Source organism: Salmo salar, chromosome 25 (assembly GCF_965601325.2).
Source record: "Salmo salar chromosome 25, fSalSal1, whole genome shotgun sequence".
NCBI lineage: Eukaryota > Metazoa > Chordata > Actinopteri > Salmoniformes > Salmonidae > Salmo > Salmo salar.
Genome location: NC_138315.1, coordinates 34,578,218 through 34,650,306, shown reverse-complemented (window position 1 = coordinate 34,650,306; position 72,089 = coordinate 34,578,218). Strand labels below are relative to the sequence as shown.

General features: G+C 42.8%; 2 protein-coding genes across 5 annotated transcripts; both read left to right on the top strand.

The window, feature by feature from the left end:
• Positions 1-34,019: 34,019 nt before the first annotated feature.
• LOC106586638 (gap junction alpha-5 protein) lies at positions 34,020-53,886 on the top strand. Its single transcript, XM_045707700.1, has 2 exons — positions 34,020-34,741; positions 50,921-53,886. Exon 2 carries the CDS (start codon positions 50,946-50,948, stop codon positions 52,119-52,121), a length of 1,176 nt encoding a protein of 391 aa, XP_045563656.1. The 5' UTR covers positions 34,020-34,741; positions 50,921-50,945; the 3' UTR covers positions 52,122-53,886.
• Positions 53,887-59,115: 5,229 nt separating this feature from the next.
• Positions 59,116-70,787, top strand: LOC106586637 (lysophosphatidic acid phosphatase type 6). 4 transcript variants are annotated; one of them, XM_014174137.2, is made up of 11 exons: positions 59,116-59,415; positions 59,844-60,072; positions 60,490-60,618; positions 64,597-64,727; positions 65,367-65,446; positions 65,552-65,639; positions 65,774-65,906; positions 66,192-66,292; positions 66,484-66,576; positions 67,196-67,361; positions 69,100-70,787. In XM_014174137.2, the coding sequence occupies exons 2-11, from the start codon at positions 59,854-59,856 to the stop codon at positions 69,232-69,234; spliced, it is 1,275 nt and encodes a 424-aa protein (XP_014029612.1). In that variant the 5' UTR covers positions 59,116-59,415; positions 59,844-59,853; the 3' UTR covers positions 69,235-70,787. The 4 variants fall into 4 exon arrangements, with proteins under 4 accessions (XP_014029612.1, XP_014029613.1, XP_014029614.1 ...); XM_014174138.3 differs by having other exon boundaries at positions 59,144-59,415; positions 59,849-60,072; XM_014174139.2 differs by lacking the exon at positions 59,116-59,415 and adding an exon at positions 59,422-59,716.
• The last annotated feature ends 1,302 nt before the right edge of the window (positions 70,788-72,089 follow it).

Here is a 72,089-nt window from a genome sequence, read left to right as displayed (position 1 = left end):
TGGCTAATAGAGAGATATATTAGTGACTTGTCAGTGGCTAATTTAAAGATTAATTAGTGACTTGTCAGTGGCTAATAGAGAGATATATTAGTGACTTGTCAGTGGCTAATAGAGAGATATATTAGTGACTTGTCAGTGGCTAATAGAGAGATATATTAGTGTCTTGTCAGTGGCTAATAGAGAGATATATTAGTGACTTGTCAGTGGCAAATAGAGAGATACATTAGTGACTTGTCAGTGGCTAATAGAGAGATATATTAGTGACTTGTCAGTGGCTAATAGAGAGATATATTAGTGACTTGTCAGTGGCTAATAGAGAGATATATTAGTGACTTGTCAGTGGCAAATAGAGAGATACATTAGTGACTTGTCAGTGGCTAATAGAGAGATATATTAGTGACTTGTCAGTGGCTAATAGAGAGATATATTAGTGCCATAAACATAAGTATTTCAGTGGAGTCACTTTTTATGATCACAAATAAGTGACTCCATATTAGGTCAATTCTACACTTAGACTGTGAGTGTCCTCCAACTTGGAAACCACAATCCTACTTCTCACCGCGCCAAGACTTGAGACGGCAGATACAGTACATACAAACCACACTCAGAAGTGGGAGAGGTTTATTTGAAGAAAGGAAGTGTTTGTCTGTTATCTAAACTGTTGAAATATTGTGATCCAGAAGGAGCCTTTGGTGCATCGATTCAATAGAAGGGAAAAGCGGTTATGTTGCAGTCAATGGGCAATGTTTCATGTAACCTAGACAGAACGTTTATTTAGATTTACAAAATGTATTTCCTCTGCACAATCTCATTCTCATGACCCAGAGTCGCTCCATGTAGTCAAGAGATTTGCTGTATATTACTGTACATTTAGGGTAAAGTTTTTCCATTGTAGTTTAACCCCATACAATATTACAAGCCAAATAGAGATGTGCTGACAACCACACACCTGTAAGGAAAGTTAGAATTGACACCTTTGAGGAATCATTAGATAACAACAATAGTTTATTGGGCCTTAAACGGATTGTCTGACTCAGTTCCGTTAAAGCACTAGTCAATAGTGGAGACAAGCCACAACACCTTTCTACACCACTACATCTCCTGTCTCATTTTACTAAGCCCTCCACTGGGATTTCCTCCAACCAGTAAATTATTATGCCCTGTGTGACATCATTGGTTTGTGGACTGGACCCCACAACCTGGGTCTTCTGTCTCTGGGGTGTCAATGAGTTAGGTATTTGGTCTCAAAGTCTGTATAGCAAGAGCAAACTGCCTGGAACAGCAGTACAGCAATAACCAGAATGGTTTTACCCAAGACTAATGTGTCAGGGGCGTCGTAAAGGACAGACCAAGGCGCATCGGGTATCATGCTCATCTTCTTTTTTATTACGAGTGAACGAAATAAACCAACGCCAAACAACAGTTTCGTAAGGACACAAGGACTATACGAAAAACAACCACCCACAAAACCCAAAGGAAAACAGGCTGCCTAAGTATGGCTTCCAATCAGAGACAACGAAAGACACCTGCCTCTGATTGGAAACCACACTCGGCCAAACCTGGAAAACGGAACATAGAAAATGAAAACTAGAACCAAAATCCCCTAGACCAAAAACCCCAAAACACACAAAACAAACACCCCCGCCATGCCCTGACCATACTACAATGACAAAAGACTCCTTTACTGGTCAGGACGTGACATAATGTCTATTTCCGGACAAAACCAAGAAACAGATTGAATCCTGGTCTTCCTTTATCACATAGTGTTATTACTTATCAAATTATTACATCCACTTGGTACTGGTACTCCCTGTATATAGTCATGTTATCGTTATTCGTTATTCACTGTGTATTAATTCCTTGTGTCACTAAATTTTTTTCTTTACTCTGTATTGTTGGAAAAGGACTCGTAAGTAAGCTTTTCACTGTTAGTCTACACTTGTTTACGAAGCATGTGACAAATAATATTTGATTTGATTTGATTCTTTGTCTATGTTACTGATGAGACTTCCAGAACATCAGGTGTCAAGTTAGTGGATATTTTAGGTAATAGTTTTCTGTGCTTCCAGAATTAGGAGGCTAGTCGTGATGTGCCTGCCAGTCATCCTCAGATGTGAATATCATTGAAAATCCCAAGCAAAAGGTTATGATGCACATTTCCTCTCCACCAACCCCAGGAAAACAACACCCTAAGATCACTGCAGACCAGCAACCCCAGCAGAACAACCCACTAAAGGAGATCACTGCAGACCACTAACCCCAGGAGAACAACCCACTAAAGGAGATCACTGCAGACCACTAACCCCAGGAGAACAACCCACTAAAGGAGATCACTGCAGACCACTAACCCCAGGAGAACAACCCACTAAAGGAGATCACTGCAGACCACTAACCCCAGGAGAACAACCCACTAAAGGAGATCACTGCAGACCACTAACCCCAGGAGAACAACCCACTAAAGGAGATCACTGCAGACCACTAACCCCAGGAGAACAACCCACTAAAGGAGATCACTGCAGACCACTAACCCCAGGAGAACAACCCACTAAAGGAGATCACTGCAGACCACTAACCCCAGGAGAACAACCCACTAAAGGAGATCACTGCAGACCACTAACCCCAGGAGAACAACCCACTAAAGGAGATCACTGCAGACCACTAACCCCAGGAGAACAACACCCTAAATGAGATCACTGCAGAATACACAGGTGTGGTGGAGACCAAGCAGAGTGACCAGAGCAGATGGGCCCATGGTGAGGAAGGGAGTCATGCTGTATACTCAGAGGGCTGGGTAGCTGGGGGACTCCCTTTAAAGCGCTGTGTGTTGGTATGGTGGCCGCTGGCATTCTGAGCCCTGCAGTGGGCCCGTGAATGGCGCTCGGATTTCACACAAAGACATGATATCGTGATGGAGGGCGCAAACTCTATTGAGCATGTGCGGTGAGGCGTGAGGAGAGATTAGATCCCTGTGGCAGGGCAAAACGGCCGCTAATCAGAATGCTAACACGCTAACAAACCCATTGTATGGCGATCTGCCTAGGTGCCACGCACTTCCTGCTCCCAGCTTAGCCTGTTCCAAAAGAGTGAGAGAGAGAGAGAGAGAGAGAGAGAGAGAGAGAGAGAGAGAGAGAGAGAGAGAGATTAAAGTGATGGTACAAACTCATATACAGTAAGAGCAAAAATACAGTGAGGAGGGTCAACAGAGTGAATACAGTGAGGAGAGTAAACAGAGTAAATACAGTAAGTATGGTAAACAGAGTAAATACAGTGAGGAGAGTAAACAGAGTAAATACAGTATGGTAAACAGAGTAAATACAGTGAGGAGATTAAACATAGTAAATAGAGTGAGTAGAGTAAACAGAGTAAATACAGTGAGTATGGTAAACGGAGTAAATACAGTGAGGAGATGAAATAGAGTAAATACAGTGAGTATGGTAAACATAGTAAATACACTGAGGATAGTAAACAGAGTAAATACAGTGCAGGAGAGTAAACAGAGTAAATACAGTGTGGAAAGTAAACAGAGTAAATACAGTGAGGAGAGTAAACAGAGTAAATACAGTGAGGAGAGTAAACAGAGTAAATACAGTGAGGAGAGTAAACAGAGTAAATAGAGTGAGGAGAGTAAACAGAGTAAATACAGTGAGGAGAGTAAACAGAGTAAATACAGTGAGGAGAGTAAACAGAGTAAATAGAGTGAGTAGAGTAAACAGAGTAAATAGAGTGAGTAGAGTAAACAGAGTAAATATAGTGCAGGAGAGTAAACAGAGTAAATACAGTGAGGAGAGTAAACAGAGTAAATACAGTGAGGAGAGTAAACAGAGTAAATACAGTAAGTATGGTAAACAGAGTAAATACAGTGAGGAGAGTAAATTGTGGTGGATGAATCAGAATTAGTTGGGTAACATAGAAAATTAAGATGTCTTATCTGCATAATATGCATATGTCATATACTTGTTATTAGAATGTATCCCTTTGGACTTTGGTGTTGGCAGTTGTACTTCTTCCCTCACCTGGGGCTCAGTCTCTTGGGGCCCAGAGAGGGGAGAGGTCAGGCTTGTCTTTTACATGTCTCTGGTGCTATGCAGAATATCAGAAAGGGAAGAGGACAGGATGGAACATGGTTTTCATATGAGAATGTGTCTTTACCTATTCTTAAACCATGTGAAGGGATGGCGTGATTAAGGGGGAACCAATTACTTGTCTCCACAATGTCTGTGCACAAGTCACTACACCCTTTGGCATTGGGGGAGGTGTATGGCAGTGTCTGGAACCATTGTATGTCCCCTCTGATGTTGCACTTATCCTGGGATAGTGAATGACCTAGAGGCTCACTCCCCTCAGTGAGCTTGTCCAGGAGTGGGGTCAAGAAGGGGTTTTACTTGAGATGGCAGTATCTAGAGATGACAATTGATTTATGCCATTGGATTAGTTGGTGTTTTTGTGCTAGGAGTGACAGGAACAAGATAGCAACCTCTTCTTAGGGACAAAACTGAACGATAATTTATAGCGAATGCTATCTGGCTACGGGATACTCCTTTCTCATTATAAAGTCTTCCTTTGTGAACTGTTCCTAATATCTGTGGTTTGTTATGTCGACTAGGGGGGTGGATCTTTGCTTTAAAAGATCTCAGTAGCCATTGTGTTGTCACTCAACGGTTCATTAGAAATAGGGAATCGTTGAAAGTCAGTGGTATTGCAAAGCTCTTATTATTAAAGATGTAGTTTAAGTTATAACTCTGACTGGTGTGTGAAGTTTGTCTCTCCTCATTTGGTAATACAGAAATTAACCACCACAAAATACAGTAAGGAGAGTAAGCAGAGTAAATACAGTAAGGAGAGTAAACACAACATAAGGAAGGGTTCATGGCATTTGTCATCTAATGGTTTTCATTATGTTATGATGACCTTATGTATGATGGACAAACAATGCCCCTCTCCTTTTACACACATACCTATGCACACAAACACATACACACCCCACCCAACCAAAAAAATGACCTCTCACGTTTCTATGGTTACTACATTATCTTCCATCATTAGTCATTAACCTTGCTGACAGTTGTGATCTCTGCAGCAATACCATTAAATAAACTATCTCTCTCAATGACTCCACATACATTTACCCAAAGTGAAGAATCTTACACAACCAGTTCTATGTATTGAGAACTTATAAGACCAATGAGTTAAATGAAATACATGCCAAAGACCTGCCATAGTAATGCTGTGCTTACAGCTGCAGCCCATAAGACTGACTGAAGATTTCCTTTATTCTCAATGCGATTTACAAACACCGGATTTTAGCCTGACCACTGCTGTAAGTAATACAGTTAATTTACTCAGTTTGTTAGAAATTAAAGATTATATTGGGTTTGCCTTGAGAATGGCATAAATGGGCAGAACATATCCCAGTAGTCACAACAGTCCTGAAAATCCCAAGAGAGATTCCTCTCCCTTCAATAACAAACCCATGGCTAAGTCTCAGCCTCTCTACTCCTCCTCTTCCTCTCCACATGAGGCAAAAGGAAGGAATGAAACGAGTCTCATAGAACAGATACAGGATGAGTGTCATGAGAGGGGGATGAAAAAGGAGAGCAAAGAAAGAGAGTGATAGAGATGAGTATAAAAAGAAGACTGAAAGCCCTGGGCTTGATCCTGTGAGCTTGTTGTTGTCCTAAGATAGCCTACTCACACACTTGAATACTTGATCAGGATCCTTATGGAGCATTGTGCATGTAACAACACACACTTTTCATACAGTACATGTCAGGTGAGGTATCGGATCTTTATAAGAGGTCTACATAAAGCATCCTCTTTTCCATACAGACGAATGTGGAATTTCTACATCTGAACACACACACACCACACGATTATACATAACTGTGTGGTTAGCACACGCAAGTCTCACCTGTAAGAAACATTAATGGGTTGAAAATCCCAAATTGTTTGCATAGTCAACTTACACACAGCTCTGACACACACATCCCACCAGACATGCCACCAGGGGTCTTTTCATAGTCCCCAAATCCAGAACAAAATTCAAGAAACGTACAGTATTATATAGAGCCCTTATTGCATGGAACTTCCTTCAAGTGTATTTGATATTGCTCAAAAAACAAAATAAGGCAACACCTCGCGGCACAACGCCTCTCCCCTATTTGACCTAGATAGTTTGTGTGTATGCATTGATATGTAGGCTTTGTGTGCATTTTAAAAAATTTATGTAGTTCTGTCCTTGAGCTGTTCTGTATTATGTCATTCTGTATTATGTTTCATGTTTTGTGTGGACCCCAGGTTAGAGTAGCTGCTGCTTTTGCAACAGCTAATGGAGATCCAAATAAAATACTAAATACCAAATACCTGTACAAAGAGGTTATTGACAGAGATAGTTAAGGCGTCCGCATACATACAGTGGATTCGGAAAGTATTCAGGCCCCTTGATTTTTTCAACATTTCGTTTAGTTAGACTTATTAGAAAATTGATAAAAAATATATATGTCTTATCGATCTACACACATACCCCATAATGACAAAGCAAAAACCGTTTTTTAGAAATGTTGGCAAATTTATAAAAAATTAAATATCAAATTTACATAATTATTCAGACCCTTTACTCAGTACTTTGTTGAATCACCTTTGGAAGCGATTACAGGCTTGCGTCTTCTTGGTTATGAAGCAGTGGTGTAAAATACTTAAGTAAAAATACTTTAAAATGCTACTTAAGTATTTTTGGGGGGTATCTGTACTTTATTTTACTATTTATATTTTTGGCAACTTCTACTTTACCTCACTACATTCCAAAATAAAAGAATGTACTATTTAATCCATACATTTTCCCTGACATCCAAAAGTACTTGTTACATTTTGACAAGAAAATTGTCCAATTCACACACTTATGAAGAATACATCAATGGTCATCCCTGCAGTATTCAGCTATGCGTTGTTTTAGTTGTCTTTTCATTTGTCTTACATAGGCTTTCTCACATGGACAGGTGATGAGATAGATGACCTTGTCTTGCATGAGATGACACCACTAACAGGGATTTTCAACATGTGTGTTGGTATCTGAAGAAGGATTTTTTCATAGTGCTGTTGCACTGTGCACATGAGCCGTATGTAATTCCCATTTGGAATGCCGAGAATGTCGGAGTGAGCTCAGGTCAGATGTCACTAGGCTGTCCCCAATGTTGTGGCCACGCTTGTAGACCACCAATAGGGGTTCCTTGAAGAGAATATGCCAGTGCTTTTTTAGGATTGCTTTCATTTTCTCAGAACACTTGGTGTATTTCGTCCAGAAGACTGTTGCCTTGTTTTTCTTCTTTGGTTTAGTTTTGAGCAGATCTTCTCTTGGTTTTTGGGATATTTTTAAAATTGCATCGTCAAGAGTTTATTTTCCTTGTAGCCTCTCATTTTGAATTTGTCTGTAATATTCTTAGCATTGGTGTCCAAATCTGACTGTTGGCCACAGATGCATTGAACCCTGCACAACTGGCGATATGGTAAACCATTCTTGAGGAGAAGGGGACGCATACTGTCCACACATAGCAGGGTGTTGTGGTCTGTGGGCTTTGTGTATAAGTCTGTGTGTAATGTATCATTCTCTTTAATGATCCGTAACTCCAGATAGTTTATTTTTCTCATCTGTCTGCATGGTGAATTTTAGAAATTCCGTTTGGAATTAATTTAGCTCCTGCAGACTTCCTTCCCAGAGCACATAAGGCAATGGCAGTGCTGGCAACACTAGCTGCAGGAACCCATGGGGAGGGGGTCACACTCGGACATTCAGAGAGGGGGCCTATTATTGTGACCCTGGTGGCACAAAATCAAAGGTCTGACTGCATGGAGATACTTGGGAATATGGTCACTACAGGGGACCATGTTGTGGGTGTTTCAGGGGAAGGGGGTATATCTGACCTCCATCATCTAGGACATGACAATGGCTAATCAAATCTCCCCATTTCTGCCCCTTTTTTTGCTCAGTTTTGCAGACCTTCTCATACAGCTGCAACTGTATATGCATTCGTAAATCAATACCTTTCTTGAGTCGGGCTCTGGGATGGTGCAACTGTTGAAAATCTGAGTCTATGGTTGTTGTGGTGGGAAAGGGGTTGTGTGTGTGTGTGTGTGTGTGTGTGTGTGTGTGTGTGTGTGTGTGTGTGTGTGTGTGTGTGTGTGTGTGTGTGTGTGTGTGTGTATCCCACAACTGTTGCGAGCGAGTAAAAGATGTTACAGACAATATATGATGATTCACTATGATTGTTTACGAATATAATAATTGCTTGCCATAATGTAATTTTGGTAATGGCGAGACTGGTGAAAGGTAAAAATCTTTTGCATAAATTGCCTACATTACTACAAATATTAATAGCTAATTATGGAAAATAAGATAAACAGGATTTCAAAAATATATATTTTGGTTTATGGCTATATATACTGCTAAAACAAATAAAGGGAACACTAAAACAACACATCCTAGATCTGAATGAAAGAAATAATCTTATTAAATACTTTTTTCTTTACATAGTTGAATGTGCTGACAACAAAATCACACAAAAATAATAAATGGAAATCCAATTTATCAACCCATGGAGGTCTGGATTTGGAGTCACAGTCAAAATGAAAGTGGAAAACCACACTACAGGCTGATCCAACTTTGATGTAATGTCCTTAAAACAAGTCAAAATGAGGCTCAGTAGTGTGTGTGGCCTCCACGTGCCTGTATGACCTCCCTACAACGCCTGGGCATGCTCCTGATGAGGTGGCGGATGGTCTCCTGAGGGATCTCCTCCCAGACCTGGACTAAAGCATCCTCCAACTCCTGGACAGTCTGTGGTGCAACGTGGCGTTGGTGGATGGAGCGAGACATGATGTCCCAGATGTGCTCAATTGGATTCAGGTCTGGGGAACGGGCGGGCCAGTCCATAGCATCAATGCCTTCCTCTTGCAGGAACTGCTGACACACTCCAGCCACATGAGGTCTAGCATTGTCTTGCATTAGGAGGAACCCAGGGCCAACCGCACCAGCATATGGTCTCACAAGGGGTCTGAGGATCTCATCTCGGTACCTAATGGCAGTCAGGCTACCTCTGGCGAGCACATGGAGGGCTGTGCGGCCCCCCAAAGAAATGCCACCCCACACCATGACTGACCCACCGCCAAACCGGTCATGCTGGAGGATGTTGCAGGCAGCAGAACGTTCTCCACGGCGTCTCCAGACTCTGTCACGTCTGTCACATGTGCTCAGTGTGAACCTGCTTTCATCTGTGAAGAGCATAGGGCGCCAGTGGCGAATTTGCCAATCTTGGTGTTTTCTGGCAAATGCCAAACATCCTGCACGGTGTTGGGCTGTAAGCACAACCCCCACCTGTGGACGTCGGGCCCTCATACCACCCTCATGGAGTCTGTTTCTGACCATTTGAGCAGACACATGCACATTTGTGGCCTGCTGGAGGTCATTTTGCAGGGCTTTGGCAATGCTTCTCCTGCTCCTCCTTGCACAAAGGCGGAGGTAGCGGTCCTGCTGCTGGGTTGTTGCCGTCCTACAGCCTCCTCCACGTCTCCTGATGTAATGGCCTGTCTCCTGGTAGCGCCTCCATGCTCTGGACACTACGCTGACAGACACAGCAAACCTTCTTGCCACAGCTCGCATTGATGTGCCATCCTCGATGAGCTGAACTACCTGAGCCACTTGTGTGGGTTGTAGATACCGTCTCATGCTACCACTAGAGTGAAAGCACCGCCAGCATTCAAAAGTGACCAAAACATCAGCCAGGAAGCATAGGCACTGAGAAGTGGTCTGTGGTCCCCACCTGCAGAACCACTCCTTTATTGGGGGTGTCTTGCTAATTGCCTATAATTTCCACCTGTTGTCTATTCCATTTGCACAACAGCATGTGAAATGTATTGTCAATCAGTGCTGCTTCCTAAGTGGACAGTTTGATTTCACAGAAGTGTGATTGACTTGGAGTTACATTGTGTTGTTTTAGTGTTCCCTTTATTTTTTTGAGCAGTGTATAATACAAATCAAGGTGAGGGCGATGGAAATGTATTTGGCAGTTGATCTGCTTCTGTTCTGTGGGTGGCACTGTGTGCTCATTTCAAAGGATGGGTACTGGTCTCTCCGGAGCTGTGGGATCCTGGGGGTCGGGGGTGGTCTGCCGGGCATTGGGATGACAACCCAACTCGGGATGAGGAGGGGTTTTAGTGGGTGGAATAGTGGGGACCAATTGGAGGTTAACTTAGTGGCAATGCAAATATCATGGTACAGCTATATAGACACTCAATCATCATGTTACTTTTTAATGGTACGTTTACAAACATATATTTTGATAAATAGAATTGGAAGTTGTGTCTCATTACGGTAAGTGGTGAAATAAGTATAGACAGTTATAATTGTAATGGCTTAGCAGATAATAAGAAAAGATGATCAGTATTTACCTGGCTAAAAGAGAAGTAATATAATATCTATTGTTTACAGGAAACTCATTCAACAATTTTAGATGAAGTTTAGTGGAAAAAGGACTGGGGGGACAAAATATATTTCTCCCATGGGCAAAGAAATTCAAAAGGGGTGATGATTTTAATTAACAGTCATTTTGATCCAAATGTGCAAATTGTCCAAACAGATCATCAAGGTAGGTGGACTATTTTTAATATGTTATTGGACAATAAACAGACATGGCTTACTAACCTATACGGTCCAAATAATGATGATCCAAGCTTCTTTGAAAATATATATAAGAATTGATCAACTCTACAAGCAACACTAGACTCTATTATTATGGTGGGGGATTTTAATACGGTTTTAAATACCTCTATGGACCGTAAAGGAAATCACACTGCAAACTATCACCCTCAGGCACTTAAGGAAATCATGAAGGTCATGGATATATTGGAATTAGTGGATATATGGAGGCTTAAATACCCTGACCAAGTGAGATATACATGGCGGAAGCTTAATCAAGCTAGTCGTCTTGATTACTTTCTTACGTCATTCTCTCTGGCACCAAAAGTTTAAAAAAAGTGTTGATAGGGGACAGAATGTGGTCAGATCATCACATAATTGGCATATATATTACTCTTACAGAATTTCCACGTGGGCGAGGATATTGGAAATTGAATCAAAGCCTACTGGATGATAACTTGTTTATAACCAGGACAGAAGAATTTATAACTAACTTTTTCCAACATAACATAGGTACACTTTTGGGACACTTTTAAATGTGCCTTTAGAGGCCATGCAATTCAGTACTCATCTATAAAGCAAAAGCAATTTAGATCAAAAGAGTCCATATTAACAAAGGAAATTGAAGGACTAACAGTACAGTTAGATAGCAATAAAAACTGTACCACAGAGGCACAGAATAAGATAGAGGAAAAACAACTTATTCAAGAAAGATCCAGTGTAATATATTATAATAATAAAGCGAACTGTAAGGAATATAGGGAAAAATGTACCAAATTCTTTTTCAATCTTTAAACCTCTTAGGGATCCCTTCGCCCCCATTCCTGCTCGAATCCCATTAACGGGATTGATTTGACAACATCCAGTGAAATTGCAGCGTGCCAAATTCAAAAACAGAAATACTCATAATAAGAATTCATAAAACGTACAAGTGTTATACATCAACATACAGCTTAAGGTCTTGTTAATCCTGCCGCAGTGTCAGATTTCAAAAGGGCTTTACGGCGAAAGCAGACCACCCCGCATACAAACACATGAAAATCATATTTCAACCAGCCAGGTGCGACACAAAAGTTAGAAATAACGATATAATTCATGCCTTACCTTTGAAGATCTTCTTCTGTTGGCACTCCAAAATGTCCCAAAAACATCACAAATGGTGCTTTTGTTCGATAAATTCCTTCTTTATATCCCCAAAATGTCCATTTATTTGGCGCGTTTGATTCAGAAATACACCGTTTTCAACTCGCCCAACATGCCTACAAAGTATCTAATAAGTTACCTGTAAACTTGGTCCAAACATTTCAAACAACTTTCCTAATCCAAACTTAGGTGCCCTAAAACGTAAATAATCAATAAAATTGAAGGCGGGAAATACTGTGTTCAATACCGGATAAAAACAACGTGAAGCGCGTTCCAAGTCACGCGCACAAAAACACTTGAGTCCCTCTGAGTGACACATGGAAAGAACAGGACTATTTCTTCATTTCTCAAAAGAAAAACATCAACCAATTTCTAAAGACTGTTGACATCTGGTGGAAGCCATAGGAACTGCAACCATATTCCTATTAAAAAGGGCTTCCCAAAGAAAACAAATGGAAAACAGATTGACCTCAAAAAAACAATTCCCTGGATGGATTGTGCTCGGGGTTTGGCCTGCCAAATCAGTTCTGTTATACTCACAGACATCATTCAAACAGTTTTAGAAACTTCAGAGTGTTTTCTATCCAAATCTACTAAAAATATGCATATCCTAGCTTCTGGGCCTGAGTAGCAGGCAGTTTACTTTGGGCACGCTTTTCATCCGGACGTCAAAATACTGCCCCCTAGCCTTAAGAAATGCTACCAAAGAATTGTTTTGAAACTTGTTACAAATGATGGAGTCACGCATGATTCACCGAATGATATTTTGAAAGAGGAAGTAAAGTACTTTAAGAATATGTTTTTGTTTCAGTCTCCTCCATCTCCACTAACCGAAGCTAATTGTATGGATTTTTTTCCTATTAATAACGTAAAATTTAAATCTGTACAGAAAGACTCATGTGAAGGCCAAATTACAGAGGAGGAACTTCTTGATGCAATTAAAGCCTTTACGCTGAGAAAACTCCAGGGCTGGATGGCATACCAGTGGAAGTATACCAAACTTTTTATGATATACTCAGAGGACCGATATTAGCTTGTTTTAACCACTCCTATATAAACGGTAGATTATCGGACACACAACAAGAAGGTCTGATTTCATTATTACTGAAACAGGATCCAAGTGGTATATATAAAGATCCCGTCCATTTAAAAAATTGGAGGCCTCTTACATGCAAAAAATCTAGCTAAATGCATAGAATTAAAAAGGTATTGTCAGATATTATTCATCCTAATCAGACAGGTTTTGTACATGAACGATACATTGGAAATGAAATATCAGGGAAACCAGGCCTGGTTTTCATAGCTGATTTTGAAAAGGCTTTTGATAAAGTACGACTGGAGTTTATATATAAATGCCTAGAATATACACATTTTGGAGAATCTCTTTTAAAATGGGTTAAAGTTATGTATAGTAACCCTAGGTGTAAAATAGTAAATAATGGCTACATCTCAGAACGTTTTAAACTGCCAAGAGGAGTAAAACAAGGTTGTCCACTAACGGCATATCTATTTATTATTGCCATGAAAATGTTAGCTGTTAAAATTAGATCCAACAATAATGCTAAGTGATTAGAAATCCGTGGCTTAAAAACAAAGGTGTCATTGTACGCTGATGATTCATGTTTTCTTTTAAAACCATAATTAGAATCCCTCCACAGCCTCATAGAGGATCTAGATACTTTTGCTAACCTCTCTGGATTAAAACCAAATTCTGATAAGTGTACGATATTACACATTGGATCCAAATAAATGCTACTTTTACATTACCGTGTAGTTTACCAATAAAATGGTCTGACGGGGATGTAGACATACTCGGTATACAAATCCCAAAAGAAAGAAATGATCTCACTCCAATACATTTTTATAGAAAGTTAGCAAATATAGATAAGATCTTGCTACCATGGAAAGGAAAATACCTGTCTATTTGTGGAAAAATCACCCTGATTAACTCTTTAGTCATATCACAGTTCATCTATTTGCTTATGGTTTTGCCTACACCTAGTGACTTGCTTTTTAAATGATATGAACAAAAAATATAGAATTTTATTTGGAATGGCAAGCCAGACAAAATTTAAAGGGCCTATTTATATAATGAATATGAAATCGGGGGCAGGAGTTATTAAATATTAAAGCATTAGACCTCTCACTAAAGGCATAGAATGTGTCTGTAAAATGTGTATAATGTGTATAAACTGAAGGTAGAAGCCTAAGTGTTATTGTTTATTAATTTACTCTATCGGGGGAGGGGTGGTAGGAAATAAAGGTATATTCAAAAAAAGAAGTGTGTACAGTTGTGGCCAAAGGTTTTGAGAATGACATAAATATACATTTTCACAGTCTGCTGCCTCAGTTTGTATGATGGCAATTTGCATATACTCCAGAATGTTAAGAAGAGTGATCAGATGCATTGCAATTAATTGCAAAGTCCCTCTTTGCAATGCAAATGTACTGAATCCCCCAAAAAACATTTCCACTGCATTTCAGCCCTGCCAAAAAAGGACCAGCTGACATCATGTCAGTGATTCGATCGTTAACACAGGTGTGAGTGTTGACGAGGACAAGGCTGGGGATCACTCTGTCATACTGATTGAGTTTGAATAACAGACTGGAAGCATTAAAAGGAGGGTGGTGCTTGGAATCATTGTTCTTCCTCTGTCAATCATGGTTACCTGCAAGGAAACACGTGCTGTCATCATTGCTTTGCACAAAAAGGGCTTCACAGGCAAGGATATTGCTGCCAGTATGATTGTACTTTATCGGATCATCAAGAACTTCAAGGAGAGCAGTTCAATTGTTGTGAAGAAGGCTTCAGGGTGCCCAAGAAAGTCCAGCAAGTGCCAGGACGTCTCCTAAAGTTGATTCAGCTGCGGGATCGGGACACCACCAGTACAGACCTTGCTCAGGAATGGCAGCAGGCAGGTGTGAGTGCATCTGCATGCACAGTGAGGCGAAGACTTTTGGAGGATGGCCTGGTGTCAAGAAGGGCAGCAAAGAAGCCACTTCTCTCCAGGAAAAACATCAGGGACAGACTGTTATTCTGCAAAACGTACAGTGATTGGACTACTGAGGTCTGGGGTAAAGTTATTGTCTCTGATGAATCCCCTTTCCGATTTTTTGGGGCATCCGGAAAAAAGCTTGTCCAGAAGGTGAGCGCTACCATCAGTCATGTGTCATGCCAACAGTAAAGCAAACTGAGACCATTCAGGTGTGGGGTTGCTTCTCAACCAAAGGAGTGGGCTCACTCACAATTTTGCCTAAGAACACAGCCATGAAAAAAGAATGGTACCAACACATCCTCCGAGAGAAACTTCTCCCGACCATCCAGGACCAGTTTGGTGACGAACACTGCCTTTTCCAGCATGATGGAGAACCTTGCCATAAGGAAAAAGTGATAACTAAGTGGCTCGGGGAACAAAACATTGATATTTTGGGTCGATGGCCAGGAAACTCCCCAGACCTTAATCCCATTGAGAACTTGTGGTCAATCCTCAAGAATCGGGTGGACAAACAAAAACCCACAAATTCTGACAAACTCCAAGCATTGGTTATGCAAGAAGGGGCGCCATCAGTCAGGATGGGGCTCAGAGGTTAATTGACAGCATGCCAGGGCAGATTACAGAGGTCTTGAAAAAGAAGGGTCAACACTGCAAATATTGACTCTTTGAATCAACTTCATGTAATTGTCAATAAAAGCCTTTGACACTTATGAAATGCTTGTAATTATACTTCAGTATTCCATAGTAACATCTGACAAAAATATCTAAAGACACTGAAGCAGCAAACTTTGTGGAAATTAATATTTGTGTCATTCTCAAAACTTTTGGCTATAACTGTATATGTATGCATGTACAGTTGAATTCGGAAGCTTACATACACTTAGGTTGGCGAGATTAAAACTCGTTTTTCAAACACTCCACACATTTCTTGTTAGCAAACTACAGTTTTGGCAAGTCGGTTAGGACATCTACTTTGTGCATGACACAAGTCATTTTTCAAAACAATTGTTTCCAGACAGATTATTTCACTTATAATTCACTGTATCACAACTCCAGTGGGTCAGAAGTTTACATACACTAAGTTGACTGTGCCTTTAAACAGCTTGGAAAATTCCAGAAAATTATGTAATGGCTTTAGAAGCTTCAGATAGGCTAATTGACATCATTTGAGTCAATTGGAAGTGTACCTGTGGATGTATTTCAAGGCCAACCTTCAAAGTCAGTGCCTCTTTGCTTGACATCATGGGAAAATCAAAAGAAATCAACCAATACCTCAGAAAAAAAATTGTAGACCTCCACAAGTCTGGTTCATCCTTGGGAGCAATTTCCAAATGCCTGAAGGTACCACGTTCATCTGTACAAACAATAGTACACAAGTAATAACACCATGGGAACACGCAGCCGTCATACCGCTCAGGAAGGATACGCGTTCTGTCTCCTAGAGATGAGCGTACTTTGGTGCAAAAAAATGCAAATCAATCCCAGAACAACAGCAAAGGACCTTGTGAAGATGCTGGAGGAAACAGGTACAAAAGTATCTATATCCACAGTAAAACGAGCCCTATGTCGACATAACCTGAAAGGCAGCTCAGCGATGAAGCCACTGCTCCAAAACAGCCATAAATAAAGCCAGAATACAGTTTGCCACTACACATGGGGACAAAGATTGTACTTTTTGGAGAAATGTCCTCTGGTCTGATGAAACAAAAATAGAACTGTTTGGCCATAATGACCATCGTTATGTTTGGAGGAAAAAGGTGGGAGGCTTGCAAGCAGAACAACACCATCCCAACCGTGAAGCACGGGGGTGGCAGCATCATGTTGTGGGGGTGCTCTGCTGCAGGAGGATCTGGTGCACTTCACAAAATAGACGGCATCATTAAGGAGGAAAATTACGTGGATATATTGAAGCAAAATCTCAAGACATCATTCAGGAAGTTAAAGCTTAGTCGCAAATGGGTCTTCCAAATGGACAATGACCCCAAGTATACTTCCAAAGTTATGGCAAAATGGCTTAAGGACAACAAAGCCGAGGTATTGGAGTGGCCATCACAAAGCCTTGACCTCAATCCTATAGAAAATCTGTGGGCAGAACTGAAAAAGTGTGTGCGAGAAAGGAGGCCTACAAACCTGACTCAGTTACACCAGCTCTGTCAGGAGGAATGGGCCAAAATTCACCCAACTTGTTGTGGGAAGCTTGTGGAAGGCTACCCAATACATTTGACCCAAGTTAACCAAGTCGTGCAATTTTACATCTAGCTAAGATGTTTGGTGCAATACTTCTCAGGTGAAAAAATGTGCATGAAAACTACTAATAATAATAAAGTGCTTTTCATTTTACAAAGCTCTCCCTCGCCCTCCATTTGGTAAATCCGACCACAACTCTATCCTCCTGATTCCTGCTAACAAGCAAAAATTAAAGCAGGAAGCACCAGTGACTCGGTCTATAAAAAAAGTGGTCAGATGAAGCAGATGCTAAACTACAGGACTGTTTTGCTATCACAGACTGGAACATGTTCCGGGATTCTTCCGATGACATTGAGGAGTACACCACATCAGTTACTGGCTTTATCAATAAATGCATCGAGGACGTCGTCCCCACAGTGACTGTACGTACATACCCCAACCAGAAGCCATGGATTACAGGCAACATTTGCACTGAGCTAAAGGGTAGAGCTGCCACTTTCAAGGTGCAGGACTCTAACCCGGAAGCTTACAAGAAATCCTGCTATGCCCTGCGACGAACCATCAAACAAGCAAAGCATCAATACAGGGCTAAGATTGAATCATACTACACCGGCTCCGATGCTCGTCTTATGTGGCATTGCTTGCAAACTATTACAGACTACAAAGGGAAGCACAGCCGCGAGCTGTCCAGTGACACGAGCCTACCAGACGAGCTAAATCACTTCTATGCTCGCTTCGAGGCAAGCAACACTGAGGCATGCATGAGAGCATCAGCTGTTCCAGGCGACTGTGTGATCATGCTCTCCGTAGCCGACGTGAGTAAGACCTTTAAAACGTTCAACATACACAAGACTGCGGGGCCAGACGGATTACCAGGACGTGTGCTCCGGGCATGTGCTGACCAACTGGCCGGTGTCTTTACTGACATTTTCAACATGTCCCTGATTAAGTCTGTAATACCAACATGTTTCAAGCAGACCACCATAGTCCCTGTGCCCAAGAACACAAAGGCAACCTGCGTAAATGACTACAGACCCGTAGCACTAATGTCTGTAGCCATGAAGTGCTTTGAAAGGTTGGTAATGGCTCACATCAACACCATTATCCCAGAAACCCTAGACCTACTCCAATTTGCATACCGCCTAAACAGATCCACAGATGATGCAATCTCTATTGCACTCCACACTACCCTTTCCCACCTGGACGAAAGGAACACTTATGTGAGAATGCTATTCATTGACTACAGCTCAGCATTCAACACCATAGTACCCTCAAAGCTCATCACTAAGCTAAGGATCCTGGGACTAAACACCTCCCTCTGCAACTGGATCCTGGACTTCCTGACGGGCCGCCCCCAGATGGTGAGGGTAGGTAGCAACACATCTGCCACACATATCTTCAACACTGGAGCTCCCCAGGGGTGAGTGCTCAGTCCCCTCCTGTACTCCCTGTTCACCCACGACTGCATGGCCAGGCACGACTACAACACCATCATTAAGTTTGCAGACGACACAACAGTGGTAGGCCTGATCACCGACAACGACGAGACAGCCTATAGGGAGGAAGTCAGAGACCTGACCGGGTGGTGCCAGAATAACAATCTATCACTCAAAGTAACAAAGACTAAGGAGATTATTGTGGACTACAGGAAAAGGAGGACCTAGCACGCCCCCATTCTCATCGATGGGGCTGTAGTGGAGCAGGTTGAGAGCTTCAAGTTCCTTGGTGTCCACATCAACAACAAACTAGAATGGTCCAAACACACCAAGATAGTCGTGAAGAGGGCACGACAAAGCCTATTCCCCCTCAGGAAACTAAAAAGATTTGGCATGGGTCCTGAGATCCTCAAAAGGTTCTACAGCTGCAACATCGAGAGCATCCTGACTGGTTGCATCACTGCCTGGTACGGCAACTGCTCGGGTCTCTGTCCGCAAGGCACTACAGAGGGTAGTGCGTACGGCCCAGTACATCACTGGGGCTAAGCTGCCTGCCTTCCAGGACCTCTACACCAGGCGCTGTCAGAGGAAGGCCCTAAAAATTGTCAAAGACCCCAGCCACCTCAGTCATAGACTGTTCTCTCTACTACCGGAGTGCCAAGTCTAGGACAAAAAGGCTTCTCAACAGTTTTTACCCCCAAACCATAAGACTCCTGAACAGGTAAACAAATGTTTACCCGGACTATTTGCATTGTGTACCACCCACCCCAACCCCTCTTTTTACGCTGCTGCTACTCTCTGTTTATCATATATGCATAGTCACTTTAACTATACATTCATGTACATACTACCTCAATTGGGCCGACCAACCAGTGCTCCCGCACAGTGGCTAACCGGGCTATCTGCATTGTGTCCCACCCACCACCCGCCAACCCCTCTTTTACGCTACTGCTACTCTCTGTTCATCATATATGCATAGTCACTTTAACCATATCTACATGTACATACTACCTTAATCAGCCTGACTAACCGGTGTCTGTATGTAGCCTCGCTACTTTTATTGCCTCGCTACTGTATATAGCCTGTTTTTTTACTGTTGTTTTATTTCTTTACATACCTATTGTTTTTTTGCACTATTGGTTAGAGCCTGTAAGTAAGCATTTCACACCTGTTGTTTTCAGCGCACGTGACAAATAAACTTTGTTTTGAACATAAAAAGTAAGAAACCAAATAGAAGAAAGAATTGACACAAATAGTCAGGGCAATTGACACAAAAAACCCAGCTGATGCTACAAAGGACAAGGACTTCAAGGAACACCGCTATAGGGCCAAGCTGCTGCTGCACTCTCTTGTTGAATGACAGCAAACACTTTATTGAAGAATCCCGTCCATAGTTCCCACTCTTAATGATGACCAATCTCCAATGAAGGGGCGTAGATTCGGCTATCAAACTACGACTTGCCTCAAGAAAAAATGTGTGTGCACGGACAGACGAGAAAAAAACCTGCCGAACACCAAAATGAACAAATATTAGTCATAATATATGCGTGAACTGTTTTAATTGGGAAGCATGCGACAGGCTATAGAGAGAGATTCTATATAGGAGGGCAACACTGGGTCTCATGACATAGCACCAGTAGCGGTGCGTGCATGGGTAAAATCACTGGGGAAACAGAAAGAAAAGCCATATTACAACCTATGTGATAGTTGCATTGTTTGCTCTATAACCTGTTACTTTATGCAGTATGCATACAGTATGCCGAGACAATAGCAATACACAGTGGCAGAATAAATTCAACCACATATTTGTTTCATCACAAAAACCGGAGAGCAACCTACTGTATGTCCGCTGAAGTCCACAAATTACATTACATCTAACAAATGGTTACATGACCTACAGCATGGTCAAGGACTACATCACTCTCCTTCTTGGTAAAATAGCCCTTACACAGCCTGGAGGTGTGTTGGGTCATTGTCCTGTTGAAAAATAAATAGTAGTCCCACTAAGCCCAAACCAGATGGGATGGCGCTGCAGAATGCTGCGGTAGCAATGCTGATTAAGTGTGCATTGAATTCTAAATACATCACAGACAATGTCACCAGCAAAACACCCCCACACCATAACACCTCCTTCTCCATGCTTTACGGTGAGAAATACACATGCAGAGATCACCCGTTCACCCACACCACGTCTCACAAAGACATGGCGGTTGGAACAAAAATTCTCCAGTTTGAACTCCAGACCAAAGGACAAATTTCCACCAGTCTAATGTCCATTGCTCATGTTTTGTGGCCCAAGCAAGTCTCTTCTTCTTATTGGTGTCCTTTAGTAGTGGTTTCTTTGCAGCAATTCGACCATGAAGGCCTGATTCACACAGTCTCCTCTGAACAGTTGATGTTGAGATGTGTCTGTTACTTGAACTCTGTCAAGCATTTATTTGTCGCTGCAATTTCTGCGGCTGGTAACTCTAATGAACTTATCCTCTACCGCATAGGTAACTAAAGGTCTTCCATTCCTGTGGTGGTCCTCATGAGAGGCAGTTTCATCATTGTGCTTGATGATTTTTGCAACTTGAAGAAACTTTCAAAGTTCTTGAAATGTTCCATATCGACTGACATTCATGTCTTAAAGTAATGATGGACTGTCACTTCTCTTTGCTTATTTGAGCTGTTCTTGCCATAATATGGACTTGGTCTTTTACCAAATAGGGCCATCTTCTGTATACCACCCTTACCTTCTCACAACACAACTGACTGGCTCAAACACATTAAGAAGGAAAGAAATTCCACAAATTAACTTTTAAGAAGGCACACCTATTAATTGAAATGTATCCCAGGTGACTACCTCATGAAGCTGGTTGAGAGAATGCCAAGAGTGTGCAAAGCTGTCATGAAGGCAAAGGGTGGCTATTTGAAGAATCTCAAATGATTTGTTTAACACTTATTTGGTTACTACATGATTCCATATGTGTTATTTCATAGTTTTGATGTCTTCACTATTATTCTACAATGTTGAAAATAGTAAACATAAAGGAAAGCCCTTGAATGAGTAGGTGTGTCCAAACCTTTGACCGGTACTGTATGTATCTTTATTAAGGGTCTTAGAAGGCTTCAGTAAGCCTTATAAGGCAATTTACAAGTAAAATCATGCAACGGCCAGAGAGTTTTATATGGTCGTGGCAGATCTAACCTGTCTCACATCTCTGTGAGAACAAATCACCTCTCTCTACCCCTGAGCAATTTGGTGTTTCCTCTAAGAACCCAATGATCATTACTTTCCAAAGATTGTTTTTAAGATTGAACAGACCATACAAAGGCATTTCCGAAACTTCATACTCACCAAGGCAAACGGAGCCAACTGTTTGTACATAGAGAGAACTGGCATCAATGTCGGCCAAGTCAAAATGGTGATAAGACTTTTCAATCTTACTGTTTGAACTGGAACCCCCATTTGGATCAAGCTCCTTTGCCAGATAAGCAGGAGGGTTACACACACAAATCCACATGCACACACAGCTTGGGTTATGAAAGGTATTGTAACTCTTCAGCTGGTCACGGACCATACCTTTTTGTTTAAGAGGGTAGATCTGTTGTTGCCCAGTTGGACTTGGGGGGGTCAGGTTTGTTGGGTTTGGACGAGCACTCTGTCCCTCCTTCTGCTGGAGCAGGCCTGGTTGATATTCTCACTGGACCTGCCAAGTCCAATGCTCAGAGTGTTGAGAAGGCCTCTATTGTCCTCAGTGTGTGTTAACTGTGTTACTTCCACTCCAGACAAGTATGTTTAGGATCTCTAGTGGTTTTAATGGTCCCCATGGGACATACTCCAGGCTGCTGGGCAAAGGCTTACTGTAGACCAGGGCCTGCTTCCTGCCATGTACAGACATGCATTCACAGGTAGCTATGTAGAGGAGAACTTACCTGAGCAGGGGACACAGGCAGGCAAGGCAGGGAAAACACTGGACTTTGTGACCATGCATAATCTAGGCTACATTCCTCAAATGTTCACATACTCAGTGAGGGCTCTGTCCTGGTCCTGGAGCCAGGAGGGATGAGTGAGTCACAGTCCTGTAGTCAGCCCTCACTGCAGGTTCACAAGACCAAACCCTGCTCTAGGAAGCCTGAAAATAAAATGATGCCATTAAAGAATTCCTTACTGGAAACTAGGAAACATACTCACAGAAAACATGGGCCTAAGGAGGGAGAAAGGTGAAGAGAATGAGTGGAGGAAGAGAGAGAGAAAGAGAGGGGATTGAGTGTTCCCAACATTCTGACAGGAAGTGGAAGGGCAGCTTCCTCTCTGCATACCGCCGGGCCCCTTGGGACAGAGAGGAGGATCGACACACAGTAGAGGCGAGCAAGATGGTGAGTAGGACGGGGTGGAAGAGAGGTGAGCAGGTTCAGTGTGTGATAATATGATAAGGCGGGAAAGAGAATAGAGGGTAGGGAAAATAAAACACAGAGATCCATTGCTGATGCATTTGAGGAGTTGGGGTGCAGGGAGAAATGCATAAGCGTAGGGTTAAAATTAGGTCTTGGGGCGACCACAGATTATCAAGCAATCTTGTTAGATTTGGACATATACTATTTGTTAACCCAACACAGGATGAATACTGTATTTGTGGCACAGGTACAGAACAAGGGTTGAGAAGTGAGAGGGTGTGGGATACGAGTGAGTAAAGGTTTCTGGGAAATGCAGAGGGGGAGCAGAGGGATGTAGGGGGGTGAAGGTGGATGTAGGTGGGAGCAGTCGGATGCAGGAGATGTAGGGGGAACAGAGGGATGTAGGGGGAGTATGGAGATGTAGGGGGATGTAAGGGGAGAAGGGGAATGTAAGGGGGAGCAGATGGATGTTGGGGGAACAGAGGAATGTAGGGGGAGAAGGGGAATGCAGGAGGATGTATGGGGGAGAAAGGGGATGTAGGGGGATGTAGGGGGGAGCAGGTGGATGTAAGGGGAGAGGGGGGATGTAGGGGGGAGCAGAGGGATGTAGGGGGACCAAGGGGAAAGCAGGGGGATGTAGGGGGTAGAAATGGGATGTATGGGGATGCAGGAGGATGTGGGGGAGCAGAGGGATGTAGGGGAAACATAGGGATGTAGGGGGGAACAGAGGATTGTAGGGGGGAGAAGGGGAATGTAGGGGGAGCAGAGGGATGTAGGGGAAACAGAGGGATGTAGGGGAAACAGAGGGATGTAGGGGGGAACAGAGGATTGTAGGGGGAGAAAGGGAATGTAGGGGGAGAAAGGGAATGTAGGGGGAGCAGAGGGATGTAGGGGGGAACAGAAAATGTAGGGGGGAGAAGGGGAATGCAGGGAGATGTAGGGGGAGAAAAGGGATGTAGGGGGATGTAAGGGGAGCAGAGGGATGTAGGGGGAACAGAGGATTGTAGGGGGAGGGGAGAAGGGAGATATACAGGGGAAAGGGAGCTGTAGTGGGGAGCAGGTGGACGTAGGGGGAGCAGAGGCATGTAGGGGGGAGAAGGGGGATGTAGGGGGAGCAGAGCAATGTAGTGGAGGATAGAGGAATGTAGGGGGAGCAGAGGGATGTAGGTGGATGTAGGGGGCAGAAGGGGGATGTAGGGGGATTTGGGGGTAATATATAGATGTAGGGGGAGAAGTGGGATGTGGGGGGGCCGGGGGTGTAGGGGGAGAAGGGGGATGCAGGGGGATGTAGGGGTAGCAGAGGAATGTAGGGGGGAGCAGGGGGATGTAGGGGGATTTGAGGGGAGAAGGTTGATGTAGCGGGAGAAGGGGGATGAAGAGGGATGTAGGGAGGGCAGAGGGATGTAGGGGGAGAAGGGGGATGTAGGGGGAGAAGGGGGATGTAGGGGGAGAAGGGGGATGCAAAGGGATGTAGGGGGAGATGGGGATGTAGGGGCTTGAATGGCTTGTACAAAAGGTACATGGGGGAAGGGGAATGTAGGGGAGAGAAGGGGGACGTAGAGGGGAACAGAGGAATCTTGGGGGGAGAAGGGGGATGCAGGGGCGAGCAGGGAATGTAGGGGGGATTAAAAAGATGTAGGGAGGAGCAGAGGGGGATGTAGGAGGGAGAAGGGGAAGGCAGTCAGTTAAGAACAAATTCTTATTTTCAATGACAGCCTAGGAACAGTGGGTTAACTGCCTTGTTCAGTGGCAGAACAACAGATTTGTACCTTGTCAGCTTAGGGATTCGAACATGCAACCTTTCGATTACAGGTGTAGACATTAATGTGAAATGCTTACTTACAAGCCCTTATCCAACAATGCAGTTCAAGGAAGAGTTAAGTTAAGTTAGTTAAGAAAATATTTACCAAATAAACTAAAGTGATAATAAACAGCAAGTAGCAGCAGTGTAAAAACAAATGGGGGGTCAATGTTAATAGTCCAGGTGGCCATTTGATTAATTGTTCAGCAGTCTTATGGCTTGGGGGTAGAAGCTGGGTGACTGGAGTCTGACATTTTTGGGGGCTTTCCTCTGACACCGCCTAGTATATAAATTCTGGCTGGCAAGAAGCTTGGCAACAGTGATGTACTGGCCCGTACGCACTATACTCTGTAGTGCCTTACGGTCAGATGCCGAGCAGTTGCCATACCAGGTGGTGATGCAACCGGTCAGGATGCTCTCGATAGTGCAGCTGTAGAAGTTTTTGAGGATCTGGGGACTCATGCCAAATCTTTTCAGTCTCCTCAGGGGGAGAAGGTGTTGTCGTTCCCTCTTGCCGAGGTGTGTTTGGACCATGATAGTTTGTTGGTGATGTGGACACCAAGGAATTTGAAACTCTTGACCCGCTCCACTATAGCCCCGTCGATGATAATGGGGTCCACCTTTTCCTGTAGTCCATGATCAGCTCCTTTGTCTTGTTCACATTGAGGGAGAGGTTGTTGTCCTGGCACCACACTGCCAGGTCTGTGACCTGCTCCCTGTAGGCTGTCTCATCGTTGTCGGTAATCAGGCCTACCACTGTTGTGTTGTCAGCAAACTTAATGGTGTTGGAGTCGTGTTTGGCACCGCAGTCGTGGGTGAACAGGGAGTACAGGAGGAGACTAAGCACGCACCGCTGAGGGGCCCCAGTGTTGAGGATCAGCGTGGCAGACGTGTTGTTGCCTACCCTTACCACCTGGGGACGGCCCGTCAGGAAGTCCAGGATCCAATTGCAGAGGGAGGTGTTTAATCCCAGGGTCCTTAGCTCAGTGATGAGCTTTGTGAGCATTATTGTGTTGAACACTGAGCTGTAGTCAATGAACAGCATTCTCACATAGGTGTTCCTTTTGTCCAGGTGAGAAAGGGTGGTGTGGAGTATGATTGAGATTGCGTTATTTGTGGATCTGTTGGGGCGGTATGAGAATTGGAGTGGGTCTAGAGTATCCGGGATGATGCTATTGATGTGAGCCATGGCCAGCCATTCAAAGCACTTCATGGCTACCGACGTGAGTGCTACGGGGCAGTAATCATTTAGGAAGGTTACCTTCGCTTCCTTGGGCACAGGGACTATGGTGGTCTGCTTGAAACATGCAGGTATTACAGACTCGGTCAGGGAGAGGTTGAAAATGTCAGTGAAGACACTTGCCAGTTGCCCCGTGCATGCTTTGAGTATACGTCCTGGTAATCCGTCTAGCCCCGCGGCTTTGTGAATGTTGACCTGTTTAAAGGTCTTACTCACATCAGCTACCGAGAGCATTATCACACAGTCGTCCGGAACAGCTGGTGCTCTCATACATGCTTCAGTGTTGCTTGCCTCGAAGCAAGCATAAAAGGCATTTAGCTTGTCTGGTAGGCTCGCGTCACTGGGCAGCTCGCAGCTGGGTTTCCCTTTGTAGTCTGTAATAGTTTTCAAACCCTGCCACATCCGACGAGAGTCAGAGCTGCTGTAGTAGGATTCAATCTTAATCCTGTGTTGATGCTTTGCCTTTTAGCGGGCGGGATTTCTTAAAAGCATCTGGACTAGTGTCCCGCTCCTTGAAAGCGGCAGCTCTAACCTTTAGCTCGATACGGATGTTGCCTGTAATCCATGGCTACTGGTTGGGATATGTACGTACGGTCACTGTGGGGATGACGCTATCAATGCACTTATTGATGAAGCCGATGATTGAGATGGTATACTCCTCAATGCCATTGGATGAATCCCGGAACATATTCCAGTCTGTGCTAGCAAAACAGTCCTGTAGCGTATCATCCGCATCATCTGGCCACTTCCATATTGAGCGAGTCACTGGAGCAGGTGGACATAGGGGGGAGCAGAGGGACGTAGGGGGTAGAAGGGGAAGGCAGGGGGATGTAGGAGGGAGCAGGGTATAAGGGAGGAGGAAGGGGGATGTAGGGGTGAGAAGGGGGGTGTAGGGGGGCTTGTCGGGCTTGTACAAAAGGTACATACTGTAGTAGTAAGTGAAGGGTAACACCCTTTCCCTGTCCTATCTGAGGAACACACGCCATCGAGGGTAGTATTTCATCCCTGCTTGTGCCTTCAGCCAGGCAGGCAGCCAGCCAGCCAGCCAGCCAGCCAGCCAGCCAGCCAGCAGCCCAACACAATGTTATCAGCGGATACGAGTGTGTGGACACACAGTTACAAGCCTCCCGTTCCCCTCACACACACGCCCATACACACATTCTCACAAACGTGTACAGCGTGTAATAAAACGTGTTCATTACTGTTCGTATTTCCTGAAATGCGACTGAGCCACTTTAGCAGACCCAAGTTGAAGTTAATAAAACATCACCACATGTACAGAAAACATGTCAATGCAACACAAAAACACATAATAAGACTAGCAACAACAAGCTATTTCTGTTAATAGTATCCTATGAGACATGTACCAATCTAATCCATCATTAAGTTCTGTAATAGCCCCAATTCAGGAACCTTCAGTCGACCCCTGTGTCAGTGACTGGGTATTGTGTGTTGCGTGATGCAGTGTATGTTTATTGGACAAGTTGATGAGCGATGCCCTCCTCTCCTCTGTTTTCATGGACGTATAGCAAACACACACACACACAATACACACCCTTTTCTGTCTTCAATAACAAAAGGAGCCATGTCTGTCCACACACACATGCACGCAAACACACACACATACACGCAAACACACACACAGTGCAAGTTTCTCCGCATATCTGAGGTAGTTGCCTTGGGTGAGGGACTCTTGTAGATACCTCTTCCTGCGTTTGTTATCCCTCTCCTACTCTAGATGGTGGAACTGAAGCTTCAAGCTCGATGGAGAAAAATACAGCATTTGAGGCCAAATTACCTCCTGCTTTCCCCCAACCTTGGTTGCCTTGTTCTCATGGAGGAACCGACAGGGGCCAATTTACATTCCTGCCTGTTTTGATTTGACTAAAAGTCCAGTCAGTTATGTTGGGAAAACTCATGTAGGTCAGAAAAGTCATGGAACATTTTAATAAGATCTGAATTTTTATAGTAATGACCCAGCAATGTACTATATACATTTTTCATCAATGACTAATGAAAGAGACAGTCCTAAGAAGCACGCTAATTGTAATATATTGGTACAACCTATAGCTGTTGGATATCAATATTATGGTTATTTTCATTGTATAACAACTTAAAGGGAAAATCCACTCAAAAACTAGGTTTTGGTATTTATTCTTCATAAGTCCACTGTTGATACAACAGTTCCAAAATGTTTTGCATGTCAGCAGTCAAGTTTTCAAGATATTGGACTTTCAGGAAACAAAGTGTTACCAGACACATCATCATCATTCTCTATATGGAAAAAGTATTGAATGGTCATTGAGGGGCTGAAAGGAAAACACACACACACATAAACAGAATGTGCTGTCTCCAGTGTTTAGCGAGAATAGGAGGGAGGTGAAGGGATGGGGTTGGAGAGGGAAACTGCCAGTCAACCTTGACACACATTATAAGACTCACATGACTCACATATTCGCTCCATCCCTCAGGTCTGGGATAACAACACTATAATGAGTACAGAGGTCAGAGGTCACCTTGTAAGAATAGCAGGAGCAGTCTAAAAATGGATGGTCCAGTCGACAGATCTGAGCAATGGCAACGTGTCTGGTCGACAAGGAGAGAGACGACAAAGTGCGGCCCGCTGTGACATTGTCACCAATCCCCTCCATCCCTGTCATCTGCTCTGACTGGTCACCTGCACCTCACCTGGTCTGACAGTATCATCATGGTGGGAACAAACAATGCATGGACTAATTTACTGTTAGGAATGCAGACAGGGTTATCTAGATAGAGTGGCTGTCAGTGTGTGCATTAAGGTAAGCTCTAACCAACAGCCCCTGTGACTTATCAGACACGTACTCTTACATACACAGACACTCAATCTGAAGACTGATTGTGTCATTTGTTCATGTCAACATCAACACTCTCCTACTGAGTGGATCATGTTACTGGTGACGCGAAAACATGAAACAGACGGAGAGACAGCAACAGGGCCCATGCAGGAATAGGAGCAACATTCTGTATTCTCTCCAGGTTTGGCTGTGGAGTGACAGAGAGAGAGAGAGGCTAGCAGTAGAACAACATCATTAACAGGATGCCTACTCAGGTCATTATGTGGTCTACAGTATGTGAGGTAGTGTGAAGGGAAGTTGGTGTGTTACCCCACACGGGAGAAGAAAGCAGACCGCCCTGGCAAGTCACTGAGCGCACACTTAAATAGAGCACTTATCTCACCTACATACAGTCTGTGTGAACACATATGCATGCACACACATATACACACACATGCGCAAGGTTTGGTGATTGTATCATTGTGTATCACAGCATATCACTGTTCGTGTCACTTAAAAACCATAGTCAGGTCAGCTCATGGCAGTTGTGCCAATTGTGTGTGTTGTACTGAACGTTTGTCTGTCTGTGAGCCTTAAATGTTTCACAGTGGTGTAACCTAGGCCTACAGTGGTGTGGGAGGGAGTTTTGGGGGATTTTGGAGGGTGACTGGGGTAGTGAGGTGCGTTTAGGAGACACAGCGAGTGTCCATCAAGCCTGGTTTTCAGCAGATACGGGTGCAGCAGGGCTGATATCGGGTCGGGTCACAAGCAGGGATGGTAGGTGGAGGGGATATGTGGTTATGTTAATATGATCTGGCAGCGTGTTTCTTCCCACACACACATACACAAACAGAGACCCACACACTCTTCCCCACACACAGCCCACACCCTGGCAGTGCTGTTCTGTTGTAAATGGTGAGATTAAGTTAAGTTGTGGAGCATCACCTCTCTGTTCCAGATCACTTGATGCTGTTTGACTGAGTAAACAAACTATGCTCTGACCATAATCCTGCCTGATGAACACTAAAGAGGGGAAAGACAGGGTTGAATATCCCTTAGAATGAAAAGAGGGTGATTAGGAATTAGCTACATCTTTCCTTTCCTTGAATATTTCCTTTAAGAGTATTACTGATTGATTGAGCCTCAAGAAGCTAAAGGGAAGTTTTATTTTTTTTACAGTAATAGAGACTTAGCTGTGGTTGTATCTGAATTTGTTTTGGGGTTGTACTGGAGTTACATTAGGTGAAAGTTAAATACTGTATATCATTATTTTCTGTGTGTGTGTGTGTGTGTGTGTGTGTGTGGTGTGTGTGTGTGTGTGTGTGTGCGTGTGCCTGTCCATGCATGAAGACAGAGCTACAGTGCATTCGGAAAGTATTCAGAGCCCTCGATTCTTTCCACATTTTGTTACCTTACAGCCTTATTATATAATGTATCAAATAATTTTTTTCCCTCATCAATCTACACACAATACCCCATAATGACAAAGCGAAAACAGTTTTTTATACATTTGACCAAATAGAAATAGCTTATTTACATAAGTATTCAGACCCTTTGCAATGAGACTCGAAATTGAGCTAAGGGTCATCCTGTTTCCATTGATCATCCTTGAGATGTTTCTACAACTTGATTGGAGTCCACCTGTGGTAAATTAAATTGATTGGACATGATTTGGAAAGGCACACACCTGTCTATATAAGGACCCACAGTTGACAGTGCATGTCAGAGAAAAAAACAAGCCTTGAGGTCGAAGGAATTGTCCGGAGAGCTCTGACAAAAGATTGTGTCGAGGCACAGATTTGGGGAAGGGTAGCAAAAAAATGTATGCAGCATTGAAGGTCCCCAAGAACACAGTGGCCTCCATCATTTTTAAATGGAAGAAGTTTGGAACCACCAAGACTCTTCCTAGAGCTAGCCACCCGGCCAAACGGAGCTATAGGGGGAGAAGGGCCTCTTGGTCAGGGAGGTGACCAAGAACCCAATGGTCATTCTGACAGAGCTCCAGGGTTCCTTTGCGGAGATTGGAGAACCTTCCAGAAGGACAACCAAAAATTCTAAAAACCTGTTTTTGCTTTGTCATTATGGGGTATTGTGTGTAGATTGATGAGGAGGAAAAAACTATTTAATCAATTTTAGAATAAGGCTGTTATGTAACAAAATGTGGAAAAAGTCAAGGGGTCTGAATACTTTCCGAATGCACTGTTAAGGTATGTTATCTCCCTCCTGGGATGAGAGATTAGAGAAAAGAGTGAAGGATTATGGGTAGCAGAGGAAGTGATGACAGGCCCGAGAGTGACAGTGGCACCTCGACTGTCCCTCCTACATATACTGACACAGGCTGAAACAGACATACTGACAGATATATCCCACCCCTGTCATGTCATTGCCAAAACTACTGTATTTAAAAAATATATATATTTCACCTTTATTTAACCAGGTAAGCTAGTTGAGAACAAGTTCTCATTTACAACTGCGACCTGGTCAAGATAAAGCAAAGCAGTGCGACACAAACAACAACACAGAGTTACACATGGAATAAACAAGCGTACAGTCAATAACACAGTGTGTGCAAATGGCGTGAGGAGGTAAGGCAATAAATAGGCCATAGTAGCGAAGTAATTACAATTTAGAAAATGAACACTGGCGTGATAGATGTGCAGATGATGATGTGCAAGTAGAAATACTGGTGTGCAAAAGTGTAGAAAAGTAAATAAAAACAATATGGGGATGAGGTAGGTAGATTGGATGGGCTATTTACAGACGGGCTATGTACAGCTGCAGCGATCAGTTAGCTGCTCAGATAGCTGATGTTTAAAGTTAGTGAGGGAAATATAAGTCTCCAGCTTCAGCGATTTTTGCAATTCGTTCCAGTCATTGGCAGCAGAGAACTGGAAGGAAAGGCGGCCAAAGCAGGTGTTGGCTTTGGGGATGACCAGTGAGATATACCTGCTGGAGCGCGTGCTACGGGTGGGTGTTGTTATCGTGACCAGTGAGCTGAGATAAGGCGGAGCATTACCTAGCATAGACTTATAGATGACCTGGAGCCAGTGGGTCTGGCGACACATATGTAGCGAGGGCCAGCCGACTAGAGCATACAGGTCGCAGTGGTGGGTGGTATAAGGGGCTTTGGTAACAAAACGGATGGCATTGTGATAGACTGCATCCAGTTTGCTGAGTAGAATGTTGGAGGCTATTTTGTAAATTACATTATGTACAGTATATCTTACCTTATACCCTCTCTCTGTAAGCTACGGTTTCATTTGTTATCATATCCTCATGCCTAAGATGGAAGATGAACAAAAAGATGCAGATAGCAGACATGATGAGGAACACATTGAGGAGAAGACAAAAAGAAAGGGAGAGAGATCCAGGGGTGCTGATGTCACAGGGTCACGAGGAGCCTAGCATGTCTGGGGGGCACGGCATGAGATCTGCATCATGAACTAGTTTCCCAGATATATATATACACACAGAGGCATTATCTACAGGCTCCCATCAAAGACACACTTGTTACAGGGAGAACGGGAGACAACAGGCTCTTTTAGATGGTCCATAAGGCTGTGACATTAGCATGACTCTGCAGATCTAACCCACAGAGATTTGGCTGATCTGAGACTAGCACAGACAGTATAGTCTCTGTGGCCAGCACAGACAGCATGTACTGTAGGGAGCAGTATAGTCTCTGGGACGATATCAACTAAATGGCAAAATAAATTATATATATATATTACTTGACTAAACTAACCATACATGGGAAAAGTGAGTGAGGGGACGTCCAGGTGGCCTAAGCCATTATTGCCTTTAGGAGGCTAATCAATGGTAGATTAGAGCTGGCAAGAGAGATGGAAGGTGATAACACCCACCTTTTAGGTCTTTTTCCATGTCTCCTCTCACTCCTCTCATTGTAGATGAAAACAGAGTTCCCACAAGGTGATGGAAAGCAATGTCACATTCGACAGAGGTGCCCCTGCCACTAAATTAACATTGTCATAATGTATATGCGTGTACTGTATGTGCATGCGTGACCATGTACACGTGTGCACACTTGTGCATGTGTGTGTGTGGCATTCGGTGTGTGTGACATTCAGTGTGTGTGTCTGTGACATTCAGTGTGTGTGTGTGCCCCCACCACATAATTACAGTTGTTTGAACAGGCTGCCTTTGTGCACACTCGAGCCCTGCAGCAAGGAGGAATCACAACATAAAAGATTGCCATTATATAATGTTGTCATATATCTGCAGGCCTATACATCTACAACAGTGGAACCAGCCAGGCCAGACACTGGCTCTGTGTACAGGACAGGAGGAGAGAAAAAGAGAGAGGAGGAGGAAGAGGGTGAAGAGGAGTATCGGCCGGAATCCCAAACTTTGTCTCCTGACTCAAGAACAGGACCGTGTTTGACAGCAAGGGAGGAGGGAGAGAAGACAAGACATGACCAAAACAGGTATTCTCACCACAGCGTAGAGGGGGTCGATTGTTGTTGGCATCTGTGGGGCATGCTGTAATATACAGTAGGCCAGATATGCTTGTAATATCGCTGACTTCATGTTTACAAAGTAGTTGAACAAGGGTGAGGTATCCGATTCTGGCTAATTTAAAATGGTTATTGAATTCTGATCATCGTTCATATTTTTTTACGTTTGTTATTAATCATAATCAATATTTTTTTTGCAAATGTATCATAAACATTCAACCTGTTTCAAATATAACAATGACATTATCTACTGCAAGTAACACACTTAAAACTTTGCACTAAACACTAAACATTTTCCACAAAACTTTTTAAAAGCTCGAAGACACAATATTTCATAACTACTTGCAGTCATCTGAAATCATATTTATTTCCCGGTAGAGTGATTCTACTACGTATATTCCTTGGCATAATTACTCATGTTACCTACACATTTCACAACTGAAAAAAATTACAGTAGTTATATAGTAAGCTGGGACAGAATTTATTGCTGTCTGAGGTTTATGCTGACTACCACATACAGACTATACTCTTGATGGTAGTAAACTAAAAAAACACAATAAAGACTAAATAATGCAGCTGGAATCTTTGTCAGAACGGAATTCCTATTGATCCCTGAACACAATTATACTTTCCTTCCTGATGTTAAGGAATTCTTCCCACCAAAATACTGTTAAGTGGCAGGAAGCCAACCAGGGAATCTGGGAGAGGGATTGTAGCTTGAGGAGATTGGGAGGGAAGTAAGGAAAGAAAGAGGAGGAGGATATGGAGGAGGAGAGAGGGAGGAGGGAAGAGTGGAAACGCTCTCTCGTGATGCCTCTGCTTTTCTTCCCATGCCCCCTGCGCAGGGTAGCATTCTCACCCTGGGACAGCACAGTGCTCCAGCACTACTACACTCTACTCTATAAAGATCCTACTCAACTCTACTCTACTCTACTGTACTCTATTCTACTTTACTCTACTCTACAAAGATCCTACTCTACTCTACTCCAATCCTATTTACTCTACTCTACTCAGATCCTATCTAATCTACTCTAATCTACTCTAGTCAAATCCTATCCTATCCTATCTACTCTACTCAGATCCTGTCCTATCCTATCTACTCAGATCCTATCCTATCCTATCTACTCAACTCAGATCCTATCTAATCTACTCTACTCTAATCTACTCTACTCAGATCATATCCTATCTACTCGACTCAGATCCTATCCTATCTACTCTACTCTAATCTACTCTACTCAGATCCTATCCTATCTACTCGACTCAGATCCTATCCTATCTACTCTAATCTACTCAGATCCTACTATACTCTGCACAGATCTTATTCTACACTACTTTACCCAGCTCCTTTTGATGACATCGGATGCTGTCTGCAAGAGGTACGACTCAGCATCACTGACCTCCACCAACCTCTGTCCTCCAAGCCAGCACATCTCCACTCATCCGACCAGGTCACCACTCCTCTACGTCCCGGTCCCATCCTCCATCCTCCACTCCATCCGTCTCTGAGGGGAAGACACTGCTAGGAAGCAGCTCCAAGGACCCTCTTCCTCAGTGTTGACAGACATCACCATCTGCAGCAAGAACAGGTAAATACCACCACATCACCTTCGATCGTGCATACAAACATAAGGGGGACACTTCAAAGGAGATAAAGGAAACTCAGCCCACTGGGCACTGACGTCATTTCAACATCTAGTTGTGATTTACATGTGGTTGAGTTGTCAGCTAATGTGAATTCAATGTGAAATTAACAAAATATTTCACCATGTCATTGGATTTAGGTTAAAGGTTGGGTGAAAAGAAGTCAAAATTCCCTTACGTTGATAACTTCTTGCAAATCCAATCAGTTTTCCATGTTGATTCAACATCATCACATAGATTTTATTTGTTGAAATGGTGTGAAAACAACAGTGTTGATTCAACCAGTTTTTGTCCAGTGGGAGGGAAAGAGTCTCTTTTCTTAGGTGCACTCAGGGATACCAGGACTTCCACAGGCATCATACAGGTGTCACTCAGTGAGTGTGTGTAAGGGTTGTATAGAGGCATGCTAAATAACATCTGTCTCTTTTATTAATTCTATATTGTTGCTGTGCCACTAAAGCATCATACCCAGTGTCTCTGTCAGTTACTATTTGAGACAGAGCATTGACAGGGCACTGGTCCATAGCCGTGAAGTCTCTGTCACAGACAAGAGTGTAGGGACAATTGCTAGGGGTTCTGGTGTGCATTAGTAGCTCTGTTGTCCCAGGAACACTGTTACTTTCACTCCCTCTCCTCCCCGGACTCCCGTTCTCTTTTTCTCTTTCTTTCCATCTCTCTCGCTCTCTCTCCCTTTCACTTTTTAGTCTCTCTCTGTATGCTCTCTCTCTCTCCCCCCTCTCTCTCTCTCACTCAAACTCTTTGGCTGTGATTCTCTGTGACACCAGCCATATACCTCTCCTCCAGAGTATAATTCATCCAGCCAGCAGCTCAAGAGACAAATATACTTTAACAATGTATTGACCTGCTGTTTTCGACTCTATTTCTCTACCACACCTGCTGTCTCTAACTCTGAATGCTCGGCTATGAAAAGCCAACTGACATTTACTCCTGAGGTGCTGACCTGTTACACCCTCTACAACCACTGTGATTATTATTATTTGACCCTGCTAGTCATCTATGAACGTTCGAACATCTTGGACCATGTACTTTTATAATCTCTACCTGGCACAGCCAGAAGAGGACTGGCCACCCCTCAGAGCCTGGCTCCTCTCTAGGTCTCTTCCTAGGTTCCTGCCGTTCTAGGGAGTTTTTCCTAGCCACCGTGCGTCTACATCTGCATTGCTTGCTGTTTGGGGTTTCAGGCTGGGTTTCTGTATAGCACTTTGTGACATCGGCTGATGTAAAAAGGGCTTTATAAATACATTTGATTGAAATTTGATTGAACAAACTACTTCAACGTTCAGCTGTGTAAGATGACACAGCTGAAATATCAAACCTTACACTGAGAGTACAAAACATCTTTCCATGACATAGACTGACCAGGTGAATCCAAGTAAAAGCTACAGTATGATCCCTTATTGATGTCACCTGTTAAATCCACTTCAGCCAGTGTAGATGAAGGGGAGGAGACAGGTTAAAGAATGATTTTTAAGCCTTGAGACAATTGAGACGTGGATTGTGTGTGTGCCATTCAGAGGGTGAATGTGCAAGACAAAAAATATAACTGCCTTTGAACAGGGTATGGTAGTAGGTGCCAGGCGCACTGGTTTGTGTCAAGAACTGCAACGGTGCTGGGTTTTTCATGCTCAACATTTTCCTGTGTGTATCAAGAAGGGTCCACCACCCAAAGGACATCTGTTTTTTTGTACACTCAGTGTATATTACGAAAGGTTTCTTTCTTGTGTTTATCAGTATGCTGCTGACAATGAGGGATAGTCATACAGCTACACCACCATTTAAAATCTACAAGAAATTATCCATTGTCATCAAATAAGTAAACTAAAAAGGCATGAAGTATCATGAAATATCAAAACGGCATCATTAACAAATACAAGACACATACCAATTTGCCATTAAATAGTACCCACATGTCTACAGCTTAGATGACAGATGTCTACCTTTTTCAGTGTTGTAGCTATAGCTCTTTGTTTACCTCGTAGATGCACATAGTCTCATGACACATGACATAGCACCTTGTCATTAGAGTTTACACAGAAGCCAGGCAGAGATGGGCAATCTTCACTTCCTATCATTTCTAAACACAAGAGAGAAAACTGACAGTCAATGATAACAAGCATGCATTTCAGTGCAGATGGAAATACTGATGCTATTGATAAGAAAGAGCATTATAATAGTGTTAATGTATCGCACAAACATTCCATGGTCTGACACAACCCTGTTCACTAGAAGAACCTTTGGAAACAAAGATAACAGTAAAACATCTGAAGTAACACTTGGTCTCTGTTCTGTATGCTACTGACATTGCCTCACTCTCTACCCTCTTTTCTATGAAAACAAACTAGTGACATAATACTATTAAATCCATAATCCAATTTGATAATCCTGATAACCACAGAAAATATGAACCTCAACTTTATAATCAAACTAGAAATAAGTGCAATAAAACAACATTTTCTTTCAGAACTTAACTTAAATAAAGGTACTTGATAATCAAACATCAAATAGATAAGATCAACTGTCTTCCCCTCTGGCAACAGACTGGTGTCTGGTCTGAGCGACCCAGTAACAATATGCAGTTAAAACAATAGCTCAAAACAGGGATGTGGGTCTGTACAGTTAGTGTGCAGATGAGAAGGCAGACCTCCATGTAAGGTAGCAGATCATCTGGTTAGCTGTGTGTTGTCTGGAGGGGTTAGACAGTGACTGATTTATGGCTTCCCAATCCCCATGGCCTGCTGGTGGCTCACTGCTCTGTAAGTAGCAGTCATGTGGCCCCCTGTCACCCCCCAACTCGCCCAGGGGGTCTATCCCCACCCCGTCATGATTAAACTAATAGTTCATGTTAATCCAGGGGAGGGTCCCGGTGCTTAGAGAGGAGGGTCACTCAGACCTCAAACAGTTTCCGTCTCATATATACAGTACCAGTCAAAAGTTTGGACACACCTACTCATTCAAGGGTTTTTATTTATGTTTACTATTTTCTACATTGTAGAACAATAGTGAAGACATCCAAACGACGAAATAACACATATGGAGTCATGTAGTAACCAAAAAGGTCAAACAAATCAAAATATATTTTATATTACATATTCTTACAAGTAACCACCCTTTGCTTTGATGACAGCTTTGCACACTCTTGGCATTCTCTCAACCAGCTTAACCTGGAATGCTTTTTCAACAGTCTTGAAGGAGTTCCCACATATGCTGAGCTGCTTTTCCTTCACTCTGTGGTCCAATTCATCCCAAACCATCTCAATTGGGTTGAAGTCGGTTGGAGGCCAGGTCTGATGCAGCACTCCATCACTCTCCTTCTTGGAAAAATAGCCCTTACACAGCCTGGAGGTGTGTTGGGTCATTGTCCTGTTGAAAAACAAATGATAGTCCAACTAAGCCCAAACCAGATGGGAAGGTGTATCGCTGCAGAATGCTGTGGTAGCCATGCTGGTTAAGTGTGCTTTGAAGTCACCAGCAAAGCACCCCCACACCATCACACATCCTCCTCCGTGCTTCACTGTGGGAACCACACATGCAGAGATCATCTGTTCACCTACTCTGCGTCTCACAAAGACACAGCGGTTGGAACCAAAAATCTCAAATTTGGACTCATTAGACCAAAGGACAAATTTCCACCGGTCTAATGTTCATAGCTTGTGTTTCTTGGCCCAAGCAAGTCTCTTATTCTTATTGGTGTCCTTTAGTAGTGGTTTATTTGCAGCAATTTGACCATGAAGGCCGAATTCACGCAGTCTCCTCTGAACATTTGATGTTGATTTCTAAGGCTGGTAACTCTAATGTACTTATCCTCTGCAGCAGAGGTAACTCTGGGTCTTCCTTTCCTGTGGCGGTCCTCATGAGAGCTAGTTTCATCATTGCGCATCATGGTTTTTGTTACTGCACTTGAAGAAACTTTCAAAGTTCTTGAAATTTTACGCATTTTAAAGTAATGATGGACTATTGTTTCTCTTTGCTTATTTGAGCTGTTCTTGCCATAATATGGACTTTAACACTTTTTTGGTTACTACATGATTCAATGTGTGTTATTTCATAGTTTTGATGTCTTCACTAATATTCTACAATGCAGAAAATTGTGAAAATAAAGAAAACCCTTTTGACTGGTAGTGTCTGTTAAAACCAAAACAACGATTGGGCACCTGGTTTATTTCAGGGTGAGTGTGGCATCCTTATCCAACATCTTTGTTCTCTAATGGTACACCAAGCAGTGCACTGGGACTTCAAAGAGTAAGGTGGGAGGAGGGGGATTTGAAGTTTTCTTAATATTTCCCTGAGCTTGTGCCACTGTTGCTATGCTGTCACTGCACAGTACATGCAAGCGGGACTGTTATTGGTGGGGATATTTCGGTTACAAAGCGCCGTTGGCAGAGGCTTTTATACATCTACTTAAAGTGCAAACTGTGGCATACAGTGACATGGTATGCTTTGTTTCTACAGTGTTATAGATAGACCTTAAAACATCCAGGTCAAGGACTACATAAGAATAAAGAAAACTTTGTTAATGGCCATGGGTGTTCAGTATGTTACCAGATTTGTCAATGTCTTCCATCTTAAACAGGCACATGCAGTAACATGGACACAGGACATTACAATCCTTGGTCTACCAACCAGACATACAGTAACATATACCATCTGACAAAACGGGCCCTTTCAGCCATACATAATGGCACTAATACATACTTAATGGACAAGGCATATCACTTCTTTGCTAGGAGTTTCATTTCAACACATAGCATTGCATGGAATCTCCCAGTGGAAACCTATGGCTCTTAAAGTGACTGTCTAAATGTTTTTAAGATGCTGTGGTAGTCATATTGTTGTTCTATATTCATGTTATATACTGTATATTGTTGTTCTATATATTGTTGTTCTTTATATTGTTGTTATATATATTGTTGCTATATATATTGTTGTTATATACTGTATATTGTTGTTCTTTATATTGTTTGTCAATATATTGTTGTCCTTTATATTGTTGCTATATATATTGTTGTTATATAGTGTATATTGATGTTCTTTATATTGTTTTTCTATATATTGTTGTTATATATAGTATGGTTGTTCTACAGTGCATTCGGAAAGAATTCAGACCCATTGACTTTTTCCACATTTTGTTACGCTACAGGCTAATTCTAGAATTGATTAAATAAATACAAATCCCATCAATCTACACACAATAACCCATAATGACAAAGAGAAAACAGGTTTTTAGACATTTTTGCATATATAATAAAAATAAAAAACAGAACACAGTGACATCCATCATTCATAAATGGAAGAAATTTGGAACCACCAAGACTCTTCCTAGAGCTGGCTGTCTGGCCAAACTGAGCAATCGGGGGAGTAGGGCCTTTGTCAGGGAGGTGACCAAGAAATGATGGTCACTCTGATAGAGCTCCAGAGTTCCTCTGTGGAGATGGGAGAACCTTTCAGAAGGACAACCATCTCTACAGCACTCCACCAATCAGACGTTTATGGTAGAGTGGCCAGACGGAAGCCACTCCTGAGTAAAAGTCACATGACAGCCCGCTTGGAGTTTGCCAAAAGGCACCAAAAGGACTTTCAGACCATGAGAAACAAGATTCACTGGTCTAATGAAACCAAGATTGAACTATTTGTCCTGAATTACAAGAGTCATGTCTGGAGGAAACCTGGCACCATCCCTACGGTGGAGCATGGTGGTGGCAGCATCATGCTTTGGGGATGTTTTTCAGCGGCAGGGACTGGGAGACTAGTCAGCATCGAGGGAAAGATGAACGGAACAAAGTACAGAGAGATCCTTGATGAAAACCTGCTCCAGAGTGCTCAGGACCTCAGACTGGGGCGAAGGTTTACCTTCCAACAAGACAATGACCCTAAGCACACAGCCAAGACAACGCAGGATTGGCTTTGGGATAAGTCTCTGAATGTCCTTGAGTGGCTCAGCCAGAGCCCGGACTTGAACCCAATTGAACACCTCTGGAGAGACCTGAAAATAGGTGTGCAGCGACGCTCCCCAACCTGACAGAGCTTGAGATGATCTGCAGAGAAGAATGGGAGAAACTCCCCAAATACAGGTATGCCAAGCTTGTAGCTTCATACCCAACAAGACTCGAGGCTGTAATCGCTGCCAAAGGTGTAAATGTGATATTTCAGTTTGTATTTTTTATAAATTTGCAAAAATTTCTAAAAACCTGTCTTTACTTTGTCCTTATGGGGTATTGTGTGTAGATTGATGAGGGAAAAAACAATTTCATCAATTTTAGAATAAGGCGTAACGTAAGGCATAAGGCGTAACGTAACACAACGTAACAATGTAACACAATGTGGAAAGAGTCAAGGGGTCTGAATACTTTCTGAATGCACTGTATATATTGTTGTTCTATATATTGTTGTTACATATAATGTTGTTATATACTGTATATTGTTGTTCTATATGTTGTTGTTATATACTGTATATTGTTGTGTTATATATTGTTGTTCTATATATTGTTGTTACATATAATGATGTTATATACTGTATATTGTTGTTCAATATGTTGTTGTTATATACTGTATATTGTTGTGTTATATATTGTTGTTCTATATATTTTTGTTATATACAGTACCAGTCAAAAGTTTGGAAATACCTACTCATTTAAGGGTTTTTCTTAATTTTGACTATTTTCTACATTGTAGAATAATAGTGAAGACATCAACACTATGAAATAACACATATGGAATCATGTAGTAACCAAAAAAGGGTTAACTTCTATGGGCTACGTGGGACGCTAGCGTCCACCTGCGGGACACAGCCAGTGAAATATCAGGGCGGCAAATTCAAAAACAACAAAATGTCATAATTCAACTTTCTCAGACATACAACTATTTTACACCATTTTAAAGATACACTTCTCCTTGATGTAACCACATTGTCTGATTTCAAAAAGGCTTTACAGCGAAAGCAAAACATTAGATTGTGTTAGGAGAGTACATAGACAAAAATAATCACACAGCCATTTTACAAGCAAGGACGTGTGTCAATGTGTCAATAAAACCCAAAACACAGCTAAATGAACCACTAACCTTTGACGATCTTCATCAGATGACACTCCTAGGACATTATGTTACACAATACATGTATGTTTTGTTCGATAAAGTTCATATTTATATCCAAAAACGACATTTTACATTGGCGCGTGATGTTCAGAAAATGTATTCCCACCAAAACATCCGGTGAATGTGCACATCAATTTACAAAAATACTCATCATAAACGTTGACAAAATATATAACAATTATTTAAAGAATTATAGATAGACTACTCCTGGATGCAACCGCTGTGTCAGATTTTAAAATAGCTTAGTACATAGCTCAGCCATCACAGCGAGCTATACAGACACCCGCCAAGTTCGGGGCAACCTAAACTCAGAATTAGTATTAGAAATATTGTCTTACCTTTGCTGATCTTCGTCAGAATGCACTCCCAGGACTGCTACTTCAACAAGAAATGTTGTTTTTGTTCGAAATACTCCATATTTATGTCCAAATACCTCCGTTTTGTTTGTGCGTTCAGGTCAATATCCAAAGGCATACCACGCGAGCACGGTACCAGAGACGAAAAGTCAAAATGTTCCATTACCGTACTTAGAAGCATGTCAAATGCTGTTTAAAATCAATCTTTATGGTATTTTTTACGTAAAATTGTGATAATATTCCAACCGGACAATAGCATATTCATTCAAGAAGAAAAAGAAGGAACGGCGCGCTCGCGTGACCGCGCATATCCAATCCCTTTGTTGCCAGGCAGTCCACTCAGTAACTGAGCTCCTATTATCTGCCCAGTGACAGAATGCTCAAGCCACTTTCTGAAGGCTGTTGACAGCCAATGGAAGCCTTAGGAAGTGCAACGTCACCCCACAGACACTGTAGTTTCGATAGAGAATCAAAAGAAGAACTACAATTCTCAGACTTCCCACTTCCTGCTTGGATTTTTCTCCGGTTTTTGCCTGCCATATGAGTTCTGTTATACTTACAGACACCATTCAAACAGTTTTAGAAACGTCAGAGTGTTTTCTATCCAAATCTACTAATAATATGCATATTCTAGTTTCTGGGCCAGAGTAGTAACCTGTTTAAATTGGGTACGTTTTTCATCCGGCCGTGAAAAAACTGCCCCCTACACCCCAACAGGTTAAACAAATCAAAATACCTTCAACCCATGAATCCATATGTGTTATTTCATAGATTTGATGTCTTCACTAATATTCTACAATGTAGAAAATAGTAGAAAGAAAGAAAAACCCTTAAATGAATAAATGTGTCCAAACTTTTGACTGGTACTGTACATTGTTGTTCTACTTATTGTTGTTATATACTGTAAATTGTTGTTCTACTTATTGTTGTTATGTACTGTATATTGTTGTTCTATATATTGTTGCTCTATTTATTGTTGTTATATACTGTATATTGTTTTTCTATACTGAATATTGTTGTTCTATATATTGTTGTTATATACTGTATATTGTTGTTCTATATATTGTTGTTATATACTGTATATTGTTGTTCTATATATTGTTGTTATATGCTGTATATTGTTGTTATATATATTGTTGTTATATACTGTATATTGTTGTTCTATATATTGTTGTTATATGCTGTATATTGTTCTATATGTTGTTGTTCTAAATATTGCTGTTCTATATATTGTTGTTTTTCTTATATATTGTTGTTCTATATATTGTTGTTATATACTGTGTATTGTTTGTAACAGGTGTCGTGTGTGGAGGACCAAGACGCAACAGGGAAGTGTATACTCATCTTCTCTTTTTAATATATAAGAAGGAGAAACAAAATAAACACGTATACAATTAACAGAAAACGACTAACAGTTCTGTCAGGTGACAAGCACAAAACAGAATACAACTACCCACAATCCAAAATACAAACACACCCCTAATTATGGGACCTTCAATCAGAGGCAACGATAGACAGCTGCCTCCAACTGAAGGCCCCAACACCAATTAACTAAACATAGAAATACAAATGACTAGACAGAACATAGAAATAAACTAACATAGAACAATAACCAAAACCCTGGACTAATAAATCAAATACCCCTCTCTACATGGACACATACACACAACCACCCTGAACCACATAAAACAAATACCCCCTGCCACGTCCTGACCAAACTAAACACTAACAAATAACACCTTTACAGGTCAGAACGTGACATTGTTGTTCTATATATTGTTGTTATATACTGTACATTGTTGTTCTACATATTGTTGGTCTATTTATTGTTGTTATATACTGTATATTGTTGTTCTATACAGTATATTGTTGTTATATATATTGTTGTTATATACTGTACATTGTTGTTCTATATATTGCTGTTCTATATATTGTTGTTATATACTGTATATTGTTGTACTATATATTGTTGTTATATACTGTATATTGTTGTTCTATATGTTGTTGTTCTATATATTGTTGTTTTTCCTATATATTGTTGTTTTTCCTATATATTGTTGGTCTATATATTGTTGTCATATATTGTATATTGTTGTTATATATTATTGTTATATATATTTTTGTTATATATATTGTTGTTATATATAGTGTTGTTATATATATTGCTGTTATATACTGTATTGTCACAGCTGTCGAGGAAGATAGAATGGGACCAAGGCGCAGCGGGTTGCGTGCTCTTTATTATAAAAATCTTTATTATAAAAATGAGAACACCACGAAAAACAATAAACAAACTAACGACAGGAACAGAGTAGCATGCTCAACAAAAGCAGTGCTAACAAATAACTACCCACAAGTGACAAACAAAACACACACCTACTTAAAGGACTCCCAATCAGAGGCAACTAGAAACACCTGCCTCCAATTGAGAGTCCAGCACCCAACCTACACATAGAAAAACTAACCTAGAACATACCCATAGAAATACAAACATAAACCAGTGACCAACAAACCCCGTAATACATAAATCAACTACCCTCTGCCACGTCCTGATCAAACTACAATAACAAAATATCCTCTATACTGGTCAGGACGTGACATGTATGCTGTTGTTATATACACTGCTCAAAAAAATAAAGGGAACACTTAAACAACACAATGTAACTCCAAGTCAATCACACTTCTGTGAAATCAAACTGTCCTCTTAGGAAGCAACACTGATTGACAATAAATGTCACATGCTGTTGTGCAAATGGAATAGACAACAGGTGGAAATTATAGGCAATTAGCAAGACACCCCCAATAAAGGAGTGGTTCTGCAGGTGGGGACCACAGACCACTTCTCAGTTCCTATGCTTCCTGGCTGATGTTTTGGTCACTTTTGAATGCTGGCGGTGCTTTCACTCTAGTGGTAGCATGAGACGGAGTCTACAACCCACACAAGTGGCTCAGGTAGTGCAGCTCATCCAGAATGGCACATCAATGCGAGCTGTGGCAAGAAGGTTTACTGTGTCTGTCAGCGTAGTGTCCAGAGCATGGAGGCGCTACCAGGAGACAGGCCAGTACATAAGGAGACGTGGAGGAGGCCGTAGGAGGGCAACAACCCAGCAGCAGGACCGCTACCTCCGCCTTTGTGAAGGAGGAGCAGGAGGAGCACTGCCAGAGCCCTGCAAAATGACCTCCAGCAGGCCACAAATGTGCATGTGTCTGCTCAAACGGTCAGAAACAGACTCCATGAGGGTGGTATGAGTGCCCGACGTCCACAGGTTGGGGGTTGTGCTTACAGCCCAACACCGTGCAGGACGTTTGGCATTTGCCAGAGAACACCAAGATTGGCAAATTCGCCACTGGCGCCCTGTGCTCTTCACAGATGAAAGCAGGTTCACACTGAGCACATGTGACAGACGTGACAGAGTCTGGAGACGCCGTGGAGAACGTTCTGCTGCCTGCAACATCCTCCAGCATGACCGGTTTGGCGGTGGGTCAGTCATGGTGTGGGGTGGCATTTCTTTGGGGGGCCGCACAGCCCTCCATGTGCTCGCCAGAGGTAGCCTGACTGCCATTAGGTACCGAGATGAGATCCTCAGACCCCTTGTGAGACCATATGCTGGTGCGGTTGGCCCTGGGTTCCTCCTAATGCAAGACAATGCTAGACCTCATGTGGCTGGAGTGTGTCAGCAGTTCCTGCAAGAGGAAGGCATTGATGCTATGGACTGGCCCGCCCATTCCCCAGACCTGAATCCAATTGAGCACATCTGGGACATCATGTCTCGCTCCATCCACCAACGCCACGTTGCACCACAGACTGTCCAGGAGTTGGAGGATGCTTTAGTCCAGGTCTGGGAGGAGATCCCTCAGGAGACCATCCGCCACCTCATCAGGAGCATGCCCAGGCGTTGTAGGGAGGTCATACAGGCACGTGGAGGCCACACACACTATTGAGCCTCATTTTGACTTGTTTTAAGGACATTACATCAAAGTTGGATCAGCCTGTAGTGTGGTTTTCCACTTTAATTTTGAGTGTGACTCCAAATCCAGACCTCCATGGGTTGATAAATTGGATTTCCATTGATTATTTTTGTGTGATTTTGTTGTCAGCACATTCAACTATGTAAAGAAAAAAGTATTTAATAAGATTATTTCTTTCATTCAGATCTAGGATGTCTGCAAAACTGACAAAAAAAAGGGGCAGAAATGGGGAGATTTTTTCATTCATTCAGATCTAGGATGTGTTATTTTAGTGTTCCCTTTATTTTTTGGAGCAGTATATATTGTTGTCCTCTATGGGTACAGAAAAGGTGCACGTCAGTGGGTCAGACTAATGATGATAGTATTAAAGGGAGTATGTGTGTAAATCAACCCTGCCCCCTGTTATTCTCATCTGGTGGATACATGAGAGGAGGGAGAGATTGGGGATGATGGGTGGGGGAGATTGGGAGATTGGGAAGGAGAACAGGGTTGTGATGGGAAGTGGTTGGAAAGAATAGGGGATGGAGGAGGGGTGGCTGTTTTGTAGCAAGACTTATTTCTCTCAACAAGCCTGTGTAAAGTTTTCTAATTTACTTGTCTGTGTGAGGGAATCACTTTCCTCTCATATAGTTCAGTAAAGTAGACTGACCAGTTCTGATAGTACTCTTGCAGGAGTCTATATACCTGTGGTAAGCAAAGATAGAGCATTGAAGACTTGAGAGAGGACTAACTGGGGTTGTGGGTTAGGATTTTCAAGTGAGTCATCACTTGTTAAACGTCACTTGTTAACACAGAAAAAAGTCTTACACTCAGCGTTTTAAAAGGCAGCTATAAATTATAGAGACCAGTCCCATGAATGGAGTGGTGGCTCTCCAGCTGGAGAAGGACTAACTGCCCTCTAAGGCAATGCTTTGAGCCCAGGCAGAGAGGAGAGGCGTCAGACAGGATTTATTGTTGTTGTGTTGCTGCCTGCCCTGCCCTGCCCTGCATGGAGAGAACACACTGCGTTCATTCCAATGGCATTGTAAGCCCTGCTGCTGCTGCTGGGTGTGTAGCTGCACTGCAGGGGAATAGCAGTCACCAACACACACTAGCGATGCAGTTTGCTAGCCATTTCATCTCTAAGGAATACAGCCTGGCTGCTCTCCAGTCAAGGTCAACTCAATGTCCATGTATGTATAAACGACTGTAAATACCAGCCAAGATTCTACCTCTACTATACTGGACCACAGGTTGTCTATATCACTCTGTTTGTCTCTCTTGTTATTTCCTGATCCACTCTCTGTCTATAGGCTGCTCCACTACAGGTCCCTATGGTAAGAGTTAAGGCATGACACCCACTTTTCCAACCCTCTGTAGCCCTCCGTTTACAGTATGTTCACTAAATGCAGTGCAACCTCACTCAATGCAAAGTGTGTAGGCCTACTGTCCAACCACAACCCCATCCCTAAACATACAGGATTCTCTTACTCTCTTGTATTAACAATAACTCTCTTTCTCTATACAGTACAATACAGACCACAGACTCTCTCCATGCCGACGCAGCCTATGGCCTCATCTGCCTACCTGCTCTGTAACGTCCCCTGTGCTCTGATCAATGTCAAAGAGACGTAGCTGAGTGATGTGCAATACCCAGTGTGCGCAGTGTTACATACCTCATAGCCCATTACTCGGAGACAGATATTATAAACCAATACGACAGCTATGACAGTGTACAGATGATCCATGGTGCTACCAGTGTATTACAGTAAATCCCTAGTTATTACTGGGCATCTAGGAATGGAACAATCTCAGATGTGACGGCAAATATGGGAAGATACCAGGTGGTGCTATGTATACATCAGGACAAATGACTGGAACTTCTCTCTTGACTAGTAATGACACATACGCAAAACTTGTCATTTTTGTTAACATATTTTTCAATGCAGTGCATCCCTCCCTATTGTATTTAAACAAAACTGTTTAACCTTCAGCCAACCACTTTCTAAAAAGCAATCACTCCTCTCATCCAGCTCCACCACTCCTCCTTTTCCATTCATATCAAATTAGCTCTCTTCCCAACTACGAGTTATTAAGAGGGAGGTTTCCTTTTAAGTGGCTTGTCTTTAGGAAATCATATTGTTTGGGATTGCTTCCTCTGAGAATAAGAACAGGAAGTAAAGTAAAGGAGGGAGACACTGAGACCGCTCGGGCCTACTCCAACCGATTGAGGTATCCGCTCCGTTCCCGTTTCTCAGTGTAGCTAAGATTCCATTCCCACCACGCTATGGCCGGTGTGTATGTGTGTTTGTCCAGACAGACTGACAGACTAATAATTGCTCCAGTGACAGGTCTGTGCCCCCGGTGCCCATGCTTCTACCTCTCACCCCTCTTACCCTCCTCTGACTGACCATGCCAACTCTGTCTGGGAACAAAAAAAAATGTCAAATAAAGTCTGAGAAATAAACACAGTCAGAAATATCAAGAGTGACTCATAAGGGTGCGGGTCTAAAGCTTACTGGAATGCTCAAGATACAGAATGAAGAACAATAACAAAAGATGACCTCACCACTTTGAGCAAATTTGTCTGAACATACCATAACTTGCTTTAACTAACTAAGCACAACATTAGTCTATTTGAGTCTATGTATACGTCTGACTTCATTATGGTCCTAATAATGTAGCTAATGTTGGCCAGCCAGGCTAGACAGCCTGTAGGTTGGGTTGTAAACTTGTGAGGAAACCCTTTGTCAGTCCAGCCTGGTAGCAAAATGACTGTTTTAATGTTTTAACTCCTACCTCCTGCTATTGTTAAGGCCAGGCTCTCACTCCCTTCCTCTTGTCTAGGCTGGCTACACCTCAGTTTTTTGTGACTTGCTGTCGACACATTATCTAATGGCAAGAAAGCATTATAGCTAGCCAAAGCTGTGTGCTGATTTGATAGTTGGATTTTGATAGTTTTTTTAAAGACCCTGTGGCGAATTCAATTAATTCAATTAATTCAATTACTTTGCGAGCACTAAATGCGAGCATTTAGGGAGCATGGAATTTAAGGGTTTTAGCTTGGCTAACTCTCCTACATATCAGTTCTGAGCTCAGGGAATGGATGGATACCGCTAACATTTCCACTCTCCTGTTCTCATAGTGGTGCTTTTTCCAGTGTCCCAGTCTCATTGACCCTCTCCCCTCCCCTCCTCACCCCTCTGCCCCTCTCCCCTCCCTGAAACTCAATCCGCCTGGGGGAATAAGAGCACTGACTCTGCTTGGAACACCACCCGGTTTCCATCCAACTGCCATAAACCAGGGAGAGAGAACTGCCGAACGTCTCATGGTCATAGTCACTTCACAGCGAGAGTGAGAGAGGCAGATAAGATGGAGCCAGTGTCCTACTCACCGTACAGTCTTAACCATGTTCTAAGAGAAATTTAACAAACATTTCAAAACAGCTTTATGGATAACAATCAATGGGATATGACACACACGGTAAGATACGTTTGTGTGTATTTGTATGCGTGTGTGGGTGGGTGGAGGTATACACAGGTATAAGATACTTTTTTCCCCCTGTTGAGTATTTGTAGTAAAATTCAGATTAGTTCACTCAGTGAGTACTTAGTGGTACCAGTGAGTCTGAGGCTGAAATGGTGGAAAAACCTCTCAGACTGTTCTACCGTCATCCTTTCTGCTGTAACTCATTGTTATTAGTTACTCATTGCCATCCTAAATCGTGCTCTGGGTATATATTTAGACAGCTCTCTGTCTCTCTGATGTTTCCTGTTGAGGACTGATGGATTGGTTTAACCCTTGGATGATTGGGGCATTTATGACACCCATAAAACTGTCTACTGAGATGCCTTATAGGGGTATTAGACACACACCAGCCTGTCACTGCCATGTTTGGGTCTCACCCTAACTCTCACACTGAGGTCAAGGTGCAACGTCACATACACACGCACACGCACACACATACACATACACACAGGCACACATATACACACACACGCACACATACACACACACACACACACACACGCACACATGCACACACACACATACAAATCACAGAAGGAGTGGAACTTAGAGATGGAAAGTGTAGAGAGAGTGAAAAACATCAAACATCAAAGGCGTCAATTAACCGGTTCAAACATGGTGACCGAGGATTGTTGCCAGGTGCTCTGGAGATTATGAAGATTGTCACAGAATTCCATTTGTAACATTAGGCACTACTAGCTCCTAGCCTTGTGCTGCCCTATGGTCCATCAACCGCTCTGTCTGTCATACATTATCTGGGTTATAATGTGTCAGTGTCAAGGATTGCAACAAAATCATACAAATATAATTTCTCAGAAACAACCTCACTATTTACTTCGAAATGCCATAAAACATACATTGTGTTTGTGTGTGTTGTGGGAAAAGGATCATTCTCAGGCCGTTGTGTCGTGTCCAAATCTCCAGGCTGATCACAGGCTATTTATACCATGCCACACACACACTGGTCATTTATCACCAGGATAAGGGAGTCTCTAGGCTGTCATGGTTGATCATAATCTACATTTTGTCTCCTTTCTTTACTCTGCCCATTTTCTTTCTTCACTGCCTGTCTTTCTATCTCTTCTCCATTCTCTCCCTCCCTCCTTGACCCATTTCTCTCTCTCTCCTTTACCCATACTCTGCCCCTCTCTATCTTCCTCTCTCCCTCTCCTCCTCTCTCAGGTGTGCCAGTGACCAGTGAGCAGACATGGGGGACTGGAGTCTTCTGGGGAACTTCCTGGAGGAAGTTCAGGAACATTCCACGTCGGTAGGGAAGGTGTGGCTCACCGTCCTCTTCATCTTTAGGATCCTGGTGCTGGGCACAGCCGCTGAGTCCTCATGGGGAGACGAACAGAGTGACTTCCTGTGCGACACCCAGCAGCCCGGTTGTACCAATGTCTGTTATGACCGGGCGTTTCCTATCGCACACATCCGCTACTGGGTCCTACAGATCGTCTTCGTGTCCACACCATCACTGATCTACATGGGCCACGCCATGCACATAGTGCGGAGGGATGAGAAACGAAAAAGGAGGGAGCAGGAGAAGACAGAGGGGATGGAGGAGGAGGAGGGGAGGGGAGAGGGGGGGAGCGTATCGGGTGAGAAAGCGTATCTCCAGCAGAGGGATTGTGGGAAGGCGCTGGAGGCATCTGGGCGGGTTCGCCTACGGGGGGCGCTGTTATCCACGTACATTCTGAGCATCCTGATCCGCACGGTGATGGAGGTGATCTTCATCGTGGTCCAGTACATGATCTATGGAGTCTTCCTCAGGGCTCTGTACCACTGCAAGGCCTGGCCCTGCCCCAACCCAGTCAACTGCTACATGTCCCGGCCCACAGAAAAGAACGTATTCATCGTCTTCATGCTGGTGGTGGCAGGTGTCTCCCTCCTCCTCTCTGTGGTCGAGCTCTACCACCTGGCCTACAGGCGGTACAGGAAGTGCAGACGCACTCGCGCCTCCCTCAAAAACACCACTCATAATGCTGTGGCAATCCCCTTCACCAGGGACCCCGACAACCCAAGTCACAACTCCCCAGGCTGCACCCCTCCCCCTGACTTTCGCCAGTGCTTGGTGTTGTCGGGGACAATGACCCCCTTGACCCCTGTGAACCCCATGAACTCCATGCCTTCTCACCCCTTCAACAACAGAATGGCGCACCAGCAGAACTCCGTCAACATGGCCACCGAGCGCCACCATTCCCATGATGACCTGGAGGGAGAGGGAGGTTTCCTGAGGATGAACTACAACCAGGTGCCAGGGGAGATGCCCAGCGGGTGCTCTGCGCCACCCTTACTGCATACCGGGTACCTGAAGGACAAACAGAGCCTCAGCAAGATCAGCGGCACCAGCAGCCGGGTTCGACCAGACGACCTGGCCGTGTAGAACCAGACAGACGGAGAGAGAGAGACAGAGGGGCTTAGAAGGTGCGGAGGGAGAGGACTTTCAGACACACAGAGAGAGAAAGGCCCTGCTTAGAGGAGAGTGGAGCAGGCTGGGTATATATACGCAGCCAGAGACAGAGAAGGGGAGCAGGCAAGACAGACACCGGGGCTAAAGATGGATGTGTTAGCTCCATTGTTAGCTCCATTCAGCCCAAATCTAGGGGAACTGTGGAAGATTGCCTGGCCTAGAACTCCATGAGCACTACAGGAAGAAAGCCATTGGGGTCTGTAAGATCCCTGGGAGTGGGTTGAATGGATCTTGAGAACTTTTGCATATTGGACTGAGCTTTGAGACTGTGACCGTTGGTGCTGGGAGAACTGGTTGTTTTTGTTAGAGCAACAAGTGGCCGGCCAAGCTTGAAACATGGACTGTGATAACGTTGATCAAATATTGACATTGAAGCAAAATATAAATATACCTTTTAAATCACTGTGTGGAAAAAGCCTTGAAATAAATAACAGATAATTGCACATTGTATGTTTTTGATGTTTTAAAGTACCTTTAAATCTGAGAATATTGTACTTTAAACTTGCACAATCAGTATGCTAAAAACTGTCCCACTGTCTATCCAGCTGCCCATTATAATAACACAAACATTTACAAGCATGCAAATGTAAACACGCACACACAAGCATGCACGAAAACACACACACACATGCACACACTGCTCTCATCGGAGGACAAAACCCTATCCTCAGGGGTCTGACCAAACAGTGTTGCCCCGATCCCTGGCATCCAGTGACGGAGGCTATTTGCAGCTGTCATGTTGTTTGGAAAGTGAAATTGTGACACACATCCCTGCAATGCAATCCATTGTGCATTATATCACCTTCAAATATAGCAGGAGCAACTGTGTTCTCTGTGTTTAATCCTGATGGCATACAAACAGAAACATAGCACCAGCATTATCTTCCAGTCAGAAGTAAGGACAAGGGACAGCTGTGCCAAAATAACTGATTTCTCTCCATTCAACAGACGCTTAGACCAATAATTACAGAGGGTTGTATGCACTCAGGTACAGATAGTGAAGAGCTATGCAAAAGTGCCTACAAAATGTGAATCTACAAAATGTTCAAAGTCAAAGTCTTTTAGCTCCATGTTAGATGTGTGAACATGTCCTGATATAATTTAAAAGTGTGTTCAAAAGTCATATACAGTATGGATACAAATAATTTACCTTCAATCAAGGCACAAGTTTGGAAAGTTGATCATCCTTCAGTATATTTCAGCGTTTCTTTTTTTGTTAACCACTAGGTGGTGAAATTTCCCCTTGAACATTTAAAATACAGTGTAGTTCCTTCATTGTGACTGTGAAACTGTTGATTGTCACATTAGTAGCTATCCACCTCTCTTCCATATCTTTTCATCTTTGTTTAAATTTGATTTATTTTTGTTTAACTGTGTGAGGCTGGTCATAAAATGACATGTCTAGGCCTATAGGCTAATAGAGAAGGCATAACCACAATCTGTGAAGTTCTCAACTGATTTTGCACTAGGCTAGGCCTTTTGGGGTTTGGAATATAAAGACCTCTTTGTAATTACATGAATCATATTTTCTTTATCTATAGAGAGGAACAACCAGTAATTTACAGTAATAGTATTTTGGAATGCCAACAAACGGGTGACTGGTTGACATTTCTCTGTGCACATTTCAATGTCATTGTGTTCTTGTAAAGTCTGCAATAAAACGAATATGTCAAATAAATTGTTCTCACAGAAGTTAATGGGCTTGTTTGACATTGCAGCCAACAGTGCAGGCGATCTGCCAGACTAATCTACAAATCACCTTGCATCATAAATAACTACTTATTGTTATTTGTAGATCAGTCAATCACCATTTACCCACAAAGGATCATGGATGTGATGCTCTCGAACACGGTCAATGTAACGCATACCTTCTCAGAAAAAGTCTACCACAGCCCAAACATTTGTCCTCTACAGACTGGTCCTAAAAATAGTTGCCTTCAAAGAAATACATTGGCATTGCAACGCTGCACAACCTTTACTCTTGCCTCCAGACAAGCTCTCATCTGGTTGTCCACAGTAGCAGACATACCATTAGGCAGAAGATGCAATTGCCTCAGGCCTCACATCCTCAAAGGGCCTTGTGAGCTGTGCAACCCCCATAATAATGAATCCATAATAATTCCTAATAGATCAATAATGTATTTTCATACATATACATAAATTTCATATAAATATGAATATAATTCCAGTATTTCTCATAATAGAAGTTTGAGTTTGAGTTTATTTTATTTTTACAGGGACAGTGCACATTAATCAACGTTTCAGTAAAAGTGCCGGTTTTAGCCAGCCGGCTAATTTTCAACCGCAGTCCCTGGGCAGGTTATTAAAAACAATTACAATATAGACAATCATTGAACAGTGAGCACACGCAGAGTAACATAGGACAAGTAAGACATAGCATACAGACAGAGCAACATAGAACAAAAAGCAACAAGACAAAATCCATAAAAACAACAGTGTTTCCACACCTCACAAGCTAAAGACAACAGACAACATGGAAAGCGGCAATACACAGCTAGAGATTATGTTCACAAGTCTGATTGACCTTTAGCCATGTCTTCATGCATTTTGTGAAAGTGTGATATGTGGTGCAGTTATGTGTGTCTGATGGCAGTGTATTCCAGACATGGGAAGCTCTCACAGAGAAAGCAGATTTACTAAAGGTGCTTTTCCTTAAGGGAACTATACAGTCACCTCTCATGGCAGACCTTGTGGATCTGCTGCCATATGTTTGGGTTTTCTGTTTTACAAAAATACTGAGTGGAGGGGGAGCTAGAATACAAGACATGCGTCGGTGTATTGCACAAGATTTTCCCAACTCAGGAGCTCATGCTTTCTGAGGATGTAACAGTGATGATGGCTATTGGGCTTTCTATCGAGCACTTTGAGAGCCTGTTTGTAGACAGACTGAATAGGTTTTAATGTTGTATAGCAAGCTTGGGTCCAACTAGTCAAGCAGTATGTTAAGTGGGGGAGTATCATCGATTTGAAATACAAGTGTCATTCATCATCCATGAACTGGTCCATAATAATGGATTATTCCACCCTGACAGAGTTTCCATTCATTGTTTCATGAGTTATGATTGCAAAAGTGATTTTTATTGAAATTAAACTGCAGAAATGATGCGCTTTCAGAGCGGGGCAGAGAAAAGAAAAATAAATCATATTTAATTTTAACAGTTAAATTACCTTAGTTAACACATTTCTTTAGTAAAAAGACAGGTGCTTCTGATAATACTGCCATCGTCATTGAGGCAGAGGACATGTATGTGTAGCAATGTATCTGATGCTGTCTGGACAAAAATAGTATGGAAGACTGGCCTCTGCCTTTGGCCTCAATCCCTAAGTCCACCCCTGGCCATCCAAGGGGTGGTTTTATGCATTCTGTCATGTCCTTCTTCAATTAGGGTCCCCTGGGAAACACCAAATAAAACCATGGTTCCCACCCTATATCAAACTTGTCTACTGTAGGCCTACATGCAATCTTAAAGGCTCTGCATGGTCAATCTGACAACTGAAGAGGCAGTACAGCATTTACTACGATGCAGCCTCTGCAGGGCTTTCATACTTCTTGCACCTAGCGAAGCAGAGCAGAGCTATTGTGAAAGAAGTTGTCAAGGAAGTGAGTTTGTGTTTATACAGGACGTACCGCCCCCCACCTACCGTCAACCAATCATGTCATTGCGGAGCTATACGGAGCCCCCCGTATTGTTACAAAATTTGAGAGGCGCACGGCGATGCGGTACAGAGCTTCGTTTGGCCTCTGTACGCCTACCGGAGGCTCCGCGTTTGCGTTACACGCTCCATATGAAGCCTCCGACCACATTTACGTATCAAGCATAAATTGGCTTTCACTCGTTCTTTCAAATAGCCTTTATTAATGCTACTCATAGCCTTACATATAATGAATTGGCTACCATGATCATCAATGGATATTCATTTTTAGCCATATTGCCTGTCTGACCATATAGTGATGACTATCAGCTTCATCATTAGATGATGTGAATACATTTTAACATCCAACTTGTATCTACTTTAAAACAACCTTGTCAAACAACACATTTTACTGCACCATTTTTACGACTTCCACACTAAAGCACACGGGATGGGTCTAAAGATCAACTTCAGAACTCAGGGCTGGTAGGCCTAAGCAGGGGAATTGATTACATTTACATTTACATTTTAGTCATTTAGCAGATGCTCTTATCCAGAGCGACTTACAGTAGTGAATGCATACATTTCATACATTTTTTTCTCCATACTGGTCCCCCGTGGGAATCGAACCCACAACTCTGGCGTTGCAAACACCATGCTCTACCAACTGAGCCACACAGGTCACTGTCAATGTCCCTTCACCTCTATAAGAGACCCTCAAGATCTTCCCTGAAAACACACACCTCTCGCTGTGTGCAGTAGCAGCAGCAGTTCGCAGGCCTAAGCCACACACACAGAAACGCACACACACACAACAGCAAGCTGTCTACATGAAATATTCAGTGAATTTCTCAACATGTGCTCTTTCCCCCTTCGCATGTGTAGAAGTGCAAAAAAGCGGAGAGACAGGAAGGAAGGAGGGAGAGAGCGGAGGGAGACGGAGTCAATGAGGGCAAACAGCAGACTGGAGAGAGAGAGACAGGGAGCGAGAGAGAGAGAGAGAGGAGAGAGACAGAGAAAGAACCCAGATTGATGCCATTTCATTTCCAGACAGAAGAAACATTTAAAGACTTAGTTGTCAAGTAAATCGCCACACATAAAACCATAGACTGTGGGCTTATATATGTGTAACAGGGTCAGGATTGCCTTGTTATAAGTAGTAACTTTGAGTATTTATATTCTGTGTTGAATGTGCTCTGATTGAGTACACCTGCCTCCCTATAAATGAGGAGCACATGGTGTGCTCTGGGCGTAAGCCAAGCCAGGTCAGGTAGTCAGTGCTGCACTCCAAGATTCCATGCCATTCCCTGTCTAGGAGGATTATTTTTTTAATTTTTATTTCTGGTAGATGATCTTGGTAAGGCGTCAAAGTAAACCCTCACTAACTTTTACAGGTGCACAATTGAGAGCATCCAGTCGGGCTGTATCACCGTCTGGTACGGCAACTGTACTGCCCACAACCACAGGGCTCTCCAGAGGGTGGTATGGTCTGCAAACTACCTGTCCTCCAGGACACCTACAACACCCGATGTCACAGGAAGGCAAAAAAGATCATCAAGGACAATAACCACCGGAGCCACTGCCTGTTCCCCTGCTATCATCCTGAAGGCGAGGTCGGTACAGGTACATCAAAGCTGGGAGAGACTGAAAAACAGCTTCTATCTCAAGGCCATCAGCTTGTTAAACAGCCACTACTAGCACAGAGAGGCAGCTGCCTACCTACAGACTTGATATCATTGGCCACTGTAATAAATGGAACACTAGTCACTTTATTAATGCCACTTTAAGAATGTTTACATATCTTGCATTACTCATCTCATATGTATATCATGTATACTGTATCCTTCACTATCTATTCTTTACTATCTATTGCATCTTCGCCGCTCTGTCACTGCTCATCCATATATTTTATACTTATATATTCTCATTCCTTTACTAGATTGTGTACATTAGGTTTTGTTGTGGAATTTGTTAGATATTACCTGTTAGATACTGCTGCACTGTCGGATCTAGAAGCATAAGCATTTCACTACACTCGCAATAAAATTTGCTAACCATGTGTATGTGACCAATAAAATTTGATTTGAAGTATATAGTTTGTTTCTAGGTGTGGCACCGTGTAGCTCAGTCAGGTAAAGCACTACATTCTTGAACATTGTTTTTATTTAAATCTTTGTGTGTTTTAAAGGGGAAGGCTTACATTTTTATAATTAGCCTTGAGCATCAGCCATTTAGTAGTTAACTTGCTGTATTTAATAGTATAGCTTTGTGTGGCTTCACTGTGTGCTGTGCTTTGATGGGCCTCTTCACTGGGCCTCTTCACTCTTCACTTCTGTGTAGTAACTGCTATTACCTGCACTTTAAGAACACTACTACTTAGTATCTGTTTAGCTCCAGTACTCAAGAATTTGAGAACAAATGCTTTTCATCTTACCCTGAGTTTTACCAACAAACGAATAACATTGTAATAACTAATAAACAACCTATTTGTATTTTTGTCTTGATCCACTACTTCCCCAGAGAGCTCCGGGGCTGGCTGTCCTCATAGACTATTTTTGTTAGACAGCAGAGGCAAGTCGAGTTATGAATTAATGTCGCTTTTGCATGTTAATTACCACTAGTGTGTTAACCATCCTACCGTGTTCCTACCGTGTTTTATCATGCCTGTGCTATCTTGCAGGTGAATGTAATTTATCTAACATTATTTCTTGCCCTGCTGCCAAACTCTAATAAATATTGGCACTTTGGTAAACACTGTTTGTAATTTACTTGACAGACCTGTGTTCAACCTGTCGCGAGGACCTCCCCTCGTGTGTAAAAAGCACAGATAGAACAATGAGACAGATATTTCACTGGATGTATTGTGAAGCATCTGCTTGGCGTTTCCACTCACTACCAAATATGGTATTGAGAGGAAGCCCAATTGCAAGCAGTGGGAGATGATTTTGGCCGACATTCTGCAAATTTTCACATCGATGAAACATTTGATGTCGATACAGTTTTCTGTTCCCAAAACTTAAATCTGTTCCCAACAGAGTGGACTAAAGTTTGTAGACTTTACCTTTGCAAAAATCGCGTTGTTTAGAGGAGCGCAAAGGCGATTTGAGTTATCCCACACGCGCACTTCACAGACTAGGCGTTCTCTAACGGAAATATGCAGATGATGCTAGAGCTCGCCAATAGGATATCGTTAGCTCGTGCTTGGCTCTGCCCCTTCTTGTTTGTTCTGCCCACCATGGCTCATTTGTTCCCATTGGAAACGACTGAATGTTGTCTATCTTGGTTTACTTATACATTTCTTTTAAAAATTGGCCATATACAGTTTAAGGGGGAGAAGGATATGACGCTTGTAGGCAGCTTTTTCGGGAAGAGTAGTTTACCGCTACCATTGATTCGCTTTGAAAGCATGGATCATACCAGAAAGAACTACATATTCCAAAAAAACTTTTATCCTTAACCGGTGCAGTGTTTTCAAAATAGCCGGAGTTAGTCCATAGGGGAATGTTATCTAAAAAAATTGTTGGCTAGTTAACTGTTCCAGTTCTTATTAAACGTAAGTAAATTTGAGTTCAAAATCGTGTGCCATTCGAGTAGCTTGAGATGTAACGTTAGCTAACCCCTAATCGATAGAATGACGAATTTCTTAGTTTGACATTAGCTAGCTATGAGTTGACATTTGATAGCTAGCTAACCTTCAGTCTGCAGCAACTGCTCGATCTTAACGGCTAGCTAGCTAAGAGTCATTAGCTCAGTGGCAGCCAGCTTGTTCGTAGCTCCTGCTTCAAAACTTGCTGCCATCGCCACCAAAAGATCAAGTGTCAGGTTCAACCATACTGCAGTTGTATAACTACCCGGTAATAAACTCTGGAATCGCTAACAACATTACAATTCATGACGATCACAAACTGGTTCGTTGTAAATGATTGACTGTGCTAGCTAACTATGTTTTCAATGTTGTAATTGTGCGGTCTGTCTCGGCAGCACAGTAATCATGAGGATGAGGAACCTCTGGACCAAAGCAGGTGTTCTGGGCTCGGTATCCATGGCGTTTGGATCCATGTTCTGGTCTCAGAAGAAGACGGAAACGACTCAGACGGGTTCGACCACCGCATGCACGGAACCACCTTCTCCTTATGAGCTCAAACTCGTGCAAGTCCTGTTCCGCCACGGTGCCCGAACTCCGCTGAAGTCTATACCGGATGTCATGGAGGTGAGGGACCATTTGTGTCAAAGATGGTGAATAAATGAAGATGTCCCACTCAGGCCTTTTACCCTAGAAAAAAAGAGGAGTTCCGGTCTGCTTAACGGGGAGGCTCTCCCATAGGCACCAATGCATTAGCAGCTGGGTGTGAATGATCTACTTAATTCATTCACTTAATTCAATAACCAGAAAAAATGAGGGAGTGGGATGTCTTGTTTCCTTTTCCATCTCTGCTTGTGTTCTGCCCCTGAACAAGGCACTGTTCCTAGGCCGCCATTGAAAATAAGAATTTGTTCTTAACTGACTTGCCTAGTTAAATAAAGGTAATAAAAATAAATGTTTAGCCTCATTGACAAGACAATGCATGCTGAAGGTATGGTCACCAGTATCTGAAAAGCTAAAATACTTCCTTGTCCTGTCTCTCAGGCCCAGTGGGTGCCTAACCTCCTGGAACCCCCAGCACACACACATATCAACTATGTCGTGACAGACCTGGAAGGAGGTCCACGGCCCTCCTCACCGGTGGAGGACAGCTACCGGGCCAACATACTGACCGTGAGAGAGAGAGTGTGTGTGTGTGTGTGTGTGTGTGTGTGTGTGTGTGTGTGTGTGTGTGTGTGTGTGTGTGTGTGTGTGTGTGTGTGTGTGTGTGTGTGTGTGTGTGTGTGTGTGTGTGTGTGTGTGTGTGTGTGTGTGTGTGTGAGCGAGCAGAGGAAGTAGTACCTAGAGCGATAGGGTCAGGGCGAGGAGTAGGCGCTTTGATAAGTATGGTTAGGGCTGTTACGGTGACCGTATTACCGCCACACCGGCTGTCACGAGTCATGAAGGCAGTCAAATTCCACGGGACTGTTTAGTCACAGTAATTAGGCTTCTCCAAGCTCTGATGCTGCTGATGGTCATTAGTAGCCTACCAAACTTGCTAACTGCCTGGTACTCAGCACGCTATTGTTCCTCTAATCACTCTGACATCAATGCAAATGTATTAGAAAATCTTATCAAACACTTCATGAGAGCCCATGAGCTCATGTTGCACAACATTTCTACAGGCTATGCAATTGCGTGAGAACGTGATGTCCTCTATTTAAGAAGAGGAGTATCCCATCAGCTTTCTATTGGCTAGGCCTACTATATTTATTTCTCAACTTTCCTATTATTAAGCACATTTCTTCTCTTTACAACAGGAGTATAGCCTAACTGTCTGGCATGAAAATGAACCACAGGAAAAGCATCCTCCGTTCGCTTTTTAAGTGCATAAATGACATGTATTTTTTTCCCCTGCCCCAGTTTCCAGACAGATGCATGATAATGGTCCATTCTAAATCAAAACAAATGTCACGCATATATTATTTAGTATATGTAAAGACAATATTAAATCAAGAACAGTCTGATAGTCTAATATTTTCACCTATCACTTGGGAATTACAGTACCAGTCAAAAGTTTGGACACACCTACTCATTCCAGGGTTTTTCTTTATTTTTACTATTTTCTACATTGTAGAAAAATAGTGAAGACATCAATACTATGAAATAGCACATATGTAATCATGTAGTAACCAAACGTGTTAAACAAATCAAAATATATTTTCTGTTTGAGATTCTTCAAAGTAGCCAACCTTTGCCTTGATGACAGCTTTGCACATTCTTGGCATTCTCTCAACCAGCTTCATGATGTAGTCACCTGGAATACATTTCAATTAACAGGTGTGCCTTGTTAAAAGTTATTTTGTGAAATTTCTTTCCTTAATGCGTTTGAGCCAATCAGTTGTGTTGTGACAAGGTAAGGGTGGTATATATACTGTATTATTGATTGTATGTTTGTTTATTCCATGTGTAACTCTGTGTTGTTGTATGTGTGGAACTGCTTTGCTTTATCTTGGCCAGGTTGCTGTTGCAAAAGAGAACTTGTTCTCAACTAGCCTACCTGGTGAAATAAATAAAATACAGAAGCCCTATTTCGTAAAAGACCAAGTACACATTATGGCGAGAACAGCTCAAATAAGAAAAGAGAAACGAGAGTCCATCATTAAAATTTCTTCAAGTGCAGTCGCAAAAACCATCAAGCGCTATGATGAAACTAGCTCTCATGAGGACCTCCACATGAAAAGAAGAACTAGAGTCACCTCTGCTGCAGAGGAAAAGTTCATTAGAGTTACTAGCCTCAGAAATTGCAGCCCAAATAAATGCTTCACAGAATTCGAGTAACAGACACATCTCAACATCAACTGTTCAGAGGAGACTGTTTGAATCAGGCCTTCATGGTCAATTGCTGCAAATAAACCACTACTAAAGGACACCAATAAGAAGAAGAGACTTGCTTGGGCCTAGAAACCTGAGCAATGGACATTAGAATGGTGAAAATCTGTCCTTTGGTCTGTTGAGTCCAGATTTGAGATTTTTGGTTACAACCGCCGTGTCTTTGTGAGGCACAGAGTAGTTGAACAGATGATCTCCGCATGTGTGGTTCCCACCGTGAAGCATGGAGGAGGATGTGTGATGGTGTGGGGGTGCTTTGCTGGTGACACTGTCAGTGATTTATTTAGAATTCAAGGCACACTTAACCAGCATGGCTACCACAGCATTCTGCAGCAATAATCCATCCCATCTGGTCATAGTCGAACATGTAGCGTAGCCCATAGGCCTATATGTTTTGATACGGTTTGTATCACAACTGAAGTGGCCAAATGGCTTCTTAAAATTAAGCACATTAATCTGCTTTACAACGGGTGTAGAGCCTAATTGGCATACATAAGCAGTGCGTGAGTTTCAAGTTTTGGGAAGATAATTTTCACCATAAAATTGCACCTTTAAATTAAAATTACATGCATAATCGTATTTGCGGTCACTTTTGAAAATGGTGTTTTCCTGCTAATTGATTGCATTTTGGATCATTCGCGCTTATAGCCTACTACCATGTGCGCATTGATGCGCTTATAATGTAAAGAAATAGCCTAATAATTTATCAACATTTTAATCAAAACGTTCTGATCTGTTGCATCAGTCCTCATTGCTTAAAAATGCTTGTGGTTGTATCTATCGCAACCCACAACTGTCCAAGACTATGTTTGGAATATTTATTTCTCGCACAGAATAGGTCAACCTTTGTACTATGGGGGATGGTAGATTGACGTGGGCTAGTACTTTTGCTGTTCGTTTGGCCTACTCATCTTGTTGGCTGCCATAAAGTAAATGTGGACAGTTCTTCCAATATCTTCAATATTACGCTCGGAATTAGATAAGGACACGCGCAGTTGCTTCCCAGATGTGTCTTTCACTTGTAGCCTGTGAGAAAGACCCGATCACGTGACGGGCATTGGCTAATAAGAATTGAGCTATTTGAGAGAGCCATGTGAGTGAGAGGTGCTTCAGAGCACGCAGCCGGGAGAAGGGAATTGTAATTTGTATATTCAGCCCAATGGCACAATGTACACTGGCTGCAAAAGGCATGGATTTTTTATGGGGCATTACGGCCACACAAACGGGATGCTGTCGGGAATTTTGAGGCATTATCATGCTTGTCAAATTGTGAATGAGAGACTGATAAAGTGTGTAGAGCCTGTGCAAATAACAAAGCAGAGCTCATGCCTTTCATGCAACTTTTTTCAAATCATCATTAGAGTCACATCACGCTGCCTTAGAATGTATTAATAATCAAAACAAATATGCCACGGAATTCTAAGCAAATCTTTTCAGCTATATGAACTAGTGTAGCCCACAGCCATATGGCATAGCCAGTTCAGGGCCTAACATAAGGACAACTCAGAGTATGCTATTCTGTTCTTCTGAAATGGACTACATTTTCTTCATATCATGTTTCTTTAGACCTGTCTTTAAAAAAAGTATTTATTGTGATGGTGTAGGCTATATTAAATGGATTTATTAGACTTTTTAAAAAGTAGATGTTCCTAAGGTCTGCATCAGTGGCTTTTAGGCTATGTGTGGAAGCCAGGAAAATACTAAATGTGTTTATGTTAATTAACAGTCAATTACCGTGAGACCGGCAGTTATTTGCTTGACAATCACCAGCTGACAATTTCATGACCGTCACAGCCCTAAGTATGGTTAATGGGTTTAAGTTGTCATGTAGGAGTGCTAGCATGGTACTGACGGACCTCACATTGTCAATTATCTATCAGATACAGAGGTACCATACTCTGGAATTCTTACCTTCACATTGCCAAAACCTCATCATCCCCCAATAAGTGAAGACTGGGGTCAACCTGATGAACCAAACTACCCAATAATCCCCTCCGTGTATCCTAACACTCACACTTACACACATAATCAAACATGTTTTTTATTTTATACTGAGTATGTCATGTACAATTATAATTCAAATGCTTTTAACTGCTTTTATTTTTTTTTGACTTACTTGTGGTGTGGTTTTCATGTCAGCCCTTTTGAGCTTCCAGCCTCACTTGCACAATGTTTTTTCCAGTTTTTTTTTATCTATCTTTTTTTTGTTGTCTTTCACTTATTTTCTTTGGTGTGAATAAATAAAACCTAACCTTTGACCCCTGTCCCTTTCCCCTGAAGGGGGGTACGTACCCAGGTCAGTTGACCACAGTGGGCATGCAGCAGCTGTATGAGCTGGGAGAGAGGCTAAGGAAGAGGTACATCCAGGACACGGCCTTCCTCAACCCCACCTTCAGCCCTACAGAGGTCTAGTAAGTACCACAGCCTTCCTCAACCCCACCTTCAGCCCTACAGAGGTCTAGTAAGTACCACAGCCTTCCTCAACCACCACCTTCAGCCCTACAGAGGTCTAGTAAGTACCACAGCCTTCCTCAACCACCACCTTCAGCCCTACAGAGGTCTAGTAAGTACCACAGCCTTCCTCAGCCCCCACCTTCAGCCCTACAGAGGTCTGGTATGTACCACAGCCACATGTGCTCTTGTCAGCAGCCTGGTAGTCACGTTCTGTAGCCAACTCAGTCATTGTTTGGCTTGACAATGAGAAAGAAGTTGGCTGTAGAGCGGACCCACATCTAGGTAACATAAAGGTAACTTAGGTAACATCAGCCTAGCTAACGTAAAGGTCACCTAGGTAACGAGAATGGCTTACTAGGAAAAACGTCCAAACTGACTAATTCGAGGTAAAAAGGAGTTGGAGCACTCAACAAAAAAAGACAGAGATTGATTTTGTCATTGTTGTTGAGCACCCCTCCTTTCCTTTTTTTGCTGAGCTGTCACCTAGGTAACATCAGGCTAGGTAACATAAAGGTTGAAGACATAATACCACAGTACATGTACAAGACATTGATATATTCTTCTAATATATATGCCGTTTCATCTCTCTCTCCCAGTGTGCGTTCCACTAACATTGTAAGGACCATAGAGTCTGCCAAGTGCCTGGTGGCAGGGCTGTTCCAGCAAAGCCAGAGCGGTAGGTGTCCCTGTTTGTTTGTTTGTTTGTGTGCGTATGAGGCGTGTGTGTCAAAGGCCAGTATTTCCGATCTCCTAATGTTGCTCCCCCTCTCTTCTTCTGAAGACATGGTTTCCATTCTGACGACTGAGGCAGAGTCAGAGATCCTGTACCCTAACTACCACGGGTGCAGACTGCTCAAACACCTCAGCGGGTTAGTGAGTGACTGGCTGGGTCCCTTTCCTATACATTTTTGTGTTTGGCTGGATCTCTCACTCGTTAATGTTTGTGATTGGATGTTTCTATCTTGTTGATTTTTGTGATTGGCTGTGTCGGTGTGTGCTGTAGTCATCGCTGGGCGGAGTCGTCCACTCTGCCAGACATCGCTGCGGACCTGAGGAGCATCCAGAGTGCTCTGGGCATCGCTGCCCACCAACGGGTTGACTTCATTCTCATCAGGGATGACATGGTGGCCAGAGAGGTGACACAATGCAACAAAGATATATATTCTTAATTTCAAACCTTTTGTTACCAAAATGTATTATGAGATCCAAAGGTATAAATAGTGATACTGTCATTTTGTTTGCATTGCATAGAGATGTTAACATGACAAAGTGTGTGTGTGTGTGTGTGTGTGTGTGTGTGTGTGTGTGTGTGTGTGTGTGTGTGTGTGTGTGTGTGTGTGTGTGTGTGTGTGTGTGTGTGTGTGTGTGTGTGTGTGTGTGTGTGTGTGTGTGTGTGTGTGTGTGTGTGTGTGTTATATCAGACACACGGACTGCCCTGCCCACCAGTCCTGGACTCCTGGAGGAACACAGTGGAGCAGAGAGCTGTGGAGATGATCTGTCACATCTACGAACCCAGCAAGAGGTCAGGGGTCAAAGGGCAGTGGGATGTAAATACAGATGAGCCTGTGTAGAGGGCCGGGTAGTAGAACACAGACAATATAGTTCCCTGTTTCATGAGCATAAGCCGCTTCCTTATTCCACATTCAGAAAAAAAATCCCCCAAGACAGTTGTTGTTTTCTTAATCTTGTCTGGGGTTTGCTTGTTGTGATCAGGGAGAACCTGCAGCTGTGTGTGGGTCCCCTCTTCCACACCCTGATGGGCAACATTGAAGACCAACTACAGGGCACAACCTCAGAGCCCAACAGGTGAGTTACTCTTACTTTGATTGCATTCGTTTTGGAATCGGGCTGCCTCCCGGCCGTGAACCGGGGCTGCCTCCCGGCCATGAACCGGGTGACCCTCTCTTGCCAACGACAAAGTGACCTAGATTTTAGCATGTGGATTAATGAGTAAGATTCAGTGTTTTCACATGCAAAAGTGATTGCTTTTGATTTATCTGCCTTCCCAGTGAAAATGAGTTTGAAAATTTGAACATATATTTTATGGAAAAGAGATGCATGTTTCTGAACGATGCATCATGCTGCCTTGGTGACAACATGAATGAGCGGTGCAGATTACGGTTTGATTTGAGAAGGGAGTGCCTGCAAGGGATTGATGATTAGTTGACATGTAGAATCAGGTGTGCTTGTCCAGGGCCACAAACAAAATATGTACTGTTGGGGGGCGGTAGGTACTAGAGGACTGCAATAGAAAACACAGCCATTAAGAGATTTATTGAGCTGCAGATCTCAACCCAACCACTTGATGGTAGCAAATGCCCTTTTCTAAATGGCACATTCTTAGTTTTTCATTCCCTACCCCTACTTGTTGCTGAACATCAGAAATTATCTGAGGGCATTTTCACATTTGTGTTTTCTCTCTCAGGAAGCTGTTCCTGTACTCTGCCCACGACACCACTCTGATGCCCTGTCTCATGGCACTGGGGGTTTTTGACATGCAATGGCCACCGTACGCCGCTGACATCACCCTGGAGCTGCATCAACACAGGCAAACCAAAGAGGCCTTTGTCAAAGTGTCCTACATTGGCAAGGTATGGTCTAGGGCAGGGTTTCCGTTAGCCGGCAATTGAAAAGCCGATAAATGAAACTGTTGCCGGCCAGAATAAAAATAATGCTTTTTATTCATTGATGGAAATACCAGTCGATGGAAATACATTTGACCGTCATGCTTATCGGTCTATAGCACAGGAGGTTGGTGGCACCTTAATTGGGGGGAACGGCTTGTCGTAATGACTGGAGTGGAATCAGTTGAATGGTATCAAATACATCAAACACATCGCCTCCCATTCACCATTCAAGTGCAGACAACGGGCTATCAGCGCGTCACCCTCCACTTTACAATGTGAGCTGAAGGCTATGCATTTTGAAAACGTACTTAATTGTTTGAAACCTGAATATTTTATTTCATATTATGAGGCATGTTTAACCTTGCTTCAAAGTAGCCTATACTTCAAGTTTGGGGAAGATTACAATTTATCCTACCATGTCTACCGCATGCCAGTTATGATTTTCATATAAGAATTTTCGTGGATTAGTTTTATTTAATCAATAACATTTTTGTTTCTCAAAATCACTGTCATGTGGTTAATCATAATCTGAATTAAAATGATTAAAATGATAAAAAAGTTAAAAATCAACTAATGCGAGATCACCAGGCTCTGCCATATTGATACACCGTGACCCATTGGTGGCTAAAGAAATTAGTGCGTAGAGCTCATAGCCTATAACTGCCCTTGCTCTTTCACACCAAGGATTGGTGATTATTGAGGATGAGATTGTTGGAAAGATTTTTGAAATATATAGCACTTTGTGACATCGGCTGGTGTAAAAAGGGCTTTATAAATGTATAAATACATTTGATTGATACATTTGATTGAAATAGCTTACCGTGAAGAAGTATAGTTTTAATATGTTATCATTTGCATTGGATGTTAAACACTTTACATTTACTACTGGTGACATGTTCTGGGGAATGATTTAGAATGGTGTTTTCCCAGCTGTGCTGTTTAGAATGGTGTTTTCCCAGCTGTGCTGTTTAGAATGGTGTTTTCCCAGCTGTGCTGTTTAGAATGGTGTTTTCCCAGCTGTGCTGTTTAGAATGGTGTTTTCCCAGCTGTGCTGTTTAGAATGGTGTTTTCCCAGCTGTGCTGTTTAGAATGGTGTTTTCCCAGCTGTGCTGTTTAGAATGGTGTTTTCACAGCTGTGCTGTTTAGAATGGTGTTTTCCCAGCTGTGCTGTTTAGAATGGTGTTTTCCCAGCTGTGCTGTTTAGAATGATGTTTTCCCAGCTGTGCTGTTTAGAATGGTGTTTTCCCAGCTGTGCTGTTTAGAATGATGTTTTCCCAGCTGTGCTGTTTAGAATGGTGTTTTCCCACAAATTGTATTTTGTCAAATGTTTGAAAATTACGTTTCATTAGCTGCTTCATTACATGAGTTGCATGTTGTGTTAAGATGAATTACTATAATCTAAATGTGATTTCTGTCATTCTGAGCACCGTGGGTAGACACCCTAATGGGTTATATATCCAATGCTTATGAGTCCGGTACATTTCTCAAATGGCAGGTAAATTTAAATCTTCCCGGTCACATTGTCCAGTGCCATATTTTCCGAATGGAAAACTTGGTCTAGGGCACAAGTGTGCTAGGGAAGAGGCAAGGCTCATAAAAGTGTGCACATATTTAAACACTTTCAGGACCCTCTTTCTCTCTGAGAAAGTTAGTGATCTCTTTTTGTGTGTGTGTCTCTTTCTTATGTTCTTTGTGTCTGTAGGACCAGTTGATTCCAGGCTGTAGTGGAGTCTACTGCCCCCTGCAGGAATTCAAGCAGGCCTTCTCTAACTACTCACTGACCTCTGAACTCTATGAGTCGCTCTGCAACCGCACAGAGGGCATGGCCGACCCTTGAGGCTTCCACACTCTCACTGTTACCAGCCACCCTGTTTACATCCCACCAGACATCCACCCTCTAGCCCTAGCCTAGCATTAGCCCGTGTATTAGAGTATTTAGTATGTTAGGATACCTCACTGTTTAAGCCAGGGGTGGGCAAACTTTTTGGCTTGAGGGCCATATCGGGATTTAGAAATTCGATGGAGGGCCGTACAGATTTTTGGGGGATTTTTTTATCTATACATTTTTTTTATCAATTTGCAGGCCAGAAAATAGGTCCATTGTAAATGGGTCCATTATAAATAACCCATTGGGCTCCCGAGTGGCACAGCGGTCTAAGGCACTGCATCTCAGTGCTAGAGACGTCACGACAGACCCTGGTTCGATTCCAGGCTGAATCACAACTGGCTGTGGTTGGGAGTCCCATAGGGTGGCGCACAATTGGCCCAGCGTTGGCTGGGGTAGGCCATCATTGTAAATAAGAATTTGTTCTTAACTGGCTTGCCTAGTTAAATAAATAAAATAGTTCTGTTATAATGTTCTTTCTATCTAGTTTTAGACATTCAAGTGTGGCCTGGGGTGTTTTTGTTAACCAAAATTATAATTCCCCCCCACATTTATTTGATTATTTTGTACCTCCCGTGGGCCGGATTGAATGGTCACGCAGGCCAGAGTTTGCCCACCCCTGGTCTAAATGCACAAAGGTAGCGTCACTGTCAAAGTGGATAACTGGCTTTGAAACCACACCCAGGGCAATAGGCATCCTGTGTGGTACTGCTTCAACTGGTTAAGATGGGCAGTCCCGTTTGGCTCAGTTGGTAGAGCATGGTGCTTGTAACACCAGGTTTCTGGGTTTGATTCCCACGGGGGACCAGTACGAAAATGTATGCACACGCTTTGGATAAGAGCATCTGCTAAATGACTAAGATGAAGACAGTTTTACTTTACAAAGTAAATCTTAATAATATTGAAATAATCTGGTGATATTATAATGCCTAAAATGTTACCAATTATAATCATAAATGTACTTTCTGCGACAGTACTATGCACAGAGCGATGTGCTTTTATGTCTGTAGATACACTGCATTTACCTGGTTATTACTTTATGCACAGCACCATAAATGTCAGGGCTTATAGATACTGTATATTGACTTTCTGAAATGTTCTGGCTTTGTTGTTTTCAGAGTGAACCAAAATGCTTCATAGCAAACTGCAACCTTCTCCTCAGGGGAAAACCAAGCACTTCATGTACATGGTGTTCATTAACCAAGGGTACCAAAATGTATGGTGTGTATGAGAGTGTGTGTGTTTACCCACTCAGAATCATTCATTTTAGAACCTTTTTAGAAAGGGATTTATTCTGTTTACGATATGTTGTGAGTGAAACAGTAGGTGCCTTCTTTTAGGAATGTGTTGATTATATTGAGTGTATAAATTATATGCATGGACATGTGAGCAAATATACATTACACACTGGAGTGTTTATTTGTTGTAGGTCCCATCATGAGGAGTTGACCTGAAATTCTTTGATTTTTGAGTGGTGGTTATTAATAAAGAGTTGGTAAATGCTTTGTCTGTCTCTAATGTGCAACACCAGTGGTCATATGGTCAGTCAGTGGTCATTGTAAGGATACCTGACCCACACTTTTTAGTCATGTGTTAGATCATGTATCATAGATGACTGTATGATGTAAGACAAACAGGCTCCAAGACAATGGGCGCATTTGAGCAGACCAGCTGTGCTAAGTCGGTGAAAACTGTTGGTCAACACTTATCAGAGGGTGTTGCTTTATGGGGATAAAAATTATCTGACTTGCGCCAACATGTTGACTGCATGAACTTTACAAAAACCATGTGATCGAAGGTCATGACGTTTTGACTGCAGTCGACTACAAGTTTCTGTAGTTGCTCCAGAGACGGAAGAGGAAGCGAGACATCCCACGCCCCGGATGTTCGTTCCTGACTCCGTCCGCAGTTCTCGTCCCAGTTCTGGAAGGCGTTCTGCACCCTCATTGGGTCGTTGGCCAGCCTGTCCTCCGGGTTCCACCCCCAGTCCAACAGCCAGTCGGCGCAAGCCAACCAGGACCTCGAGATTACCCTGCGCTGCCTGGTCTCCACCAACCCCACCACCTGGAGCCAGCAGCTTGTGTAAGTCGAATACGCCCGCAACACCCTTCCCTGCTCTGCCACGGGCCTATCTCCCTTTGAGTGTTCCCTGGGGTATCAGTCCCAGCTCTTCCCTGAGCAGGAAGAGGAGGTCGACATACCTTCTGCCCATATGTTTGTCCGCCGCTGTTGTACCTGGGGGAGAGCCCGGTCAAGACCCGACAAGCGGATCACTTTCCAAATGAATACTTTCCAAATGTGCTGTATACATTTATAGAACATCAGACAAAGAAAACGTAAGTTTGTCAGACCTGTTTGGAAGTCAAAATTGGTCTTATATTGAGATGAGTCCATGTCCAATATTTACATCCTAAATGAACGGGAAACAATGTAGACCATTTGATAACCAGATATCAGAACCAGACTTATTCCATTTCTGAACACCAATTCCAGGTTACTATACCAATGTTACAGACTGGTGTCTAAGCTAGGTCTCTTGCAGGCCACAAGAATGTGTTACTCTGCAAAGCTTAAACGTAGGCATTAGCACAGGGAGCTTACACAAAAGTTTAATTACACCTACATCACTTTTCAGGTGCTATCCCCTACTGCCTTGGTGGCCATGTGTTAGGCACGTTTCCCCCTGCTACAAGGGCAAGGCTGACCCTGTTCTGCTCCAAGCCAGTTCTGTGTTTGGTGTGTCATAGTGTTGTGTACAGTGACAACAAAAATAGTTTTATTTTTAAATAAAATGTTGCCTAAATATT

What these genes read in the sequence shown, in the direction of transcription:
- LOC106586637 (XM_014174137.2), top strand. Translation starts at nt 59,854, where the DNA reads ATGAGGATGAGGAACCTCTGGACCAAAGCAGGTGTTCTGGGCTCGGTA. An exon ending in ATCTACGAACCCAGCAAGAG is followed by an intron (nt 66,293 to 66,483) that starts GTCAGGGGTCAA and finishes TGTTGTGATCAG; the next exon opens with GGAGAACCTGCAGCTGTGTG. An exon ending in ACAACCTCAGAGCCCAACAG is followed by an intron (nt 66,577 to 67,195) that starts GTGAGTTACTCT and finishes TTTCTCTCTCAG; the next exon opens with GAAGCTGTTCCTGTACTCTG.
- LOC106586638 (XM_045707700.1), top strand. Translation starts at nt 50,946, where the DNA reads ATGGGGGACTGGAGTCTTCTGGGGAACTTCCTGGAGGAAGTTCAGGAA.